Below are 72,089 nucleotides of genomic sequence, written 5' to 3' on the forward strand. Positions count from 1 at the left end.
TGATCATGGTGTATGATCCTTTTAATGTGTTGTTGGATTCTGTTTGCTAGTATTTTGTTGAGGATTTCTGCATCTATATTCATCAGTGATATTGGTCTGTAATCTGTTTTTGTAGAATCTTTGTCTGGCTTTGGTATCAGGGTGATGGTGGCCTCATAGAACGAGTTTGGGAGTGTTCCTTCCTCTGCAGGTTTTTGGAAGAATTTGAGAAGATTGGCTCTCCTCTAAATGTTCGATAGAATTCACCTGTGAAGCCACCTGATCCTGGAATTTTGTTTGTTGGAAGATTTTTAATCACAGTTTCAATTTCAGTACTTGTGATTGGTCTGTTCATATTTTCTATTTCTTCCTGGTGCAGTCTTCAAAGGTTATCCCTTTCTAAGAATTTGTCTGTTTCTTCCAGGTTGTCCATTTTATTGGCATAGTTGCTTGTAGTAGTCTCTTAGGATGCTTTGTATTTCTGGACTTTCTGTTGTAACTTCTCCTTTTTCATTTCTAATTTTATTAGAGTCCTCTCCCCCTTTTTCTTGATGAAACTGGCTAATGGTTTATCAATTTTGTTTCTTCTCAAAGAACCAGCTTTTATTTTTATTGATCTTTGCTAGTATTTTCTTTGTTTCTATTTCATTTATTTCTGGTCTGATCTTGATGATTTCTTTCCTTTTGCTAACTTTGGGGGTTTTTTTTGTTCTTCTTTCTCTAGTTCCTTTAGGTGTAAGGTTAGATAGTTTATTTGAGATTTTTCTCTTTTCTTGAGGTAGGCTTGTATAGCTATAAACTTCCCTCTTAGAACTGCTTTTGCTGCATCCCATAGGTTTTGGATCATCGTGTTTTCATTGTCATTTGTCTCTAGGTATTTTTTGATTTCCTCTTTGATTTCTTCAGTGATCTCTTGGGTATTTAGTAACATATATTTTACCCTCCATGTGTTTTTGTTTTTTACGTTTTTTCCCCTGTAATTCATTTCTAATCTCATAGTGTTTTTGTCAGAAAAGATGCTTGGTATGATTTCAATTTTCTTAAATTTACTGAGGCTTGAATTGTGACCCAAAATGTGACCTATCCTGGAGAATGTTCTGTGCGCACTTGAGAAGAAAGTGTCATCTGCTGTTTTTGGATGGAATGTAGTAAAAATATCAATTAAATCTATCTGGTCTATTGTGTCATTTAAAGCTTCTGTTTCCTTATTTATTTTCATTTTGGATGATCTGTCCATTGGTGTAAGTGAGGTGTTAATGTCCCCCACTATTATTGTGTAACTATCGATTTCCTCTTTTATAGCTATTAGCAGTTGCCTTATGTATTGAGGTGCTCTATGTTGGGTGCATATATATTTATAATTGTTTTATCTTCTTCTTGCATTATCCCTTGATCATTATGTAGTGTCCTTCTTTGTCTCTTGTAACATTCTTTATTTTAAAGTCTATTTTATCTGATATGAGTATTGCTATTCCAGCTTTCTTTTGATTTCCATTTGCATGGAATATCTTTTTCCATCCCCTCACTTTCAGTCTGCATGTGTCCCTAGGTCTGAAGTGGGTCTCTTGTAGACAGCATATATATAGGTCTCGTTTTTGTATCCATTCAGCAAGACTGTGTCTTTTGGTAGGAGCATTTAATCCATTCACATTTAAGGTAATTATCAATATGTATATTCCTATGACAATTTTCTTAATTGTTTTGGGTTTGTTTCTGTAGGTCCTTTTCTTCTCTTGTGTTTACCACTTAGAGAAGTTCCTTTAGCATTTTTTGTAGAGCTGGTTGGGTGGTGCTGAATTCTCTTAGCTTTTTCTTGTCTGTAAATCTTTTGATTTCTCCATTGAATCTGAAGGACATCTTTGCCAGGTAGAGTAATCTTGGTTGTAGATTCTTCCTTTTCATCACTTTAAGTATATCAAGCCACTCCCTTCTGGCTTGTAGAGTTTCTGCTCAGAAATCAGCTGTTAACCTTGTGGGAGTTCCCTTGTATGTTATTTGTTGTTTTTCCCTTGCTGCTTTCAATAATTTTTCTATGTCTTTAATTTTTGCCTATTTGATTACTATGTGTCTCAGCATGTTTCTCCTTTGGTTTATCCTGTATGGGACTCTCTGTCCTTCCTGGACTTCGGTGGCTATTTTCTTTCCCATGATAGGGAAGTTTTCGACTATAATCTCTTCAAATATTTTCTCGGGTCCTTTCTCTCTCTCTTCTCTTTCTGGGACCCCTATAACGTGAATGTTGTTGCATTTAATGTTGTCCCAGAGGTCTCTTAGGCTGTCTTCATTTCTTTTCATTCTTTTTTCTTTATTCTGTTCCACAGCAGTGAATTCCACCACTCTGTCTTCCAGGTCATTTATCTGTTCTTCTGCCTCAGTTCTTCTGCTATTGATTCCTTCTAGTGTATTTTTCATTTCAGTTATTGTATTGTTCATCTCTGTTGGTTTGTTCTTGAATTCTTCTAGGTCTTTGTTAAATATTTCTTGCAGCTTCTCAATCTTTGCCTCCATTTTTTTTTGAAGGTCCTGGATCATCTTCACTATCATTATTCTGAATTCTTTTTTCTGGAGGGTTGCCTATCTCCACTTCATTTAGTTTTTTTCTGGGGTTTTATCTTGTTCCTTCATCTGGTACATAGCCCTCTGCCTTTTCATCTTGTCTGTCTTTCTGTGAATGTGATTTTTGCTGAGCTCTTTGTTGGGGCTAATGGCAGACTCTGGGAGGGCTCACACCAAGGAGTACTTCCCAGAACTTCTGCTGCCTGTGTCCTTGTCCTTATGGTGAGACACAGCCACCCCCGGCTTCTGTAGACTCTCCAACACTAGCAGGTAGGTCTGGTTAGTCTCCCATGGGGTCACTGCTCCTTCCTCTGGGTCCCAATGCGCACACTACTTTGTGTGTGCCCTCCAAGAGTGGAGTCTCTGTCTCCCCCAATCCTGTCAAAGTCCTGCAATCAAATCCCACTAGGCTTCAAAGTCTGATTCTCTAGCTATTCCTCCTCCCGTTTCCGGACCCACAGGTTGGGAAGTCTGACGTGGGCTCAGAACCTTCACTCCAGTGGGTGGACTTCTGTGGTATAAGTGTTCTCCAGTTTGTGAGTCACCCACCCAGCAGTTATGGGATTTGATTTTAGTGTGATTGTGCCCATCCTACCATCTCATTGTGGCTTCTCCTTTGTCTTTGGAGGTTGGGCATCTTTTTTGGTGAGTTCCAGTGTCTTCTTGTCGACGATTGTCCAGCAGTTAGTTGTGATTCTGGTGTTCTCACAAGAGGGAGTTAGAGCACGCCCTTCTACTCCACCATCTTGGTTCAGGTGGCCGAGTGTGTGTGACAGTGTTTTGTGTTGTACCATATAAATAGAAATTATAACTTTCTTCTGTCATTTCCAGGACAGAAATCCAAATTATCCATTGTTTATTGTTTCTCACCTTGCTTCGTACATCCATAGCTTGGCCAAACCTGTGGATTTTTATGCCTGAAATGTCTTGCCAATTTCTCCCCCCTTTTAAACATTTTTATGACTGCTTAAAGTTAATTCCACAATCTTTTCCTAGTATTACTCTAGTGCCTCTCCTGTCATTCATTATCAACATTGTCTTTTGTTACCTTCCTAAAAAGTGAACTGAATCATTTCACTCATTTTCGTGTAACTCTTTCTTTGTTCTCCATTGATTAGAAATGTTTTAGACTAAAACCATATGTGTATCTGTATCCACACACAAACACTCACAGTACCTTTGCTTAAGCAGTTGTGCCATTCTGGGATACATAATATATCTGATTTCAATTTTAAAATCGCAACTATTTTCTCACAGGTTTCAAGGTATACAATAGTTGCTGTCAATTGTTTATATTTCTTCTCAGTAATATAACTGCATTTCCTTTCTGTCCATGTTGGCAAGCATTCCCCTAAATGTTTCTATACACATCAATGTTCTTTTTCAAGAAGAGATCTCATAAAGAACCACCTCATTGTTAGTTGTTCATTAGTAGTTCTTTTACTGACAACTTGGATGTATGCCTCTTAATTTTGCAAATATTTTAAAATTAAAATGACTTCCAAAGCATTTAAAATACTTCTTCTGGCAATAATGTCTGCTTGGAAGCAGAATTCTTAACTCTCCTCCCACAGGTCTTTTCTTTTATGATTCCATACCCTTGGGGGTTTTCTTAATAGTCTGAAATTCCACACTATAATTCATGTTTGTTGAAAGACATCTGAAATCATTGACATGCCTCAGGGTCTCAGGATTAAGTAACTATCATCTCTGTCCTCATGTAATTGGGCATGCTTAGGTCCATCTCAGAAATTCCTTCTTTCTCTTTTTCCTCCTCCATCCCTCCACTTCCTCGTAGAGGAAATCCATTTATGGTTCAGACAAGTTTCTCGAGGGACACTACTGTGGAAGTACCTCAAGTCAAACTTCAATAGATGAACAATATCGCTTTGTATACATGACAAACCGTGAAAGCAATGGTTGATTTTTATGAGATTCTAAGCAAGAATTCAGCCACCCTGGAGAAAGAAAGATTCATGTCTGCTGCTTAGGCATTAAAAGTCCTTTAGTCTCCTGTATGCTAGACAGCTATAAGAGATATGTTGAAAAATATAGGCTAATCAGCACTGGCACTATTTCTCAAAAGGTCTTGGATCTTTGAGTTGGATGGCCCACAGAGAATATGTCATCTAATCTTCTATTCGATTCAGGAATCTCTGATGCAGCATCCTTGAGATTCATTCAATGTGCCATGAGTCCTTTCTGAAGGGGTGAGACCCTAGCTGGACAGCTCCAGTTGTTAAACATAGGCAGCTGTGAGCAGCCACGTGCATTCCCTGAAGCTGCTCTGATGTTTCATAATACTCACGCTCACCTTCTGAGCTCCTATTAGATGTTCTTGCCTTTTCAATTCAACAGTATTCATTAATTCCTATTTACAGCTTTCAGTATTGCACCTTGAGCTCTTCTCAAATTACTCGAATTTAGTTAGGAACTTAAGGCTCATGAAAATATAGTAAAACCTGAACTTTGGCACATGTTATCAACATCAAAGAATGCATCTCCACACTGAACTTTGAAATTCAGTGGCACTTTCAGTTTCAAACACTGTCCTGCTCTCATAAGGAATTTGATGAAGAATAGAATACACATAGAATACACACCTTTTCCCTCCCATTTTTAGATGCACCAGTGAAGAGCTAAACTATGTGCGTCAGGCCACACATACTGCTAGAGACACGACTGGGAATATAGCCCAGGAAACTTGGCTCCCAGCCTGGTGTGCTTCTTACCACATGATCATCCTTTCTGACAAATATAAATCCACGTAGTACTCCTCCTGCTGAAACATGCAGGAGGCAACACACAATGACCAACTAGACTAGTCGGTGTACGTTACGCAAGTTTAACTGAATAATGTGTAGTTTCTAAGATTCCTGTTGCCACAGACTGGGAATATTCCACATTTTGTTAAAGTTCTCATGACACAGGGTATTTGTGAGGGTCCTTTTGTTACAAATTGCCCTAATAGTCACATTCTTGGCTCTTGTCTTGCCAGACACAGGTTTTGCTCCAATGGCATCTTTCTAGGAAGGCACTTCTGACGGTTGACAGCTGCAGCTGCTGCTGTGACATTCTTCATGGCCTCGGAGCTGTGCCCTCCAATATGCTTCCTGAGAGGCTGGGCTACTCTTTGCTTAAAATTTCAACTCTATGCTTCTAAACCTGAAACAGATGTTATCTTGGCTGCTGTCATTTGTCATAAGCTTCTCTATTTGCATTCTATACAAGGCAGGTAAAAGGCAGGTAATTTGCTGCCTCTCTGTAGAGAAAGGAAAGAAAGGAGAGAGTGAAAACAAGAGAAAGAGATAGAGAGAGACTAAATATAAAAATTAGAGGAATAAAGCCACATGGAGACAGAAAGTGCAACCACTTGAGCATCTATTATCCCAATATCATATGCTATAGTTTGACTACTACTGATTTGCTTGGCATCTCTTTTGAATCATATTTGTGGCCACCCAGATTAACTATGTGAGCTGATCTTTTGAGTTAATATCAGCTTGCTCCTTTCAGCTCCCATGTCATTTACTGTCTTAAAAAAAAAAAATGCACTGCTTGTTACTCAACCTTCTGTGTTTTCAAAAACTCACAGTCCCTTTTTTTTTCTCCTTTTTTTGTATGGGAACCAGGAACTAGAAAGCATTAAATGAGGAAAATTAACCAGTCACAGAAAAGGTGGAAGCTCAGAGAAAAAAGGGTTTGTCTTTTATGGTTTGTACTTTGTAAGCTGTGGGTGTGACTCAATTTCCTCACCACCCACATAAAAAGGTTGCCACCCAATCACTGTTTTTTCTATCCAAAACCCCTCCCCTTTGATTTTGGCTAAGAGAGACCCTAAGAAAGACTGCCCTTTCTGGACGTTGCAGACTGTGACATATAAAAGCTGTTAGCTGCTCCTGTAGCCAGCAGCACTCAAACCTTGCAGAGTTTTGCTCTGAGAGTTTGTAATAAGACACACTCCTCTTACAAGAGTTCATGCTACAACCTAGCAAAGAACTTTAAATTTTTGGAAGAATACTATATTCATTTTGGCATTGTGCAGAGGTAAGCTATTTAGCTCAACAAGTTTATTTTGCATGCATTGCTTTTAAAGTAGCTCACATTTTAATTTTTTTAGAAATGAGATTGGATTATTCTAACTTTTTTTTTCTATCTGTTCTATTATTTGGTGTTCATATATGTCTGGGGAACATTATCAGCACATTCTCTGTTATTACCTGTGATGCATTTTTCCTTTTCACTCTCAAGATGAATTTCAATTCCTAAAGATTTCCCTCTGAAAATAAATATGCAGTAATGCATTCTGTGGCTCAGGCGTTTGGGGTAAATGGCTCACATTCATTTTAGGGTTAGTAGCCATGCTGTTTATTTTTCTCTAGCTATAGGAAGTTCCTCTTAGGGGACTGCTTCATAACACCAAGTAAAATGTATAGAGACCACTACAGGTTGTCTTCTAGGCTTGAGTTCAGCATTTGCTTGGATTTTTTTGAAGAAAGTCAAGTCAAGCAATGATTTTGTAAATTCATACCCTCTGGCCCTATTTTTTTTTTTCCTTTCATAGACCCTAACTCTACCTTTCTGCTTTAAGGCAAACTCTGTGGCCTCTCCCTCTCCATCTCTCAAAATGATAGCAATCTCTGCCATCAGCAGTGCACTCCTGTTCTCCCTTCTCTGTGAAGCAAGTGCCGTCATCTTACTCAATTCCACTGACTCATCCCCGCCAACCAATAATTTCACTGATATTGAAGCAGCTCTAAAAGCACAACTAGATTCTGCGGACATCCCCAAAGCCAGGCGGAAGCGCTACATTTCGCAGAATGACATGATCGCCATTCTTGATTATCATAACCAAGTTCGGGGCAAAGTGTTCCCACCAGCAGCAAACATGGAATATATGGTAAGAGAACATTGTTTTCTTTGAATTCTGAGTGAGGACGTTTTACTTAAATTGTACATTAGGAGAACCTAAAGAATTCATATGTTAAGGGATATGGGGTTTTTTACACCTTTTAACTTAGGGAATGTTCTTAAGTGCCTGGTAAACTTAAGTACTGTTCCATCATATAATTAAAAGGGAGGAAAGGGATCTAATATTTTTGTGTGAGTTCCATAACCATTAATGAATCAGGTCTTATATAAGAAAGAGGTAAAGAGTGGGGTGTGATGACTGATCACATTTGGAAGGTCCACTTAAAAAAAAATTCACATGGAACTTTTTCTGTGCTTTGTTTATCTAATAGTCATATTTATCAGCTAAAATATTTTTTGAAAATGATTTTTTTTAATTATAGGTTTCATGTGCATGAATTATTCTCTGGGTAGGTGTCTCTTCCCTTTCTTGGACAAAGCTCTTCCTGACACTAATCTATTTGTATTCTCAGAGAACATGCTGACTTTTTCCTTCTTGTGATTTAATGCTTTGTCGTTCAGATAACAGTGAAGTCAGCACATTTGCACACTGTTCCAACTTGCCATGAACACATTCTTTGCTCTCTCTTAAAAATAAAAAATAGGCTCTCTGTGTTTAAGTCATTTTACTTGGAAAGTTTTTTTAAAAAGTTGGTATTAAAAGGATAGATGTCTTTTTAAAGTTTCTTTGTTTTTGAATTTATACAAGGTTATGGTTTAACTTCCAGCACCTTCCAAGAGCACAGCTTGAAGCCTGTTTCAGGCAATGAAGACCACCAGTATGGTATTTCTAAGTTGGGGTGGGTATTGCAGTACCACTAACAACACTCTGTAAGTGCTGACCTAAAATTTGGGGGTTTCTGTCAGATTCTAAATGTATCTATTTTATTTAAATAAGCTTTTAAAGTTTGACTAATTGTAGAAATCAGTGTCACAAGAAAAATACAGACTTGCAAATGTAAGAGAGTCATGGTTCATAGAAGTACAATTTAGACTCTATGAAAATGCATTTTTCTAGGATTTTTAAATGAAAGTGGAAAAGAAGATGTCATCAGTCCTGGTGTATGAGGGGCAATATAGTCTCATGATTAAGAATGTGTAGTCTGGAATCTAAATGTTTGGGTTCAAACCCCAGTCCTGGAATATAAGCTGAGTGAATTCATTAACCTAATTGTGTTTTATTTTCAATATCTCTAATATGAGGATAAAGGTAGTATCTGCCATATGGGGTTGTTATGAGGAATGTATGGAGTTGAGGACTAGAACAATTAGACCAGAGCCTACAGAAAACTAATGTTCAATAAACGTTCGTTTTTATGGGTTTCTGTGAGCTTACCGTGAAAGTACCCGGTGAAAACCTGTTCAAGATCTAAAAATAGGAACAATTACTCACATTGAACAGGTGTTTCTAGAAGGTGATGTCCAGGTATAGAAAGGAGAAGAACAAACATGTTTTCAAACATCATGCATTATGAGAGAAATATGCATAAGATTCTATGTGAGCTCAAAAAGGTATGCTATCCAGACTGCAGGTTTAGGGAATACTTTCTGGCGGCAATCACATAGCTATGCAGACTAAGGTAAGGATCAAGACAAATGAACCGGCTTTGGAGAGGACTTCATGTGGGGTGAAATCCTAACTCTGCTGTGTACTTTGTGGCCTTGTGCAAGTTACTTAATATGCATAAGACTCAACTTCCATCTCTGTGAAATGGGAACAATAATTTATATGATAACCAATCAATATATAAGGCAATTTATTATTTCAATAATATTGAGGGAAGAGGGATCATCATGAATAATATGTGGGGTACAATGCAGTAGAAATATATTTTAAAAAGCCACATTCTTCTAGTTATACTTTTCCCCACTGATCAAGAATTAATTCATGCCACATGCATTTATTAAATTGTTTCTATGTGCCAACGACTTGGCTAATTGTTTCCACAGATGATCTCATTTGATAGCTCAGTCTCCCTGTGAGGTTAAGATTTCGATCCTCATTTTACCAATGAAATCACTTAGACACAGAGAAGTTAATGACTAGGTGAAGGTGGTTTGGATAATGAATGGTATCATTGGAATTAGAGTTAAGGTCTGTGTAATTTCAAAGCCTATGCTTGTATTGGGGAGCATCTTTTCATTCTCTAGACCGAGCAAATACTACATTGGGGGAAACTGCTGGAGATGTCAGGATATCACTGTTTCCTTCTTTGCAATGCCAGCTGAAATCATATAGTTTTCATATTCTATTTGTCATTCCTTTCTTATTATTTGCTTTTCAAATATGGGAGCTACTACATAATAATTTATTTTGTAAGAACCAGATACAGTGCTTGTTATATAGTAAATGCTTTATAAATCCTTCTTCACTTAGTAAAGTTAATGAGAAACAGTAGTCAGAATATTAAGCTCTATAAAGTAACATTGTCTCAAATTATCATGTAAATACTACATACACTTCATCACACATGTATCTATTCACTTAATATTTATGGAGCATTTACTATATGTTAGGTACTATTCTAAGCACCTAGGATAAATTCATGAATAAAATAGACAATCCTTGGCCTCCTGGGTGGGCAATCAGGCAATAAATAAGATAAATAAATTACATAGTATGTTAGAAGGTGATAAGGTTATGAAGAAAAATAAAGCAGGTTGAGGCTGGGACATTTAATAGTGTGGTCAGAGAAGGGCTCCCTGAGATGTCCTGGAGGAAGGTGAGGCAGTAAGCCACACTGATAGATGAGGGAAGACCATTCCAGACAGAGGGAAGAGAGTGGGCAAACTCCCTGAGGTGGGGGGAGAGGAACAGATTACTTCAGTTAGAAAAATGTGCTCAATTTAGTGAAATCCTAAGTCTCTGTGAGTAAATTGACCAACTGAAATAATTCATTGGATCCCTCATGCAGACTCAGAGGAACTTTGAGAGAAATAAAATCTAACAGGTCAGAGCAGGAATGTCAGTGACTTTAACCTCCAGGCCAGGTGAAAAATACAGATCTCAGTTGAACACTGTTACTTTTATTTTAATTTGTTTAACATTGCTTTGGATTGTGAACAATTCGAAAGTGAGTTCAATTCCTAACCTCAAATATGGACTTCAAAAGCTTAGGACACTTACCTCAGTATGGCTACCAGCCCTGTGTTCAAACTGTCCCCATCAGTGGGTGATATCACTATGGGAGCCTCATAGAAGATGGTCTTCAGCTCAGGGCTCGTTCTATATTTTTTTTTAATTAATTTTTATTGGAGTATGCATGCTTTACAATGTTGTGTTAGCCTCCACTGCACAACAAAATGAAGCAGCCATGCACATAGAGATATCCCCTCCCTTTTGGACTTCCCTCCCATTTAGGTCACCACAGTGCATTAGGTAGAGTTCCCTGTGCTATATGATATGTTCCCATCAGTTGTCTATTTTATACATAGTATCAATAATATATATGTATCAATCCCAGTCTCCCAATTCCTCCCACCCCACCCCTTTCCCCCTTGGTATCAGGGCTGTTTCTAATTGCACCAGCCTGATTTGCAATCCCCTTCATTCACAACTTTATTCTCTGAGCCTTTTCCCATGCCATTTCCTCACCTTCTAATGTCTCCTCCTTAACTTATTCCAATATTTATAATCCTACCCTTCAAGTTTTATGTAAGGATGTTGTGTCCTTCACTGATGTTTCTTACATTCACAGTCATATTTGATTTCTCCTTCTTTTGAACCACTGTAGCCTATTACGTTTATCACACTGCTCTTATTAAAATCAGACTCAATTTACAGTTATTTGTATATTTCTTGCAATCTTCCTAATTTTAAGCTTTCAGGGTGCTCAGTCTATGTTTATTCACCTTTGTATAACTATTTTCTTGGGAAATTTCTTGTGTATAGACAGTAATCAACCATTATTTGGTGAATTTGAAATCCTATGAATTGTTACATGTTTATAACTTGAATCAATTTTGATATTATTATTTATATTTAAAGTTCGCTCATCATTTATAATAACATTTTATCCTGTGCACCTAAAATACAAAAGAAGTTTTTCAAAATTCTAAAAAACAAAAAGTCCCTTAAAATTTAATGATTTTATCCTCTTTAAGTACTTGGTTACGTTAGTGTACGCTTGAGTAAATTAAGTGGACACAATTTGAACACTAGAGTGTTGACATTCATATTTTAGTGTATAATATCTTCTTTGGGTATATTGGCCATGATTTTCCAAACACTGTATCCTTTCAAAAAATAATAATATAGATAGAGCTTAAGATATGCAAGTCAAACTCTTGGCTTCTGTTCTACGATTAGTTTTTTGACAAATTTCCATAGCTCCTTGGACACCAGCTGTTTTTCATTCTTCCTAAGGGCAACCTAAACCGTGACTCTAAACCACAGACCACACTAGTTTCTTAGAATAAGAATCATTCCCTACAAGAATGAAATTACAAGACTCATACATGGAGTAAAATTTGTAAGATATTTCTTGAATTTAAGGCAATTGAATAAATTAATTAAAAATATTTGAAGTCCTTCTGTGAGAGGATGAGATCCAAAGATAACAGAAATCTTTGTATTTAAACTGTAAACAAAACAGGAAAAACAAGCAGGAAAAAAAAAAAACCCTAGGCACATAATTCAGTATAAGACGCTGCTGTGTAAGACTGATGTAATAAAAGAGTACAGACCAAAATACCATGGAGAAATCAAAGAAAGAAGAGGCAATCTCTATTTGGCAAAATCAAGAAAGGCTGCTTAGAGGAAGGGTATATGAGATAGATGCTCAGGAAACGGTAGGACTGGATGTTATAGTAGGTAAAGCAATGAATGAACAAAATCACCAGGAGAGAAAAAGCATAACACATTCGCCATGTTTTCAAGGATTTTGAGAAAAGATTGAGGATCACTTAATACAAGAGCAATTAGGGAGGCCATGGAGGTTTTAGAGCAGGGTCAGAGGTGCATATGAGAAAGATGGCACTATCAATTGATGGAGTTTAGATTGGCTGTGACAGTGACCCAAGAGGTGGCAACCACTGAATCAGCAGGGCCATTTTTTTTTTTTTTTTTGCCATACGCGGGCCTCTCCCTGTTGTGGCCTCTCCTGTTGCGGAGCACAGGCTCAGCGGCCATGGCTCACGGGCCCAGCCGCTCCGTGGCATGTGGGATCTTCCCAGACCGGGGCATGAACCCGCGTCCCCTGCATCGGCAGGCGGACTCTCAACCACTGCGCTACCAGGGAAGCCCAACAGGGCCATTCTTTTAGTCAAAGGTGAGGAGGAACTGGGCACCTATACCTACCACAGTGACAGGTATGAAGAGTTAATGGAAGTAGTTCATGAGAACACATGGTAGCCATCTTCATAAATGGTAGAGAATGATGGAAAGACAGGTAGGGGACAGCGTGAAGATAATGATAGATATGAACTGAACAACTTAAAAATGAAAAAAAAATGTGTAATGTAATTTCAAGAAGCCAAAATAGCTATATTGATAATATGCCCTATTTCATTTGTTTGGTGCCTGCAAATATTATTTGCAGAGCTAAGGGAATAAGTCTCCTATTCTTCTGGAAAAGAGAAAAATACTAGTTACCAAGTCACAGCAGGTAGTAAAGTTACAGAAAGCATGACTCAAATGAATGAATGGAGAATAGATTAATCCGTCCTCAGAAATAGCCAATAAAGTAATTGCCTACAGTAATTTATGTCTTGAGAATAAGGAAAAATTTGGATTTTGTTCATTTGGGCTTTGTGTGTAAGAGAATGTAGATAATGTAAAAGACTTTTTAAAAAAATTATTCATAGTTGACAAAACACTTGTGATGTCTATCCTTATCGTTTTTTTAAATGAAACCATATACTGGACCAGATGGCACCTTTCCTCTCATTTGGGAAGGATAACTCAATTTTCTTCTTATAAACATGAGAAATTTGACGTGTCTAACCTAAATTTTTTCAATGAATGCTTTTATGACCACTAGAAAGCCTCCTGAGAACATTGCCAGCCAACAGGGAACTGAGAAAGATTGCTGACAGGAAGGCATTTCTCCAGCTCATTTGGAACTCCACATTCCTGTTCTCCTACATGTAGAACCTTTTAAGTGTCTTGGCTTCAAATGGAGACTGGGCACATTTTGTATGAATTTTCTTCCAAGGTGCATGTTGCATAGTATTAGTTACTTAGTATTGCTTATATATGAATATTTAGCTCTCCACTTATGGAGCCAGCTGAAAGTAAGAACATTTTGTTTATGATTGTTTTGAGTACAGGCTTTAAGATGTGCAAATGTAAAAACCTCACCATCAGTTGGTAGAAGGAAGAGCTTTGAATCATACATAGGCTACATATATATCGACCATATTTCCTAGTATTCAACACTGCTTTTTTGGTGGCAAATTATATTTGACCATATGCAATGGTATAGAAAATTTTATTATATTCCTGCTGACTATAGAACCTAGCATCATATCTGTCCCACAGAGAACACTCAGTAACAATCTATGGAACAACTGAATGGGCATTCCATGTAAAGAGCACATGGCTATGGTGCTCAGGTGGGCAGGGGTCACTCAGTATTCAATCACTCATTCCACAGTATTTATTCATGTGCCTGGCATTGTGCTGAGGGTTTCAGCAGGGAGCAAAAAGACATTTCTTGATAGGAAGTACTGTGAATGGACGAGTAAGTGGGCAAAGCAGTGAGCTGTGTGCTAAAGTAGAATAAATACAGGTGCTTTGGGATCACATGGGGCATATCTGGCCCAGACTTGGACTGGGGGTAGAGACACAAGGAAGGCTTCCAAAAGGAAATGATTTCAGCTATTAAATATGAAAAATAAATAAAAGTTATACAGGCAGGAGTTGGAAAGAGGGAATATGTGGTAGGTGGGGAAGGGTGTTTTGGGAAGGTGGATGGTACCTTGAAGGCATAGATGAAATTCAGTGTGGCTTGGATGTAGAGGATAAAAGAAAAAGTGATGTTTGATGAGGCTGGGAAGGCAAGCAGAAACTTGTTAGAGTTTTATTCTAAGATTAAGGGAATTGGTTGAAGGTTTTAAGTTGTGTAATTAATTTGCCTTCAGAAGGGTCATTCTGGCTACAGGTTGAGAAAGGGATTGGAGACAGGCAGAAGTAATGGCACAGTCAAGAGACTGTTATAATAGCCTGGGCAAGAGATAATTGAAGCCTCAATGACATTTAAGGACATAGGGATGTGACAAAATGAATTTGAGGATCAAATCAGTATGTGTAAGTGATTTATATGAAGAAGTGGCATAAGGATTTATATGATGGAGAAGCCAAGGAGGATGCCTCCATTTTTGACTAGGACAATTGGGTTTCCCTGAGTTGGAGAACACAAAATAAAGTACAGGTTTCTGGTAGTCATTAAGTAGCTGAAGGTTTATCATCCAGGGTACACATCTACAGAGGTTGAAAAAAGTAGCTAGTGTGTGGGAGGGAACATTCTTCCAATACAAAGAATTTTGGGGAATATGCTTTGGTAATCAGAACGGACCACTTTACATAATGGGGTAGGGTAGTGTCATGGAGACAGCATGGATGCATGATTTTATGTCTGGGAATCTACTCAAGAATTTTTGCAAGAAAGTTTCATGTATCTTTTAAGAATATATATATATATATTTTTTTTTAGAATCAGTGCTGAGACTTAAGTCAACATGACTCCAAATCTATTTCAGGGGCCTAGATAGCACCAGGTCCATCTAGTCTTCTGTCACACTCAGGATAAGGTTTTTCTGGAAACTAATAAAAGGACTTCAGAAAAATTGAAGTTGAGTAGTCTGGCTGGTGTCCTGAATTTAGTATATCTGAAAACCATTTAATAGTCAGTCAATGGCCATTAAATGGTTATGAACTTGAGATGTTTAATTGTCTATGAGAATTTCTGAAGAATGGCTTGGAAAGAAGGCAGGGAAGATAAAGACTAACAGCTTAAAATGGTCAAGAGAAATGTTTGGCATAAAATACATCATGGACTGAGGTTTGGAGGGGTATGATTTGAATGTTCCCAGTCTATGTTACCCATAGAGTCTAAAATCAGGTACCAAGCATTTTTTTGACACAAATATGGAAGAATGCCCCCAAAGTTGTGTGTTTAGACTAAACTTCATGACTCTTAAAATTTCACATCACATACTCCAAACTGAAACAGTCCAGGAATGTTGCTTAAGGGCACAATATTTTTTTACCCTACAAAGTGCATCAAATTCACATTTCATAATTTCATTAAATATGAACATTCTACCAAATCTGTCTCTGCATTCCAGTGAGATCATGTTTTCAGCAAGCAGTAGGTAGGCGGAAAGGCATTTGGATTCTTCTAAGTGGGCAACAGCAAGGTACGGGGTTTGCATGTGTCTCACAAGATAGTTTAACAATCAAGAAGTCAGTTTTTAGCTGATTGTAACCCTGAGTTGGTGGAAAAAATTAACCACACATGAAAATGTCTTCCTGGCATATAACTACAGTATTAAATGATAGCTGGTGGGTATTTATTTCCCGGGAAAGGAGAACTGTTGCTAGAATCCATCAACCAACGGTCTTTAAATTTAAAGATAAAACATGTTAAAGAGGGATTTAAGGAGAGGAATTAATAGGTTTTAAAACTTCTGAAATGTTCTCTAATTTTTATCTTCCACTGTCTGATGTTATGTTGCCAAGAAGCAAGGTCCTTGTTATCTATACACAGTTCTGTTTCTGATTAGTTTGTTGCTTCAGGGTTTATCTGTTTTCACTTTCTCTGATTGCCTGCTAAGTTGAGATTAAAGCTTGATGTGTCTCAAACTTCAGGCTGCCAGATAAGGTGATCAAAAGTGCACCTCTCGTTACCTCTCACTTTAGGCATCTTTCTAGTTCACAGACACCACCACTCTTCCAGTGCCTGATCTTCCAATAATAATAGCGTTTACCATTCTGTACACCCTGCCGTGCTAGAGCTGTGCTAAATTCTCTTCAATCACTATCTTGCCTAACCTTCACAACAGTCTCGTGAGATGGGGACAAGTTTCCTCATTTAGAGACAGGAAATTTGAAGTTTGGAGAGCGTAAGTTGCTTCCCCCAGGACCCAGAGTAAGTATATCAAAATGATGAGAAAGCAGTTCTGTATGACAACAGAGCCCATGCTTTGAAAGACTACAATACACACTCCCCTCCATGAGTTCATCTCCTGCTCTTGAGCCCGCTCCACATGCATTTTTATCTGAGGACATCGCTGAATATTAGAAAGTGTTTCTTCATATGGAATCAAATCTTGCTTCCTGTACTCTTTCTAATCTTGGCAACCACATAGGAAAACTCTGTATTACGATAGTGTTTCAAGTTTTTGAAGCCTGTGAGCATCTATGCCTTAAACCTTTGTCCCCCAGTCACCCAGCTCTTTCTAAGCCTCCAGCCCGTTTGTGTAAAATACCTGTACACACCACCTCTTGCAACCAGAGTATGACCAGCGTAAGGAAGGTGGCACGAAGATATTTGCTTTCTGAAAATCTTGGAAAAGGTAAGAAGTTGTGCCATTAAGGGAATGGAAAATCAAGTCCCTCCCCACCCCCCATGCTACCTCTTACATTACACATACACACAGGAATGGTGCCAGTTCGATCATCTTGGGATCTGCAAGCAGTATGGCTCTGAGCAAGGAATGCCTTTCACCAGGCTCTTGTCCTTGTTTGGGTTCCAACATGTGTATGCTGTTCTGACAGTGAGGTGCCTGGAATTGATGTGACCCAGCCAACACAGAGTAGCGATGACAAATGATTCTCCATTTGTTCTACTTCTGTGGACACATCTTACAATGGGTTGGCAGATTAGGTAGCGTGTGCTCCTGTTGAGTCATATCAAATTCTCATGAACTAAGTGGCTTGTAGATCAAATGTGTGTTTTAAATACAGATGCAATGTTATTATGGAAAGGGATTGCCTTACTTTTAAATTTTTTTCTTTTTTCCCCCCAAATTTTGGATTCTCAGAAAGTTATGTACATGTTACTTCTTATATCTCAGTTAATAAAGCCATTTAGAGTTCCCTTGATTTCTGAATAAGGACCATGAATCTCATCTGTTCTCTCTATTCATATCCATGTCACCACAGACTACATGTTCCCTTCTCCTGGAATTGTCACTCTCAGAATGAATGACGTTATCTTATTTGCACAGCAACATACAGGACAGTTGCTTTACCTCTCTCATCTGTAATTTTGTCATCCACAAATGCACAGAGCAAACATCCTCACAGAGCTTAGCAGCCAGTGTCCGTGACAGCCCAGACATTTTCCTGATGAACGCTATTTTTAATTTTTATCAAATCTTGGATCAACAGTATACCAGAACTGAGAGGAAGGATACTGATGTAAGTGCTTATAAATGAAAACTAACTTACAGAAATGCCCCCTTCTTCCTAAACCTATTCTGTGGTGTGAGTATGGGGGGGGATGAGTAGGGGTGGGAGAGGAGAGGGGAGGCCCCAAGTCCTCGGCAATCAGAATGACACTCCACCAAATAAGCTTTAGACAATTACTTCTTACCAGAAGAGCACAGAACCACTTTGTAAGCACACATTCAAGGTCTCCAACTCTGAAATTTTGCTTCACTAGGTCCAGTTCCCTTGGAGATCCTGGAATGATTTTCCAGGTGAGAACTCTATAATGTGCTTTAAGAATATTTTATATCATGATTCAGGACACAAAACTGAGCTGAGGAAGATATTTTTTGGCTCAAATATCCACTTATTTATCAAGAGACTATATACTGAAAGAATTAATATGTTAAACCAAAAGAAGAATTATTCCAGTGATAATTTCTATATTATCACAAAATTTCACTTGCATATTCACTCAGCACTCGTTTTCAGAAGAAATCCTGTGGTTACTGTGGGTGAGCTACAGATGTCTGCAGTGTGGAACAACACTTAATTGGGAATTTACATGATTGACTAAGGACACTTCTAAAGAAGGAAACTTTTAAGTAGCACATTTTTTTGGAAGTGGCTTTATAAAACATGTTACATACATTATATATGGATAATGGATAATGTATTACATACTAATTAATTTATATACATTTGCCATAATTTATTCACAATTATTCACTATTTATTTGGTAGTGCGTTAATTGCTTGTCTCTTTCCTAAACTGTAAAGCAGAGTCCATGTCAGTCTTGCTGACTGTTGAATTCCCAGTACCCAATATTGCACAGCCCTCCCAATAAGTAGTCAATTACTAGCTGCCTAGATTAACGAATTATCTAGGATTCTATTGGTTGATCTGGAAATTTGCATTTCTTGCATTTTCCATTGTTGATAACAAAACAGCAGTCCCCATCTGGTAAGTTTGGTGTAAGGAGATTTGGGGCCAAGACAGTGCCAGGGTCACTCTTTCTTGCCACCATCCTTGTGTATTAAGATCACACATCTACATAAGTGTAATGGTGACAATGATACCTTCCATCAGAGTTCATAAACCGTAGGCCCATTAACCATTCCAATTAGTAGTCATGTTTAATTTGCTCTGCAAGTGTTGAACTGTAGAGAATTTTACATTTAAAAGGCTATTTGGCAACATGTAGAAGTGGATACATTTCACATATACATCAGGATTTCTAGATTACCCTGAAAAGTTTTAAGGTTTAGAGACATGGTGCCCACTTCCTACTTGTCAGCAATTGGTTAAAAAGGAAGAGCCTCTTTGGGTGGGGAAAAATTCACTCATTTCCAAGTCTCTCTCTCTCTCTCTTTCATATAACTGTCCGGATGTCAAGCAGCAGTTGCATTTTGTCATCTTACACCCAATACTCATTTTCATTACTAGACCAACCCCCAACCCAATCAGTTGAGTTTGATTATATTTAAATAGCACTTTGGGATTTTCAAAGCACTTGACTGAGGTATAGATTGAGCCATGCATAGATTAAAGAACTAAAATTTCTTTTTCCTTTATTTCCTAATCACCAATCCTGTTTAAATAATCTTACCTCAAATTCGGAATGTTTTTCTTTTATCCATGCCTTCCTTAATTTATATATTAAGGCTTTATATGTAGGAAACACTCCCTCAGCTAGGAGTCTTTTTCAATAATCCAGATAACAAATGATGGTGGCTTCACTCAAGGTGGTGGTAATAATAGTGATGATCAGTGGGTATATTATGGATAGACAGGATTTTGATGGCAGGATCGACAAGATTTGCTGATAGAGCATATAAAGATTATTAAGCAAAGAAAGAGTAAAGATGGCTATGGACTCTCTGGCTTGAGCAACTACAAAAGCAATTGGTAAACTTTTTCTGTAAAGGACCAGATGGTAAATACGTTTAGCTTTGCAGACCCTGTGGTCCGTGCTGCCACTGTAACACAGAAACAGCTATAGATAACATATAAGTAGGCAATGGGATAGATCTGGTGACCCCTGAACCAGAAGAAAAAGGGTAATGTCATCCACTGATGGGAGGAAGACTGTAGGAGTAGCTGGTTAGAGGGTAGGGAGTGGCGGTAGGGTTGTGAATACTGGAACTCAATTTTGGACTTGTTAAGTAGAGGTTTAAAGTGGATAGGTGGATAAATCAGTCTGGAATTCAGTGGAGAGGTCTATAGATATAATTTGGAAGAGTACCACCAGCTTATAAATAGTATTTCAATGTGTGAGACTGGATGTGGTTACCTAGGCAGTGAATTGATGAAACAGAAGAGAGAGAGAGACAGACAGACAGAGAGACAGACAGAGACATGGCTTCAGCCCTGGGAACCCTCCAGCATGCACAGGTTAGGGAGATGAGGAAGAATCAGCAAACATATGGAGGAAAACAAGGCAGCAGCCAGAGAAAAACAAGGCAAGGGTGGGGTCATGAAACCAGGGGGTGGAAGTGGGTCCAGGAGGAGCAAGTGGTCAGGCATTCTAAAAGCTGCTGATAGAACAAATAACATGGTGACCAGGAAATGACCATTTATGATATTGATGTGAGCAATTTGGGTAGAGTGGAGGTAGAGGGGGGAACCTGCCTGGGGTGGGCTCAAGAGTAGAAGAAGAAAAACTGAAAATTCTCTGTTAAGACAACACTCAAATTTCATTGTAAAAGGAAGAAGAGGAATGGTGCATTGGAAGATGAAGATGAAAAGGGGTCAAGAGAAGTCCTTTTGTGTTTGTTTTTAAGAATTTTATGCTGCTGGCAATGATCCAGTTCAGAATACCTCTTAAAAAAGTATACTTTTACATCTTTTTTTATAGAAATTTACCTTTCCCACCTACATAAACGGTAGCACCCATCTTACCTGAGGAAAGTCTTCACTATTTTCATTTAAACATTTAAAAAATGCTTAGGACCCCACGTTGATACTTTGTGGTATAATGTGGTCCCATATTTATGGTCATTTTTGAGGCTTGAGGGAATTTTTTTTAAATCAAGTTCCTTAACTTGTTCTTAACTAGTTCTTTTTAAAAGTATAATTGGTTTAATATCATTTAATTAATCTAATTAGTGCCCCCAATTTCCCATGGGAAATCCTTTTCTCTTCCTGTGCCGCACCCCACCCCCTCCAGTCTTACCAAGGCCCATTCTTCCCTCCTGTCTGGTTTAACACAGGGTCATATATTCAGCTCTCAGTTTCCTTTATTGGCACTTCACAAGCATTTCCACCGAAAGGGAATAAACCCCAAGTTCAAAACAAAACCACAACCATGCCCATGAAGTGCTTTTTAAAAGCTTCTGGCAGCCCTCAGGGAAAATAATTTTGTCATCACTTAATATCTTTTTAATGGCTCTTTCTCACTTCTATAAGTCAGCACTGCTTTCCCAATCTAACCCAGAAAAAGAACAAAGAGCCCCAGCTGAGTTATTTTTAAAAGCCAAAAACTTGTCTATCTAAACTGCCTTTACTTTTTATCTAAATATATGAGAAATGACCACATGTCAGTCCAAGAAAATAAGTGTCTATACGACATGCAATACTGTTTCCAATGTCATTGCTATCAGAGTATCCATGACAATAACCAATTTAGAAATGTGTTTTCAAAAACTCAGTGTGATAATTTTATTTTTTAGTATTTTATGTCTTTGAAGATGGTTTCCATGTGCAGAACAGATTTTTTAAGAGGTCATTTTCAAATTTAATATTTCTTGTTCTCTAATTTAGCTTCATTTACATATAGTTTTGTTCTATTCCGAAATCTAGCAAGTTTTGGCAAGCACATTTGTTTAGTGTTTGTTACTACTTACAAATCTAATTAATTTAAATTTTAAGCTGCATTTATAGATTTAACATATTTGACCTTTTAGTACTTCAACTGGCTTATTGAAAATAATTTCCATATATTTAAATGTCTTAAAAGCCTAAGCAACACAGTGACTCTTAAGTTCTAAATTTTGCAATACTGTTTAAAAATTGTAACAAGATTTTCTTAAAATTTTTAACTTAAAACCATAAATATAAATAATTATTGATATATTTTATGTTGAAATTACAAGGCTAACATATTGCTATAATAACCTGTTGCCATATTCTCTGAACCACTATAAATATTAATAACATCAAATATGTACAGGTTCGTTACCTAGAAATATTTATCCTTTTTAACATCTTATATTTAATTCTTTCAAACACGTCTACCTTTAACTCTTATGTTTGGAATTAAAAGATGTTACCCACTTGAAAAAAAAACAGTATGTCATATCAAACAATGTTGGGGATATATTCTCAAGTAACTTTCAGGGTTGCCTTTCAGTTGGTCTACATTTCTTATTGTCCGGAGATAGTGACTGGGGTTTAAGAAGGCAGTTTCGGATGTCCCGGTGCCCACTGTGTTGTGGGTAACAAAACTTAAGGAAATGGCTGATAAAACAACCTCATCTTTGGGCTGGATCATATCACTCTCTAATTCTTCAATTTATGGAAGTCAGTGATTTTTTCCCATGCTGAGACATTCTTTGAGTCAATTTTGTATTTCTTTGGCTTAACCTCTGAAGACCTCTGGACTTGAGGTCTTTTCATTCTTTTCATATGCCTCCTATCTCTTGGAGCCACAGTCTTCTAGCTATTGAAATGACATCAGTTTGAATTCTGGATGCTTCTCATGGCTTAATCAGACTATGTGGTTTCCACAGACAAGGTGCTAAATTTGTTGATAAGCAGAGTAGTTCATGGTAAACATTTTAGTCCAGAGCTAAATCAATCAGTTTACAAGCTGACCAACTAAATGGCTCGTAACAGCAAAGAATGGAAGAAAATTCTGTAGAGCAATAGGGCACATATACAGGCTTCTGCACGCTCTGACACCGTTTTAAGCCATCTTCATTTTGTGAGTTATCTAATCATAATATCTAACTTCTACTAGCTCCTGTAAATGATTTTTATCTCCATGCATCATTTTCTTAATTTTTGCCTAATTTTTAGAAGGCATGATATTTTAAGTGTTCACAACTCAGTTATCTGTGAAAGTATTTTATCCATTTAGAGGGACAAGAACTAGAAATACAGAATTTGAGGCTAGCTGCATAAAAGCTGAATAAATATAAGGTGTTTAGCTTTTCTAACAAATGATCATAATATGTTGCATATTTGCTAGTCATTCCATAGAATGTTAAGTAAGTACACACCTGTGACCTTTTTTCTTTTGCTGTATTTGTAGGGTATGATACTAAACTTATTTCAAATAAATATCACAGGTGTTCAGCAAAATTCAGAGATAGATTATCCACTAAGCATCCAGAAATGTATATATTAGTCAAATGCTTAGGTGATTACAACTTCATTCCCTAAATTTGTATACGTTGTTAGAATTCTTTCACATGGTTAAACTGGCAACATTCATCACAATTTAGAGCTTCTGGATAAGAAAGAAGCTATCCCTATTTGCTGTTTTCAACCCTGAAAGACCTCTCATCATATTAATAGATGTAAATACCACTGTGGATTAAAGGGATACATCACTCACCCATATTCTCCTGGGAGTTGTAACCAGTGGAGAAAGACGGAGACAGCAAATACAGTAGATATGCAATTCCTAAATTTCAGAGCAGGATCTTCCCCTCTTTACAGGATGGGTGTGAGTCTTGCCTGGGGACAAACAGGCAAGAAAGAGCACAGGACTTTCTGACTTCCTCTGCAGTAGGCATCAGAGAGACCGTTGGTATGTCTCCCATGGGAAGGCAAAATGATCCCACTCTCTGTGTGGGACCTGGCCAGTGTTGCCAGGGTCTCCAGCATCTTCCTTCAGGGACAGGCAGAAATCCCTCCCATCAGTTTCCTAAAAGCAAACATGAAGAAATGAAAAAAAGTGGTCATCTCTCCTCCCTCACAACTATCATCTCAAAAATTTTAATTATGATATCTGTACATAGAAACACCTAAAAACGTAGGCAACGGTAGTGCTAAATACATGGTCTTCCTATCAAAATCCTTTATAATAATTTTAAAATGGTGCTCATGTAAGATATTTTTCAGGCATGAACTCTTTGGTTTATCTCTTTGACATACACAATACGTTTTAAGTATATGAGTAAGCATATAGAATTATATATGCTAAGTTACCTTAAATTTGTTAACTGCCTTAAATATTTTAAATTATTTTGTGAAGAATCTACGTTTCCTCTTTCTGTGGTATGGAAAAGGCTAGAACTGAACAAGTCATAGGTCAATATAACAGATCTTCCTGATTCTGATGCTGGAGTTACTCAGGGATACTAAATCATGAAATGCTGAAGAGGAAAGGGACCCTAGAGATGAGTTAACTGGGAGACAGAATAATTGACATGTCCTCAGTCACAGATGATCTTAGCAGTAGGCTTAGGGTTAGAATACAGGATATTTTATTTTCTTTTTCAGTATTATTTGTGCCATGCAGTGCTGATATTTCAGAACAAGACTATAAGAAAGACTGTTTTTAGAAAGATTATATAAAAACACAGAAAAGCCGTGTTTTTAGCAGTTACTGAGTGCACACCACTTCAATATGTTAATAATATTTAGATGTATTTTTTTTCCCAAAGTGACTACAATTAGCTCAGACACATAATTTGTTGATGCTATTCCATCTAAAATTCATTTGTGATCTAATGGTAATATTTTGCATTTTGGTGAACTGAAATCCATATTTTGTAAATCCGTATTTCATTAAAAATATCAGAAGAATAAATACTAGTTGAATCCATTATTAGCCAAACAAAATGCTTTTAAAAGTTAATTTCAGTTGTAGAATACTACGATTTTCATTGCAAATTTAGTTTGGTTCACTGATATTTCTGCACAGAATTTTTACAAACAAAAGGAGAGGTTTGAAGTAATAATTCATAAAACATATCAAATGATTATTTTACAGAGCTAAGTGTGAAAGAATAATACAAAGTATTTTCTATAACTGTAAAAAAGCATGATATCAATTCAAAGGAGAAGACAAGTATATAAAGAGACACTAACTTTTAAAATATTATAGAATGAGTATTTTCCATTTATATACTATATTTAACACTGATTACTTACTTATTAAAAGGGTATTGTGTAATGTTTTGCCACATTTAATTAATCCACAAAATGGGCAGATTATATTTTGGATAATTAAGGAAAGTGTATTTTATTATAGCTTTTTGAATGATCTTTCTTTTTACACAGACAGTGGAGATATGGCCACTGTCACCATAGAATTACTCCAGATCCTTTCTTGATAATTCTGATTTCATGTAATTTTGTGAGTGAATTTATTTTAATGTAATTCTAGATAGATTTATGTAAGATGACTTTGTTTTTCTAATTTAAGACAACTTCTAAGTGGCTAACAAATCTTTTTTCAGGGTGGGTGCCATGGCCTTCTCGGGTAAAAATGTCTCCGAAGCGTTCATCAATTTTTTTTCCTATTTTATTTCAAAGTCACTAAATTAATTTCCTTTCACTTAAATACACTGTTACATTAAGTAAATCTATGTTTCTAGCTCATAACAATTAAAAGTTCTGATATTATTATTACTATCAAATATTCAAATGATATAAAATATCATTTATATCATATTATAATTTAATATAGTTTGACACTTAAAAGTTGGAATAAATGCAAATCAAAACCACAGTGAGACATAATCTCACACCTGTTAGAATGACTATTGTCAAAAAGTCAAGAAATAACAAGTGTTGGTGAGGATGTGGGGAAAAGAGAACCTTGGGCACTGTTGGTGGGAATGTAAATTGGTACAGCCACTATGGAAAACAGTATAGAGTGTCCTCAAAAAATTAAAATAGAACTAAACTACCATATGATATAGCAATTCCACTTCTGGGTATTAGTCTGGAAACTAAAATACTAACTCAAAAAGATACCTTCACCCCAATGTTCATAACAGCACTATTTACAATAGCCAAGATATGGAAGCAGCCTAATTGTCCGTCAACAAATAAGTAGATAAATGGAATATTATTCAGCCATAATAAACAAGGAAATCTTGCCATTTGTGACAACATGCATGGAACTTAAGGGCATTATGGTAAGTGAAATAAGTCAGAAAGAGACAAATAACTTATGATCTCATACATACGTGGAATCTAAAAACAACAACAACAAAAACAATACTGAACTCAGAGATCTAGAGAGCAGATAGGTGGCTGCCAGAGGTTGGGGTGTGGGGTGTGTGAAATATGTGAAGGTGGTTGAAAGGTACAGACTTTCAGTTATAAAATAAATCCTGAGGATGTAAGTAATATACAGCATGGTGACTATAGTTAATAATACTGTATCGTACATTTGAGTGCTGCTAAGAGAATACATCTTAAAAGTTCTCTTCACAAGAAAAGAAATTTGTAACTGTGTGTGGTGACGGATGTTAACTAGACTTATTGTGGTGATCATTTCACAATATATATGTACATAAAAATCATTAAGTTGTACACCTGAAACTAATAATGTTATATATCAATTATATCTCAATAAAAAAGTTGGACTATGAGACATTGTTAATTTTGGTACATTGATTTGAATAAATTTGATCTCATTAATTTTTAAGATATATCAATAGCATGGCTCCTTTTTGCTGTGAATAAACTCCAGGGAAATCAACTGACTTTGGTGGAGTCAAACTTCAGTGGTCAGTATGAGGTATCTCCAAGTTACATCTGGATACGATATTTTTGTTAATCTATCCTTTACCAAAATTTATGTCTGGATTTTGGGTCTAGATGGCCCTGTAAAAACAATAAAGATTTTTGAGGAATAACAATATTGCACTGTAGAACTTTGAATAACAATGGTCTAAATTTGCTTTCTTCTAGTCAGGAAGCAGAATTGAAAGAACTTTAGGAAATAGTAGTGCCATTTCTTTTCTCTTTTTGTTTGTTACTAGCAAACCCAGTAAAGCTGAAGGTCTTTTTCACTTTCACAGGTCTGGGATGAAAATCTTGCAAAATCTGCAGAGGCTTGGGCAGCTACCTGCATTTGGGACCATGGGCCTTCTTACTTATTGAGATTTTTGGGTCAAAATCTATCTGTACGAACTGGAAGGTAGGAAGTAGTTTCACTGATACTGTTTATCCATGCAACTTTATTGCTTATGGAATCCAAGGGTTAGTGACACCAATTTCAAGTAATATCTACAAGAGGGCTCACTATGTGTCAGGCACTGATGCTTGGCCTATGACTGTTTTAGATGTCTTCAAGGATTATTTAATTTTTTAAAAAGGCCTAGTAAAACCAGTTTTCCCTTTCACCCTTGGAACGCCCTCCTTTAGCCTGTATTCTACCCTTATCTCACAGAATCTTTGAAAGGATCAGGCTGTATCCTGTATCCTATCTCTTCTACTTCAGAAAAATCCCTTGATGGTGGCAGAAGCCATTATTGTGTATGCAGCCTTCCCATGTTTGCATATACCTGTATCTGTGTGTGTTGTACAAATTCAATATATTTACACACATATGTATATATAAATAGGCACACGTATGTATATGCAAGTATATGCAACAATGGATAAAGCTGTTCCCAGTAACAGGATAATTTTTCTACCACTGTGGAATGTCATCATCCAATATTCCAAAGACTCATTCTCTTCCACATAGGGGAGGAAAATCAGGTGGTAAAACAAGATAAAGATGATAATTCCTGAAAGATTTGCATTTCTCTTTTTGAAACAACCAGACACATACTTAGACAAATACAGGATCACTTGCTCCAGTCCTGGGCATTTTCATGCTTGGCTCTACTTGGAGGAATAGAGGATTCTACTAGGTGATGATGGTAATTGTGAGGGGTGGGTATGTTCTTGATTTACCATGAATAATCTGCAAAAGGACCAATTAGCTTATAATTTAACGTGAGTCCACTATATATTGCCACTACTGTACTCTAAGTTTTCATTGTGTTTCTTGATATCTAGATATCGCTCTATTCTCCAGTTGGTCAAGCCATGGTATGATGAAGTGAAAGATTATGCTTTTCCGTATCCCCAGGATTGCAATCCCAGATGTCCTATGAGATGTTTTGGCCCCATGTGCACACATTATACACAGGTTATTTTAATTGTTTTGTTCATTTTTGATTCATACTTTAAAAAAATGCTCTTACTATTTTGGTGAACATGAATTTTCTTAGCTCCAACTTCAATAACAGTATATCGATTTACTTTCTCAGATGGTTTGGGCCACTTCCAATCGAATAGGATGTGCAATTCATACTTGTCAAAACATGAATGTTTGGGGAGCTGTATGGCGCCGTGCAGTTTATTTGGTATGCAACTATGCCCCAAAGTAAGTATCCAGTCGGATTCTACTTCTTGGAATCTTTAATGATGTTAAATATCTTCAGTCTGATAGATACTTTTAACAGGTAAATAATATGAGTAAGACTTAACTAACAAGCACTAATCCTCAAATCTTCCATCTTCTTGTATATCTGAAAAGTTATAAGCTGAAAGGTTTCTTTTCACAAGGATTCTAGATTAAAATTGCAGGCAAGACTATTTGTGATTTGGAGAGTCACTAAATTCTCCTTACCATCTTTCTTTAGGCATGGTAATTATAAAATAAACATATGCTTTTAGGCTTTTGATAGCTATATAAAAGGCATCAGGAAAGGATCTTCTAGGGAATTTATCAACACCACAGTATTCTCATCAATCAGTACTAGAATGTTGGCTTAGCTTTTTCACTAGGAAAGCAAAACAAGCCCTTCTCCTTTCTTTTAAGAGTAAAATTACAATCACAGTTTACTTTTTCCATAGATGGTTAAGGAGGCATTCAGAATCAGAAGGGAAAATTTAAATGCTATGACTTCTTTTTAATGAAAGCTTTGCCATGATTTAAATTTCAGTACAAAAAATATTCAGTAATTTCTTCTTATGGCATACATAAAAAGGTACTGTGAAAATTGATCAAAGATTATAAAATAGGCTCATATTTATGAACATTCTTTATAATATGAGGATAAATAAGCATTTGTTAACATCTGATAAAATGCCTTTTTGATAACAATGACTCTTCGGATAAAATGTTCCAGTATTTATACATGAGTCTGTTCTCATTTGGAATAAATACTAAAATGTACAAAGGATTTATGACACTCCTGGTGTCTTCCAAAGTAAGTCCCAAACAAAGATTTTCTCCAGCTTTGCCAGTATGGGGAGGGAATGAGAAAATGTTTCACAAATAACTGCATTACTCATTTATATGGTAGTATGCCAGTGGCAGTGTTTTTGCAAAGTTAGAAAAATAGCAATTTTCCTGATGGTCCCCTCTCCACAGTTATTAGAATAGTAAGATTTGGAAAGTAAAATGTGGCTGCATTATGATAAGCATTAAAACTGCATTTGTTTGATATTTTCAGTTTTATACCATATATTTTCCTATTAAGACTTTAACCCTTCTTTCTGACATAAATAGGCCAAGTAGTACTCAAATAGTGAAAGAGGTTTTTTTATAACTTTCATTTAACTATTCTGTTTTTGGCCAATGATTGGAATTTTGTAATAGTATTGATGAAATGTCTGATTGTTTTATAAGTCTAAGAGTTTAAGATATTGTGTTAGTATGCTATATTTGCTGTGATAGAGAACCATTCTTTTGAAACCTAGGCAATGAAGAAAGTTTTAAAATCCTGACTGATAGGTGACTATGTTTCTTCCAATCCCAATATGAACTTATCTCAAGTATAACTGTTTTTCAGGGGCAAAATAAAACAGAGAAGGAAAGGGGTTGGGGGGGGAGACAGAGACAGAGACAGAGATAGAGAGAGAGAGAGAAAAATGAGAGAATGAGAATGAATTGAATTAGATGAAATAGAATAAAAATTAGAAGGAAAAATAATATAAGTTTATCAACTGACTGATCTACTACTGAATACAATTATCTTCCATTCGTATAAAAGTTTGTAATATAATATATAATAAAATTGTATTTCTAAGTTAACATTACCAAAAATATGTGCTGTGTAATTTCTAAAAGCTATGTAGAATAAGTTGAAAAATATGAAATTAAAATACCACAGGCTGGGTTCATATATTTTTATAGGTTTGGGTAAAGATATAGAGGGAAATAAGATTATGAAAATAGAATGGGAGAGATTAGGATAAAGGAGTGAGCTGCACTCTTGAGGGATGGACCTCCTTGAATGTTCATAAGCAAACATGTAACATTACCAAAATTATGCTTGAGGAAGCTTCTCTGGAAGGCAGAGTAGAATAAGCTAGATAGAGGTGGGCAGCCTTGTAATCTCATCTCAACTTTTCCTTTACAGATATTTTATAGATAAAAATGTGACTTTTCAACTGACTGAATAAGGATATTTTCATGTCTGGTAGATGCACCGTATGAGTCACCTGCTTGGTCTTATTTAGGTCTCAAAGATGAGACCCACTTGTTTCATATTTTAGCCTTTACACTGTTGTCTTATCTTCAACCTTGACTTTTTACTATCTACAACGAAATTTTCTCCTGACCATTCAACTTCCTTCACATCACTGGCTGTATAGTACTGTAGTTACTAATCACCATGCTACTGAGAATACATTCATTGCCTCCTTCCTCACAGCTAAAAGAGCTTAATAACATAAGGCATTGTGGCTGTTTTTAACTACCCTAAATGGTGAATTTGGTGTATCACTATAATCATGGCCATAATTACAGATGAAGAAAAATATTGATAACACATAATGATTCAATTAAATAGGTTCAGCATTATCAAAAAACTAATAGTATTACTAAAAATTATAACTATGACTTTACATATGGGAAAATGTTTTGGAATCACCATCAATGGCTGCTTCTGTGAGCCATTATTCTCTTACTGAGTTTTCCGTTATCTCATTTTATGAATACTGAGAATCTAAACTATTTTTTCAACTTGAGGAAGAAATCCTTTGAACACGTAAAACCTATTTTTTATGCTTGTAACAACTTCTTGCTCATTTCACCGTTTCTAAGCATCCCAGAATTACATGTATATCTCTTTATATATATAATGGACGTGTATATATCTATATCTGTATATACTTTACTATCTTTATAATAATATTAGCATGAGTTTTTTAAGAAGTAAGTTTAAGTGGACACAGCCCATGTGCTCTAGAAGGCTGCTGCAGGAACGAGGCAGCTGTGGTGAGTGGATAGAGCATCAAGCCTGGTGTCGGATGACTAATAATGTCACCATGCATTGTAGTGCCTCACTTCTTATCTGTAAATTAACATAATGTTAATTTACTCAGAAAGAAAATATTTTAAAAGTAAGATATACAGAACAAGTTACTGTAGAAATAAGAAATGGTTATAACTTTTAGTGCTTTTCTAAAACGACAGACTTCTAAAAATATCATCACATGTCAACACGTGATCTTGTGCTTAAGGACAATCAGATTTTAAAGAATGGGCAAGTAGTACTAATGCTCTCTTCTTTTTTTTTCAAGGGGCAACTGGATTGGAGAAGCGCCATATAAAGTAGGGGTACCATGTTCAGCTTGCCCTCCCAGTTACGGGGGGTCTTGTACTGACAATCTTTGTTTTGCAGGAGTAACGTCAAACTACCTATACTGGTTTAAATAAGCTTGTCTTTTCCTCCAGGAAATATAATGGTTTCTGGGAATCATAGGCATATATATATATTGAGTTTTGCACATATTATACATATTTTATCATAATCTTGTTTTCCTTTTATTATTCATTGTATAAATTAGTGTTTGTCTATTATGTTTGTTTAATCCTTGGAGGTAAACAAAGCATCCATTTCTGTTTTCTGACCTCTAAGCCTAAATTAAAATATTGTGTATGTAGTATTGACATAGTTGATGCATCCAATTCCAAAACTTGTTTTCCAAAGGAATTATGTTCTTAAGGAATAGAATATATATTTGGCCTATAATGTATGTGTGTGTATATACGCACACATAGGTAATAATATGATTTTGTAGTTAACTTGAGGGAAATTTTTAAAAATCCTATTCTAAAATGTATGTGAGGTGGTGGGCCATCTTCAGCACCCACTTCTATAGTGCCCCAAAAGTGATAATTTGCAAAATAACACTCAGTAATATCTGGATATAATAATTTAATTAAGCAACCACAGATTTCATTCTGGAGATATTTTATCTTACTTGGGTTCACCAAAAGATACTCTTGACTTATGTAAGGTTCAAATCATGCCTTTTGCTTAATCTCTTTTATTGAATCTTGTGTTGAGTGGTTATGATGGGCAAGGCACTCTGAGAGTTATGTTCTGATCAAGCAAAGATTATGATATGATTCCTGACTTCAAGAAGCTCACAAAAATATTCAGGAAATAATGCCACCTAATTATATTGCTGTAAAATTATTATTTTTTTATCAGATTTATTTTCCATGTAATTTTGAGGAAGTGAGTGCAACAATGTTCACGTGTAGGTGGAATAGGTGATAGGCCACACTGTAATATGTAAGGTTTCTGATTAGCATGAAAATGTAGCTATAGCGTCTGGAACTAAATGAGGCAGGGAAAAATTAACAACTGCCTAGGGATTACTGGGTGAGAGTAAATAGTTGTGATTTTGGAAGGCAGAAAGCAAGACCTAAGTAAACTGAGAAGGTCCAAGGGAAATGAGCTTCAGGTATGAAAAGTCACAGGTAAGAAAAGTCACAGAAATAGGGTTACTACACACACACACACACACACACACACACACACACACCGGTGGAGAGCTTCTGAAGGGCATATACTGAAGGTCTAATGTAACTTGAAGCCTTTCAGCAGGAGGTGAGGGATGTCAGAAAGAAACATTGTAGGTGTCAAGGATCCCTCCAGCTCTCCATTGCTTTGCCCATCCTTACTTGGTGAGAATCGATCTAATCACCATGGTCCTTGAGCATCATGTACAAGTTCCCATGTGCACACCACAGACAGCTATGATTTTGTTAAAGGGGCCTCTTCAGATGATTTTCTAAGGACTAATTACTAAATTTTATTCCCATATCTGAGTAGAAGAATAATTTTCAGTTCTCCATTAAGTTTGGTGGAAATCAAATCAAAGTCACTATGAAAATTTCACTCATGTGACTTTGAAAATGCTTATTTCCAAATCAGGGAATCACTTTCAGAGAGGAGAATTCAACACAGGGGTCAAGACACTTAACACATTACATTTCAAGTGTGCATGCATTTGTGTGTGTGTGTGTGTGTGTGTGTGTGTGTATTTCAGGTTATGCAATGCTTCAACAGAATCACAGTATAAGTAAACACGGTTAGTTCCAGAGTACAAATAACAGAAGAAAACTACTTGTTTAAAACTCCCTACACGTTTGCAATTTCTTAGGGTAGATGCGCTGAAAGGTGACAGGTAGTTAATTAAATCCAGTGGTGGAAACACCCACCATCTGAAGTTCAGGTTTACATGATGACAAACAATTGGCCTGATTCCTTTTACGAACTGAATCTGACCAAATGTTTTCATATCACACTACTTTGCTTTTGTGGGGACATATACTTTATTAAAACTAAACATTTTGGAGACTAAAATGAAAAATAAAAATAACAGTAAGAATCAGGCCTCAATTCAACTTTTAGCTAACATATATATCGGCAGTTGAAGAGAAAGCTCATTAGCGCGATATTCATTTGATTTATCTAGAAAATATTTCCTTCCTTGAGTTTGCTAAACTAGTTCTACAGAAGTAGGAAAAGTACTATTAAACCAGAAAAGGTTACTATCAGTTCCAGTTCTGTTGCTGGTTTACTTGTGTAACTTCGTTTCTCAAGTCTCAAAAAGTATAGTGATATTTTGTCACGTGAAGGTAAGATTACCATAGTAACAGAAATGTATGAATATTAAAATTATCATTCATGTTGTGAGACTTTTGAGATAAAATTATTTGAGCTCCCCTTTGGCAGAAATTCTGTCTTATCTTTGTATTTATACCAGCTTATTATATAGTGGCTGTAATGTAATAAATGTTTACATGGATGGGTTTTTAGAATTAACTAGAAAGTCCAGAATTGCAAGGATTTAGAGGAACTCCACCTTTCCACGTTTCATTAAGACAAAAATGTCTTAAATACAAAGCTTTGAGTGCATCAACGATCCAGATAAATCATCAAACATATCAGATTATGACTGTGGTTCACACACTCATAACTTGTACACAACAGTCCTTTCCAAATCACAACTAGAACTTTAGTTTATTTATAACTTAACAACTCAGCTGAAAATATAACGGGTATATTTGTTATTCTATCTGTACTTTTTAAAGTTAGTAATATGAAGTGGCCATGTGAAATGTTTTATTTTCCAGGCTAAAGCAAATGAAAGTTTGCTAGTATCAACACAGAGTGTCATATTTTTTCACAGCATGCAACAATGGTGCTAGGATAGCTATTTCTCACTGTAATTCCCAGAGCACAAAGGGTGTGGGTATAAGCTATTTCATAAGAGCAGCTTTAAATAGTCATTACTGAGGTTTTCATTTTAATAGGTTTCATTCAAAAGAAATAGTAATTGGCATGCATGTTCTACAGCACTGGTTTTATCTTTGGTATAGATTTTTCATGTCATCCTTTATTCAGTAGAAAAGTAAAAAATTTCTGTCTCGATATAGATTGTTTTGGCTTCCGTGTCATCAAAAGACTGGAAAAATTACAATTTTTGCTGTTAAACTGATGGATTTCTTTACAGAATTGTATTTGAGTTGTGTAGGCACACCCTTAATGTTGCTGGTTATGATGGATAAGCATGCTTTTAAGATGTGGCAGAAACAGTTTTTATTGTTATCATGCTTTTGTCTGTTCAGTAGTCTAAGCAACATCACTTCTGTGGTCCATTAGGGCTTCCCTACCAAATTCAGTTGGCAGTGCTGTGGTGTTCATTTGAAACCTTCATGGAAATATTCATTTGAAAGCTCCATGCAGCTTTAGCGAAGAGTTGACCAAACACTAGGGAAAGTTCAGCTGACACAATTTACTCAGAATATTTGAACTGAAACAATATATCTTTTTCTCATTAATACATGCTTGTGTTAGATCAACTTATAACATCTACATAAGCAAATCTAAAACACACTTAGGCCAGTTATGTGTTTTGTGTTCATATCCTGCTTAACATAAGTTAAACAGATAATTTGAATGTGTCCAGGAAGGAAAAGTCATCGTTAACCTGGGGTCTGTGTTCTCCCCCGTGTATAACAGCATTCCCTATGTTCTGCAGTAGCATAGGACACAAATCTTGACATGGATGTAGGGAAGCCTTTTCCTGCAGAAGTGTTTAGGTAGAGTGAAATTAGATTTCTATCAATGTCTAATATTATCTTTGTTTTATATATATTTTTTGTATTGTTGTTATATGTGTGAGGGAAGACATATTTAAACGCATGCAGAATGATTTTTAAAAATTATGTCATGGTCTGACTTTGACTTATGAGAGGTCAATCAAAAACTTAGAAAGTTACACAGTTCACTGGTTAATGGTGCTGAAAATGCATAACAACCACCGTATGCTTGCTACAATTTTGAAATTTCTTTGGAATTAAAGTTTTTATTAAGTGTGAACTATCATTATCTATTCTGGTGCTAAACATGTGGTGCTAAATGAATTGTTACTGTTAGGAGCTTAGGGACTCTTTTTATTCAGAGTTAAAAGTGTTATCCATTCAATTCCTGATTTAGAAATATTAATAAAGTCCTATTAAATTAATCTTAACCAAAATAAGCCAGTACACTCAATTTTTTAATCTAATAGCCCAACATTATTTAGGTGTTACAGAATGTAAATATATTTCTTAGAAGTTTTCAATTTTTTTTAAAGGCATTTTTTAGCACGGCGATGTAAAATTCAAGTAAAGGTTAGATTACACCTACACCAACCATGCTGCAGGCACCGGCGCCCTCTAGTGGTTAAAAGAACAAATTCTTGATGGCTACTTGGCCTGCAACAAAACCATTTCTTCCGTTCAATAAAAATTTAAGCTGAACAGTTTTAAATTCTTGGATACTCTCTAAATCCGAGAGCATTAAAAAGTGCTTGACTCTATTGACATAATTTTCTAGGAAGATAATAGAGATAATATATCTTGACATCCATTTTCCTAAATAATAATATTTTTTTAAATGATATTCCAGATCTGAGGTGCTTATTAAAGTGTTCTTTTTGTGAAGTAGGTATTAATAAAATACATTTTTAATTTTGTTTACATCATAAATACAATAAGAGTTAAAATTATCAAACAGAATTATAGTGCGTCTCACTTTCAGAAGTGATCATTTATTTTTATATATTAAAACAATTCCATATATCAAAGGATTATCTCTCCACTTTTATGTGTTGATCTATAATTTGATAATGTTCTTTGGTCATACTATTGAGCTAATGATAACATTTTATTGTTCCATCCAAAGTCTTTCTAGACTTAAAATTGTACAGAAAAACTTAGAATTATATACCCTATAACCAATGAAGGCAACATCTTTAGATAAACTTTCACTTGAGTTGTGCAACTAAGTGTGATAATCTGTTTTGACAAAGATATTTCTTAAACTGCGTTAGCATAACCAAATGAAATATGCTTTGAAGCAGTTTTCCAAATTAGTATTTTCAAACATTTTAAAGCAATAGAACTCTTTGTATGATCTCAATCCTGCACAAAGCTCTAACATATAATATACATATAATGGACCTACTTATTTCCCAAATCCTCTTCTGTGCCTTGGAAGTTTCTTCTGAGAGCCCTAGGATTCCACTGAACCATTAGAAGAACATTGATCTAAATCATCCAGTTCTCCCCATTTTCTCTAAAATAATCAGCTAATTAAAGACACAAAAAATTGAGACTCAATGTTTTGCAATGGTTATCTTAAATACCCACTTCACTTTGCACATGTTAGAAGCCAAACTGATGGAGCTTCAAATACTGACTTTAACTGGTGCTTGATTATAGATTACAGCATCTTGTGTTTTGTTATTTGACAAACAGAATTTTGGTACCATAATATTTTGAGAATTAGAGATAATTCTGATGCACGTATGAAAATAAAGTGTTTAAAAATAGCTAAATGTTTCAAATATGTATATAATCCTAAAATATATTGTATCATTTTAGATTTTTTAAAGATTAATTTGATATTTTTTATTCATTACCTAATACTGTGGCAGTAAAAGGTGCCTTTGATATTGTGATATAATGTCATGAATGTGTGCATTTATAAAACCTGTGTAAACATCTACCTTCATAAAGCATAACAAGTGTAGCTTTTTGAGCTCTGCTGTATTTTTTCTTTCAATAAAATATTATAATTAATTGTTTTGTTTTTAGGGTTTTAATTAATAACAATTAATCTAATTGTTTTCTTGCTTTCAGTAGTTTTACAATAGAATTAGAAGTAGATGGCATTATAGTTTTGACAAGGAATGGACTACTTTTCTAAAGCAGAAATGATTACATCTTTGAGCATCACTGAAATACATCAGATCTTCTGTTTTTCTTTTTTTCCATTTCTTTTTTTCCTTCCCTGCCTCTTTCCTTCCTTCCATTTTTTTTTTCTATTTAATTCAAAAAATATTTTGAGGTACCAATATAAAACACGGTTCCATGGAAAAAGAGGAAAAGAACATTATATCAAGAAGTTCTGGCTGAGGAAAACTGCAGCAGTTGAACATAAAAATTTTCATGCTTCCCCATATTAAGGGCAAGAAGAGAAACCATAGGCATTCCTGGGGGAGAAGCACCACCTCTGGTCACTAGTTGGCCCAAGGCTGTTGGTTACAGGGTGGCTCTGCCTTGCAGAGGGTTACTCCCAGGCTAGTTTGCTGAGAAGGACCCAAATCTAGGACTTAATTTAAAATTTAAATTTCTCCTTATTTCACAGAAGATAAGAAAACCTCACTAACTTAAGCCTTTTCAGAATGTCTCCCACCCCCCAGAACTCTGTGGCTCCCTCACAGCTTCTCTTTCTCTTGCTAGTCTTCCCTTTTCACTTTATTTCCTCCTCTTTTATGCCTCCAGTTTCTCATCCACATGTTTGGAAAGTTCTTTCCTTCTCTACAGGAGGTGGGGCTTCATTCATTGATGTGTGTGTGTGTGTGTGTGTGTGTGTATGTGTGTGTGTGTGTGCGTGTTGCAGTTTATAGCCCCTCGGACTAGGCCGGATGGATGCAAAAGAAGTCTTGTTCCTGAGTCTTGCACACCTCTGACAGTGAAGAAATAGGGGGCTGGTGGGTGCCTGATGCCATTCAGTCTTCCCCAATAGTGAGAGTGATAACTGACCACCTCATGAGAAGCAGGCCAACCCTGATAAGGCAAACATCAGCTTTCCCAGAAACAGCTGAGTATGCTCTTGGGAGCAAAGCCTATTCCCACTGCCAGTGACTCTGACCCAGTTCCTTCTGAGACAGTAACCTTGGCATTGCAGTACCAAGGGCGCCAACTTCTTCCTGACCTGTGCTTGCACTGTTAAGCCAACACTGCAGGAGCGACTGGCTTTGTCTTAGCAAACTGGAGAGGTGGCACCAACCTTAGTTGAATCTCTCTGGCCCCAAATGTCTCCCTTGATGAAAGAGGAGTGAGGTCTTGACATGTTTCCTTTATTGATAGCCTATTGATTGAAGTTAATGTGGCCACTTATCCAGGGGCACTTTTGTTTTACCAAACGTGAGTGTAGACAGGGGTTTGTTCTGTGAGTTTTCACATAATAAATTGAGCAATGTCCTTAATTATCTCTTCAGAAATGATTTTTTTTCTAACATAAAAATGGTTAAATGGTACATGAAAATTCTACAAGCCTTAGAATCCGCCATTTTCTCCAAAAATTGTGTATGCTTTTACCCTTTGACCCAGCAATTCCTATTCCACAAATCCATTCCAGAGATACACTGGCAATATATGAAATGACATGTGTACAACATTAATCATTATCGCATTATTCTAGTAAAGGGCCAGGCACAACTCAAAGGTCCATCATAAGGGGACTGGCATAAGAGAATACTATGCAAATGAATGTGGAGTGAGAAAAATCTCTAAATTGATAGAGTGGTCTGCCAGGATGTGAGTAAAAGTGAAAAGCAGGATATGTAAGAGTGTAACTAGCATGTCAACCTTGTAAGAAAGACAAGAGGGAGCAATACATATATACACACAGGAAATAATAGATATTTGTTTTTAATTGGTAAAAATAAAGCTGGAACAGTAAATTTAAAACAAATAAAGATGATTACTTCCAGGAATATGAAAGAAACAGTATGGAGGGGACAAAAATTTTTCAAATGATTTTGAAAGACAGTGTTTTGAGGGTACAACCTCAGTGGAGTACATTGCAAATACAGAGCTACAAATAAATACAAAACTTTATCAGAAGTCTGTCAGTAATAATATTAGTGGGAGAAGGAAGAGCAAGAATAATGCAAATAATAACTAGGCTACTGTTTATAATTGTTTAATTAAGTATTGTTGTACAATCACTTCCCTTTTTATTGCCTTATTTTGTTAGAGAGCCATAAACTCTAAATAATCTTGTAATTTGGCCACCTGCAAATGTTGGCCATCTGCAAATATTGAGATTAATAATCTACTCCATAATTAACCCATAAAATTATACAGATTTAGATTTGGATGAGGTTTTAGAAATTTATCTATGACATTTTCTCAGATTTATTGCAGCCAATATAGTTACTTCAGTGACATGTTTTACCTTTGTGAAAATTTCTATATATTATTTATATGACTATTGTTGGCAGTTAAAAATCCAAGAGCCAAATTTATGACCTGTTCCTTCCCAAGTGAATAATAATAGTTAATAAAAAATAATAAGGACAGCTCTTTCTGGAGCCACGGATGGCTCCGGGGTGGACACCACTGCCTCCTTCCATGGCTCAGATGCCAGCCTCTGATCCACCTTGCAATTCCCTCTTCTCTCAGAACCTCAGAATAGCCCAGGGAGCCATGTGGATGACAGGGTCTTGGTGCTCTGGCCGGGTGTCAGGCCCGAGCCTCTGAGGTGGGAGAGCCGAGTTCAGGACAGTGGTCCACCAGAGACCTCCTGGCCCCATATAATACCAAACGGAGAAAGCTCTCCCACAGATCTCCATCTCAATGCTAAGACCCAGCTCCACTCAATGACCAACAAGCTACAGTGCTGGACACCCCATGACAAAAAACTAGCAAGACAGGAACACACCCCCACCCATTAGCAGAGAGGCTGCCTAAAATCATAATAAGTTCACAGACACCCAAAAACACACTACTGGATGTGGTCCTGCCCACAAGAAAGGCAAGATCCAGCCTCATCCACCAGAACACAGGCACCAGTCCCCTCCACCAGGAAGCCTACACAACCTACTGAACCAGCCTTACCCACTGATAAGGTTTACCAAAAACAATGGGAATTACCAACCTGCAGCCTGTGAAAAGGAGACCCCAAACACAGTAAGTTAAGCAAAATGAGAAGACAGAGAAACACACAGCAGATGAAGGAGCAAAGTAAAAACCCACTAAACGAAACAAATGAAGAGGAAATAGGCTGTCTACCTAAAAAAGAATTCAGACTAACGACAGTAAAAATCATTCAAAATCTTGGGAACAGAATGGAGAAAATACAAGAAACATTTAACAAGGACCTACAAAAACTAAACAGCAAACAAACAATGAAGAACAACACAATAAATGAAATTAAAATTCTCTAAAAAGAATCAATAGCAGAATAACTGAGGTAGAAGAACAGATAAGTGACTTGGAAGATAAAATAGCAGAAACAACTACTGCAGAGCAGAATAAAGAAAAAAGAATTGAGGACAATTTCAGAGACCTCTGGGACAACATTTAACACACAAACATTTGAATCGTAAGGGTCCCAGAAGAAGAAGAAAAAAAGAAAGGAACTGAGAAAATATCTGAAGAGATTATGGTTGAAAACTTCGCTAATATGTGACAGGAAATAGTCAGTCAAGCCCAGGAAGCACAGAGAGTCCCATAAGGATAAATCCAAGGAGAAACAAGACAAGACACATATTAATCAAACTATCAAAAATTAAATACAAAGAAAAATATTAAAAGCAGCAAGGGAAAAATAACATACAAGGGAATCCCCATAAGGTTAACAGCTGATCTTTCAGCAGAAACTCTGCAAGCCAGAAGGGAGTGGGAGGACATATTTAAAGTGATGAAAGGCAAAAACCTACAACCAAGATTACTCTACCCAGCAAGGATCTCATTCACATTTGACAGAGAAATTAAAACCTTTACAGACAAACAAAAGTTCAGAGAATTCAGCACCACCAAACCAGCAAATGATAAAGGAACAAATGATAAAGGAACAACAAATGATAAATGAGCTTCTCTAGGCAGGAAACACAAGAGAAGGAAAAGACCTACAAAAACCAATCCCAAACAATTAAGAAAATGTTAATAGGAACATACATATAGATAATAACCTTAAATGTAAATGTATTAAATACTCCAACCAAAATACATAGACTGGTTGAATGGATACAGAAACATGATCTGTATATATGCTGTCTACAGGAGACCCACTTCAGACCTAAGGACACATACAGACTGAAAGTGAGGGGATGGAAAAAGATATTCCATGCAAAAGGAAATAAAGAGAAAGCTGGAGGAGCAATTCTCACATCAGACAAAATAGACTTTAAAATACAGGCTATTACAGAGAAATAGGACACTACATAATGATCAAGGGATCAATCCAAGAAGAAAATATAACAATTGTAAATATTTATACACCCAACATAGGAGGACCTCAATACATAAGGCAAATGCTAACAGCCATAAAAGGGGAAATCGACAGTAATGAGATTAGAGTCAGGGACTTTAACACCCCACTTTCACCAATGGACAGATCACCCAAAATGAAAATAAATAAGGAAATACAAGCTTTAAATGACACATTAAACAAGATGGACTTAATTGATATTTATAGGACATTCCATCCAAAAACAACATAATACACTTTCTTCTCTAGTGCTCATGGAACATTCTCCAGAACAGATCATATTTTGGGTCACAAATCAAGGCTTGGGAAATTTAAGAAAACTGAACTTGTATCAAGAATCATTTCCGACCACAACAGTATAACACTAGATATCAGTTACAGGAAAAAAAACTGTAAAAAATCAAAACATATGGAGGCTAAACAATACAGTGCTAAATAAACAAGATGTCACTGAAGAAATCAAAGAGGAAATTTAAAAAATACCTAGAAACAAATGACAATGAAAACATGATGACCCAAAACCTATGGGATGCAGCAAAAGCAGTTCTAAGAGGAAGTTTATAGCAATACAACCCTACCTCAAGAAACAAGAAACATCTCAAATAAACAACCTAACCTTACACCTAAAGCAATTACAGAAAGAAGAACCAGAAACAAAAAAACCCTGCCAAAGTTAGCAGAAGGAAAGAAATCATAAAGATCAGATTAGAAATAAATGAAAAAGAAATGAAGGAAACAATAGCAAAGATCAATAAAACTAAAAGCTGGGTCTTTGAGAAGGTAAATAAAATTGATAAACCATTAGCCAGACTCATCAAAAAAAAGAGGGAAAAGACTCAAATCAATAGAATTAGAAGTGGAAAAGGAGAAGTAACAACTGACACTGCAGAAATACAAAGGATATGAGAGATTACTACAAGCAACTATACGCCAGTAAAAAGGACAACCTGGAAAAAAATGGACACATTCCTAGAAAAGCACAACCTTCCGAGACTGAAGCAGGAAGAAATAGAAAATATAAACAGACCAATCACAAGCACTGAAATTGAGACTGTGATTTAAAATCTTCCAAAAAAACGAGCCAGGACCAGATGGCTTCACAGGCGAATTCTATCAAACGTTTAGAGAAGAGCTAACACCTATCCTTCTCAAACTCTTCCAAAATATAGCAGAGGGAGGAAGACTCCTAACCTCATTCTATGAGGCTACCATCACCCTGATACCAAAACCAGACAAAGATGCCACAAAAAAGAAAACTGTAGGCCACTATCATTGATTAACATAGATGCAAAAATCCTCAACAAGATACTAGCAAACAGAATCCAGCAGCACATTAAAAGGATCATACACCATGATCAAGTGGGGTTTATCCCAGGAATGCAAAGATTCTTCAATATATGCAAATCAATCAATATGATACACCATACTAAAAAATTGAAGGAGAAAAACCATATGATCATCTCAGTAGCTGCAGAAAAAGTTTTCAACAAAATTCAACACCGATTTATGATTTTAAAAAAACCTTCAGAAAGTAGGAATAGAGGGAACTTACCTCCACCTAATAAAGGCCATATATGACAAACCCAGATCCAACATTGTTCTCAATGGTGAAAAACTGAAACAATTTCCACTAAGATCAGGAACAAGACAAGGTTGCCCACTCTCACTACTATTATTCAACATAGTTTTGGAAGTTTTAGCCACAGCAATCAGAGAAGAAAAAGGAATCCAAATTGGAAAAGAAGTAAAACTGTCACTGTTTGCAGATGACATGACACTATACATAGAGAATCCTAAAGATGCTAACAGAAAACTACTAGAGCTAATCAATGAATTTGATAAAGTAGCAGAATACAAAATTAGTGCGCAGAAATCTCTTGCATTCCTATAAACTAATGATGAAAAATCTGAAAGAGAAATTAAGGAAACACTCCCATTTACCACTTCAACAAAAAGAATAAAATACGTAGGAATAAACCTACCTAAGGAGACAAAAGACCTGTATGCAGAAAAATATAAGACAAATGAAACAAATTAAAGTTGATACAAACAGATGGAGAGATATACCATGTTCTTGGATTGGAAGAATCAACATTGTGAAAATGACTATACTACCCAAAGCAATCTACAGATTTAATGCAATCCCTATCAAACTACCACTGGCATTTTTCACAGAACTAGAACAAAAAATTTCACAATTTGTATGGAAACACAAAAGACCCTGAATAGTCAAAGCAAGCTTGAGAAAGAAATACAGAGCTGGAGGAAACAGGCTCCCTAACTTCACACTATACTACAAAGCTACAGTAGTCAAGACAGTATGGTACTGGCACAAAAACAGAAATATAGATCAATGGAACAGGATAGAAAGCCCAGAGATACACCCACGCACATATGTTCACCTTACTTTTGACAAAGGAGACAAGAATATACAATGGAGAAAAGACAGCCTATTCAATAAGTGGTGCTGGGAAAACTGAACAGGTACATGTAAAAGTATGAAATTAGAACACTCCCTAATACCATACACAAAAATAAACTCAAAATGGATTATGGACCTAAAACTAAGGCCAGACACTATAAAACTCTTAGAGGAAAACACAGGCAGAACACTCCATGACATAAATCACAGTAAGACCCTTTTTGACCCACCTTCTAGAAAAATGGAAATAAAAACAAAAATTAACAAATGGTACCTAATGAAACTTTAAAGCTTTTGCACAGCAAAGGAACCACAGACAAGATGAAAAGACAACCCTCAGAATGGGAGAAAATATTTGCTAATGAAGCAAGTGACAAAGGATTAATCTCCAAATTAACATGCAGCTCATGCAGCTCAATATCAGAAAAACAAGCAACCAAATCCAAAAATGGGCAGAAGACCTAAACAGACATTTCTCCAAAGAAGATACACAGATTGCCAACAAATACATGAACGGATGTTCAACATCACTAATCATTAGAGAAATGCAAATCAAAACTACAATGAGGTATAACCTCACACCAGTCAGAATGGCCATCATTAAAAAATCTACACACAATAAATGCTGGAGAGGGCATGGAGTAAAGGGAACCTTCTTGCACTGTTGGCTGGAATGTTAGTTGATTCAGCCACTATGGAGAGCAGTATGGAGGTTCCTTAAAAAACTAAAAATAGAACTACCATACAACCCAGCAATCCCACTACTGGGCATATACCCTGAGAAAACCATAATTCAGAAATAGTCATGTACCACAATGGTCATGGTGGCTCTATTTACAATAGCCAGGACATGGAAGCAACGCAAGTGTCCATCATCGGATGAATGGATAAAGAAGGTGTGGCACATATATACAATGGAATATTACTCAGCCATAAAAAGAAACAAAATTGAGTTATTTGTAGAGAGCTGGATGGACCTAGAGTCTGTCATACAGAGTGAAGTCAGAAAGAGAAAAAACAAATACTTTATGCTAATGCATATATATGGAATCTAAAAAAAAAAAAAGTTTCTGAAGAACCTAGGGGTAGCACAGGAATAAAGATGAAGACGTAGAGAATGGACTTGAGGATACGGGGAGTGGGAAGGGTAAGGTGGGATGAAGAGAGTGTCATGGACATATATACATTACCAAATGTAAAATAGATAGCTAGTGGGAAGCAGCCGTAGAGTACAGGGAGCTCAGCTCGGTGCTTTGTGACCAGCTAGAGGGGTGGGATAGGGAGGGTGTGAGGAAGATGCAAGAGGGAGGAGATATAGGGATATATGTATATGTATATGTATAGCTGATTCACTTTGTTATAAAGCAGAAACTAACACACCATTGTAAAGCAATTACACTCCAATAAAGATGTTAAAAAAAAAGAATTTGAGGGGCTTCCCTGGTGGCGCAGTGGTTGAGAGTCCGCCTGCCGATGCAGGGGACACGGGTTCGTGCCCTGGTCCGGGAAGATCCCACATGGCTCAGAGTGGCTGGGCCCGTGAGCCATGGCCGCTGAGCCTGCGCGTCCGGAGCCTGTGCTCCGCAATGGGAGAGGTCACAGCGGTGATAGGCCCGCGTACCGCAAAAAAAAAAAAAAAAAAAAAAAAAAAAGAATTTGAGAAACTGGCATAGAATTGTAAATATTAAAAGATGATTCAATGCTGTACTTTATATTTACTGAAAAGTATTTTCAAAGCTGAATTAACTACAGGTAATTTGTATGTAGTAAACGTTTAGAAACAGATTACAATGTAAGGGTTGATCCTCTTAAGTAACTTTAATGAGTTTTGGCCAAATATAACTTTATTATATAAACAATTGGTTTATATTCAACTCTACTATTTAAATACTATTCAGGGCATTTTAAATCACCTATTCTATTTTCTAGGTTTTTAAAATTTTTAAACAAGCAAAATACACAAATGAAAAATGATCTAACAAAAACTTAAGGCCATAATAAAATCATTTTATTAACATTTTTATATGCTTCACATACATACACATTTGTAAATATTGAAAAAAGTGTCCATATTATTTGCATTCTGCTCATTTCAGTAGTGAAAAAGATAGCTACAATGTAGTATGAAATGTGCTCTAATGCTATGTCCCAAGAGAGAGCACCTAAGGGAGACCTGGGCGTTGTGAGTGGGTGTGGGTGTTTAAGAGGTTTTCTGAAGGAGATAACTGAACTAATTCCCCTCTCCCCATAACCCTTTTAATCTATAGTCATAACACGACTTATACATGCCTCTGAGTTACTGAGATTTTTCCCAAAGTGATTTGCCAAACAGATTTTAAAAGCTCTACACTCTCAATCATGACATATAAAAAGAAAATCACACTTAAGCCCATTATAGTCAGATTGCTAAAAGTCAAAGACAATGAAAGATCTTAAAGGTAACTAGAAATAGAGGTCCCTGGTCATTAAGGGAGCAATAATAAGACTGATGGATGACTTTTCAATGGAAACTCTATTAGGTGGAATGCAAGGGAATAATGCCCTTAAAGTACTAAAAGGAGAAAATCTTCAAGACAGAATTCAACACCCATAGAAACCATCCTTCAAAAATGAAAAAGAAATAAACATACTTGCGGATTACAAGAAAACAAATTTAAGAGAATTGTTGCCCAAATATCCGTATTGTGAGAGGTACTGTCAGGAGTTCTTCAGCTATACTGAAGGGGATCCTAGCTGGAAAAATGAAGTTACAGGAGGCAATGAAGAACACCAGAAAGGTGAATATGAGAGTAAGTATAAATAAATATTAACTGCTTAAAATGATGATAATCATGATGCTGTGTGGATTTTAAAATGTATATACAATAGTGTATGTCATAACAATGATACAAAGGAGGATAAATGGAATTAAACTGTTATAAGATTCTTGCATTGATTAGGAAATGGTAGCAGTATTAATTTAAGAAAGCAGATAAATAATGTAAAAATAACCTAACAGATCAGGAAAATTGAAAGGAATTGATTAATTGAAAGAAGTCAAGAAAGGAGGAACTTAGAAACAAAGAAGAGATGAGACAAAGGGAAAATCAATGGCTGGATGTTAGTTTAAAATCCAACTAAATCAACTATACATTAGAGACTCATATTTATCTTGATCCACAGGAAGATATAAGACAGTATCAATATTTATGCACAAATAACATAGCTTCAATATCAAGAAATGACAACTAAAAGAAAAAATAGGCCATTCAACAATTTTAGAGGGTGGGTGGGCTTAACACATGTCTTAGTAAGTTATAGAATTATCAGACAAAAATATCAGGAAGGACGTAGATCTGATCAACCAATATAAATTATTTGATACATATAGAGACATATCAAAGAGTTCATCCAACAACAGAATAATGTTCTATATGTGTGTTAATGGACCATTTATCAAATTGGACCATATGCTGAGTCAGAAAGCAGCAAATTTCAAAAGACTGAAATCACAACAGTGTATGTTCTTTGATCATAATGAAATTAAACTAGAAAAAAAAGATAAATATAATAAAACAATCCCAACTGTTTGAAAATTAAGTAATTTATCCATTGGTCAAAGATGAAATCACAAGGATTTTATAAATATCTTTAACTGAATGATAATGAAAAAAGTTACCAAAACATTTGGGTAATACAACTAAAGCACTGTTCAATATAGAGTTATAGCTTTAAATGCAAACAGTAGAAAGGAAAAAGTTAAAAATTAATGATTTAAACTTCTATCACAAGAATCTCACAAAGAAATAATAAAATAAATTCAAAGATTATAGAAGAAAAAAGAATAATAAGAGAAAAAAATAGATGAAAGAAAATCAGGTAATGATAGAGAACGCAGACAAATCAAAAAGGTTCTTATTTGAAAAGATTAATAAAAGTGATACCCCCTTAACAAGATAGATCAAGAATGAAAACTGGAACCCACTATGATCTTGCAAATATTAAAATATAATAAATATATTATAAATACCTTTATGCCAATGCATTTGAAAATTCTGATAAATTAGCAAAACAGTTGAGAAAACTTAACAAAACTTCCACAGGAAGAAATGAAAAAGTTTAATAAAACATATCTACTAAATGAATTGAATAGGTAATTAAAAACATTCCTTCACTACTGTGTAGCACAGGGAACTATATTCAATACCCTTTTATAAACCATAATGGAAAAGAATATCTATCTATCATCTATCTATCTGAATCACTTTGCTGTACACCAGAAACTAACACAACATTGTAAATCAACTATACTTCAATTAAAAAAAAAAAAACTTAGAAAAAATAATTCCTTCAAAGAACACTTCAGGACCAGAATGATTTCCCAAGTGAATTATCCAAGGAATTTGAGAAAATGTAATAGTAAAATTCCATAGACTCTTCCAAAAAGTAGTAAAATGAAGGATACTTTCCAATTTGTTTTATGTGGCCAGCATAACATTGATATATCAACCTGTCAAAGACATTACAAGAAAGAATAATTACAGGCCAATACCTCTCAAAAAATACATGTTAGAAAAAAAGGTTAAAGAAAAATGCTTAGGTGATATCAACAAAATCTATTTAACATTTCATGAAATGGACCATCTCCTTTCAGAGAACTACCAAATGGGACAGAAGGCAAGAAGCTTTTATAGGATAAAGAATAAAGAACAAGGAAGAGACAAATAGAAAATGCCTGATTGCTGGGGCCACATAGTTAACCTTGTTTTGGGTAAGAAGCCCCAGGTTGGCTTGGTGTTTGGGGATTGGCTGACTGAATATACTGTGTTTCTGGTCAAGGGAAGCATTTACAGGAAAACACTAAATGCAAATGTTATCGAAGTTTCTTTTCAGCTTGCTGATTTGTTGCCCGCATCAGTACTTCCTCCATCTTGGGCCTAGAAAGGTATTTCAACACAAGACACTAAAATACTAAATAAAATATTCAAACAGAACCCAGTTAAAAAAAAAAATATATATATATATATATATATGATAGTGTATTATGTTTATTATGATGAATATTTATTCATCATAATAAATACCATTCATCAATGGTAAAAGTTTATTTACCATTCAGAAATCAATGTAATTATCATCATTATTAGAATAAAGAAGAAAATTCATATATCATCTGAATAAAATCAGAAAGATCATTTGATAAAAATTAGCACACTAACAAAAAAAAAAGTAATTTCTCATTGGTTTGGAAAAGAACGGAACTTCCTTAATCTGATTAAAGCTATTGACAACTGTCTTACTGCTGCCATCCTACTTAATCTGGTTAAACACCAAACACAATGTTCTACTGAGGTAAGAATAAAACAATGATGTACACTATCATCACTTCTATTCAATATTTCTACTTCAGCCTTAGTCACTGTAATACGAAAAGGGGAAAAATATATAAAATATAGAAAAGACAAATTAAAAACTGTCATTATTAGCGCAAGGCATGATTGCATACATAGAAAATCCAAAAGAATTTACAAATAATTAGAACTAATAAGTAAATGAACAAGGTCACTGCTCATTATAGATATCATATATAAATGCCAGTTTGAATTTCTTCTTACTAGCAACTAAAACTAAATGAACATTTAAAAATTCACTTATAATTGTACCAAAGTACTACATAGTTATATATTTAATGAATTATATGTACAACCTTTACCCTAAAAAAACCCAAAAAAACAAATGCTGAGAGAAGTTTGATTTAATTGTTGATTGAAATGTACCTATCTTTTTCATGCATTGGAAAACTCAATATTTTAAAGACGCCAGTACCCTCCAAATTGATCTACAAATTCAATACAATCCCTATTAAAGTTCCAGTGTGTTTTTGTGTGTATGTGAAAATCAGTCAGGTGAATTGAAACTTTATATGAAAAGCATAAAACCTAGAATACCCAAGAAAATCTTGAATTTCAGGAGCAAAGAAATGGAGGAAGTACATTACCAGATCTCAGAACTAATTTTACAACTACCCTGTAAAGTCAGGGTAGTATTGGCACAAAGATAGACAAATCAAAATGAGTAGACCCCTACATATATGGTTCCTGATTTATGACACAGGCACCACTGCAGTTCATTAGGAAAGGTTGATATTTTCTATAAATGGTTCCTTATCAATCTGATATCCATTTGAAAAAAATACTAAGCACTACTTCACACAATACACAAAAATTAATTTGAGATAGACTCATAGATATACAAGTGAAAAGTGTAAAAATCAAGTTTCTAGAAGGAAACCTAAGAGAAGAACTTCATAACTTTGGGGTAGACAAACATTCTCAAACAAGACACAATAAACTTTAAACCTAAAAGGATAGATTAATAAATTGAACTTCATTAAAATTAAGACCTTCTGCTTATCAAAAAATGGCATCAAGAGAATGAAAAGGTAAAACATGAAGACAGTCTCTTCAATAAGTTGTGCTGGGAAAACTGGACAGTTACACGTAAAAGAATGAACCTAGAACATTTCCTCACACCATATTAAAAAAACCCTCAAAATTGATTAAAGACCTAAATCTAAGAACTGAAACCATAAAGAATCACTATTGAATCACTATTGAATCACTATTCTCCCTCCTAGAAGAGAACATAGGCAGAACACTCTTAACATAAATCACAGCAATATTTTTTCAGATCTGTCTCCTAAGGCAAAAGAAATAAAAGTAAAACTAAACAAGTGGGACCTAGTTAAACTTAAAAGCTTTTGCACAGAAATGGAAACCACTGACAGAATGAAAAGACAACTTACCAAATGGGAGAAAATATTTGTAAATGATATGACTGATAAGGGTTAATATCTAAAATATACAAACAGCTCATACAACTCCATATCAACAACAAACAACCCAATTAAAAAATTGGCATAACACCTGAATAGACATTTTTTTCCAAAGAATACATACAGATTGCTAAAAGGCACATGAAAAGGTGTTCAACATGGCTAATGATTAGAGAAATGCAAGTCAAAACCACAAGATATCACTTCACAGCTCTCAGAATGACTATCATCAAAGTCTACAAATACAAATATTGGCAAAGGATGTGGAGAAAAGGGAACACTTGCAGACTATTGGTGAGAATATAACTTGGTGCAGCCACTATGGAAAATAGTGTGGAGGTTCCTCAGAAAGCTAAAAATAGAACTACCGTATGATCCAGCAACTTCACTCCTGGGTATATATCTGAAAAAAACAAAAACACTAATTTGAAAAGATACAGCACCCCAACGTTCATAGTAGCATTATTTGCAATAGCCAAGATATGGAAACAACCCAAGGGTCCATCAATAAATGAATGGATAGAGAAATTATTATATGTGTGTGTGTGTGTTGTGTATATATATATATATATATACACACACACACACACACACACACACACACACACACACTCTTGCACACAATGGAATACTACTTGCCCATAAAGAAGAATGAAATTTTGCCATTTGCAACAACATGGACGGCCCTGGAAGGTATTATGCTTAGTGAAGTAAGTCAGATAGAGAAGACAAATACTGTATGGTATCATTTATATGTGGAATCTGAAAAATAAAACAAACATATATATAACCAAAACAGAAACTGACTCATTGATATAGAGAACAACAAGTGTTACCAGTGGGGAGAGGTAAGTGGGGAGGGGCAAGAGAGTGGTAGGTGAGTAAGGGGTACAAACTACTAGATATAAAATATATAACCTACAGGATATATTGTATAGCACAAGGAAATAGAGCTATTATATTGCAAAAAAGTTTAACTGGAGTATAATCTATAAAATATTGAATCACTATGCTTTACACCTGAAACTAATATACTGCTATAAATCAACTTCAATTATAAAAAAAAAAAGCAAAGCATGAACTGGCAGAAACACTTTATAATGCACTTCTGGAAGTTTTTATATCCAGAATTATTGAATAAATCAATTAGAAAAAGACAGACATATTCTAAAAAATGACAACACATTTGAGTTTTTATTTTCAAAGATCTAACTGGCTTTTATTCAAAATTGCTTGGTCATTATTTATACCATCTTATTCCCTTTATATATTTATAGGCTTCTTTTATTCCTGAAGAAATTAGATATAGTTATTTATACTCTGTATCTGCTATTCAAATATCTGAATTTCTGCTGGTTGTTTTTGTTGTGATTTTGACAATGCCCGTTTCCCTTCCCGCCACCTCACACAACAAGGAAGGTTATCTGTAGATTATCTGAGGCCTGGGTTGAAGCCCCGACGCTCTAAGATGAGCTTGCTTTGCTGCAGTTAGTCCCAAAGGGACGCTACCAATCTGGAACTACTTTAAATTAAGTTCCTTGATTCAGATTTTTAAGACCGCAAAAAGGGTGGATATAGACTGGAAACATCTGTCGTGTAAGGGGCTAGGTTGTGGTTACAAATTCTCAAGGACGATTTTATTTTCTTACCACCTAGTGCCAAGATCAGTCAGCAAGTTTTCCAGCTGTCCCCTCCTGTGTAGTGGGTTTATTTCTCACCCTCTCTTACACTGACTGAAGGGGTCCAGCTTTATGTGAAGTCCCCTATGAGGCTACCCACCTGCTTCCTCTTTTATTATAACGTTCCTCAGATTCCTTCCTTCTGTGTCAGCTCAGAAATGAATTAAAACAAATAAATATTCTATGCAGAATTTAATAATTTCAAGTGTGAGGGTTTTCAAAGTATTTCTTTTACCACACTACTAAAAACAGAGTTGTATTTTACATAATCTGAATAGGGTTTGAACCATAAGCAAGGGTATCTTCAGCTAGTAAGTGGCAGAGCCAGGATTTGAACGCAGACAAATTAACTCCAGACTGTGTTCTTACCACTACTCAATTTTGTATGTAGATTTCTTGACATGGTTACTAGAGAATTAATGGAAATTTGATAAATATTGAATAATGGCATTGTTCCTAATTAAAGACCAAATAACTGGTTATAAATAATAACAATAACTATTGTTCTCATAAGTAATAACACTCAAGTGATTATAGAAGTGAAAGTAGTTGAGTAAAGAAAATCAAGGAACCGTGTCTTAGATGGATTCTCTATATGTTGCTATGTTCACCCAAAGTTGCAACAGGAGAAATGACCTTGGATTTGGATCCACCATCTGACAGTAAATCATCAAACACGCATTAATATCTTTTTGATCCTTCCCTGAAGTTAGGCACTTTGTTGTGTATAATTTAACTTCTTATAAACTCATATTATTTGTAGAATAAAATATTTTTTACATTTTGACTTTCCTCCTCCTAAATCAAAATAAATCTTTCATTTTTGCAATTTGAATTTTGTAAAACATTTATGAAACTACCATAATTTGATTACATTCTCCATTGAAATTTTGGTATGTAATTCTGCTGTTTAAACTTTTCCCTTTCAGAGATCTCATCAAGTTTCTTGTCAAGCAGAGATTTTTCCCCATAAGTTTAAAAGAGTACTATATGTTCCAGTAATGTGAGCTTTCATGGATAGATGGTTGAGAAAAAAATGCCAATATATAATATTTTAATATGATAATGAAAGTGCATTCACATTCATGTATAGTTTAAAAACCTTTAGCATGTAATTAAAACTTGGTTTTAGTTGTTTTGAATACATTTTTTGATTCTAAAATTTTTAAAGAGTAGAAATAGTCGCCCAAACCACAACTCTAGATGCTGAAACTAACCAGACTCCAATATGAATATAGAAATGGAAATAATATGTAATTTAAGTACAATGACATAAAATTTAGGTGGCTTTAGATTTTTTTTGGCTAAATGCTATATTGTTATTCCAAAAGACTAACCGGATGTCTGGTGTTGGGCAAAGAGTAGACTGAGAGTTGGGGAACATTAACTAGAAGTCACAGAATGTGCAAGGTAACATTTTTATAACAAAAAAATCTAATGTTAACTCTCTTCCACCAAAGAGGTTAACATTTTCTCTAGAATACTTTTTTGTTGTTTCATCATAAAATATAATTTTTCTACTGGTTATCTCAGGCTCACTGTTACCTAAAGAAAGAGATGAATTTGAGGCTTGCCTTAGAGACACTACATTTTATATCGATGAATAATTCAAATAAATGCTTTGGTAAAGCAAATAGTTTGAGAAACAATGAAAGGAAAGAATGCAAGTTACCTTATTGCTATCATTTCAAGTTATAAAACATTAATTCACTAAAAAAAAAAGTGGATATAATTTTCACTACACTTTCACTTACGGTTTTCACTGACAAAAAATGAAAGTCCAAGAGGTTTCCATAGAGGATCAAGAGGGCTTCAGATAAAAATTAAAATTCCTGCTTAAAACATATAAGCATATCTTGGTTAAAACATATAACCAAGAGATTGTACCCACTGGAGGACAGAAGAGACAATTAAACTAGAAAAACAGGAAGCACCTTGCTCAATATGAGCAATAGGTTAGAAAGTCTGTTTTCTAGTTCTAATACATAGTATCTCTTTTTTTCCCACCTGGATTTGCCAAATGGGGAACAACATGGCATTTTTGGACATGGATTATGAATGGACACACATCTACACTGATATTTCCCCTACAACGTAAGCCAGCCTGTTCACTAGGAAGATCACATCAGTACACGGAAGAGATGTTCTTGATCAGAGCTTAGTCGCTGAAAGTAGCCATGCCTATATAGAGTTCTCTCCCTTGTTTTATAATGGGATCGTTCTTCCACTGGAAGCCAAAGGAGCCCAGTATTAGCTGACGCGCTTTCATTTGAAACAGTTATCTTTGAAGTAATTTCCCCAACGAATTCTTTTGCTGCGATCAGTTAACCTGAGGTTAAGAGAAGAAATAACTCCAATAAACAACTGTCGATCGAGCACAATTATACACTGCGATGGCAGCAATTCTAGACCATAAAAGAATTTCCAATGTTTGAAATCAAAATATGAGTATGAAGATTATTTTCCATTCAGTCATTATTATCTTCTTTGGATTAAAAGTTTCAGTTTCACCAGATTCCTCAGATCTGTTTCTTTTTAGTATTTTGTTTAAAAGTTGCCCTTTTTTCTCCCACTAGTTTTGCTTCCCAGAACAAATATGCATTTCCACTAACCACGGCCCGCAGTTTGGCTGGTTCCTGAGCAAAGGTCTTAGTGCCTGCTTGTACTCAATAACTTTTCAAAAGGTAGAAAACCAGCTTCTGGCTTAGAGGGAAAAAAGTTTACACTCTCTTTGACCTGTGTATAATGCATGTCTGCATTCAGGATATTAGTCCATCAATTATTTGAGAACTTAAAAAGCAAGGGACTCTCCCTCAGCCTCCCATGGCAGCTATGTCTGTGGGCTCACCTGATTTTAATATATTAGGCCCCCTTTCCTCACTTTCTGCACCACATCATTGTGTAGTGCCCTTCTTTGTCTCTTGTAATAGCCTTTATTTTAGTGTATTTTGTCTGATAGGAGAACTGCTACTCCAGCTTTCTTTGATTTCCATTTGCATGGAATATCTTTTTCCATCCCCTCACTTTCAGTCTGTATGTGTCCCTAGGTCTGAAGTGGGTCTCTTGTAGACAGCATAGGTATGGGTCTTGTTTTTGTATCCATTCAGCCAGTCTATGTCTTTTGGTTGGAGCATTTAATCCATTTACATTTAAGGTAATTATTGATATGTATGTTCCTATTACCATTTTCTTAATTGTTTTGGGTTTGTTATCGTACATCTTTTCCTTTTCTTGTGTCTCCTGCCTAGAGAAGTTCCTTTAGCATTTGTTGTAAAGCTGGTTTGGTGGTGCTGAATTCTCTTAGCTTTTGCTTGTCTGTAAAGGTTTTAAGTTCTCCGTCGAATCTGAATGAGATCCTTGCTGGGTACAGTAATCTTGGCTGTAGGTTTTTGCCTTTCATCACTTTAAATATGTCCTGCCACTCCCTTCTGGCTTGCAGAGTTTCTGCTGAAAGATCAGCTATTAACCTTAGGGGGGATTCCCTTGTGTGTTATTTGTTACTTTTCCCTTCCTGCTTTTAATATTTTTTCCTTGTATTTAATTTTTGATAGTTTGATTAATATTTGTCTTGGCATGTTTCTCCTTGGATTTATTCTGTATGGGACGCTCTGCACCTCCTGGAATTGACTGACTATTTCCTTACCTATATTAGGGAAGTCTTCAATGATAATATCTTCAAATATTTTCTCAGTCCCTTTTATTTCTCTTCTTCTTCTGGGACCCATATAATTCGAATGTTGGTGCATTTAATGTGTCCCAGAAGCCTCTCAGATTGTCCTCAATTGTTTTCATTCCTTTTTCTTTATTCTGCTCTGTGGTAGTTATTTCCACTATTTTGTCTTCCAGATCACTAATCCATTCTTCTGCCTCAGTTATTCTGCTATTGCTTCCTCCTAGAGAATTTTTAATTTCTTTTATTGTGTTGGTCATCACTGTTTGTTTGCTCTTTAGTTCTTCTAGGTCCTTGTTAAATGTTTCTTGCATTTTGTCTATTCTATTTCCAAGATTTTGGCTCATCTTTACTCTCATTACTCTGAATTCTTTTTCAGGTAAACTGCCTATTTCCTCTTCATTTGTTTGGTCTGTTGGGTTCTTACCTTGCTCCTTCATCTGCTATGTATTTCTCTGTCTTCTCATTTTGCTTAACTTATTGTGTTTGGGGTCTCCATTTAGCAGACTGCTGGTTCATAGTTCCCGTTGTTTTTGGCGTCTGCCCCCAGTGGCTAAGGTTGGTTCGGTGGGTTGTGTAGGCTTCCTGTGGAGGGGACTGGTGCCTGTGTTCTGGTGGATGAGGCTGGATCTTGTCTTTCTGGTGGGCAGGACCATGTCCAGTGGTGTGTTTTGGGGTATCTGTGATCTTATTATGATTTTAGGCAGCCTCTCTGCTAATGGGTGGGACTGTATTCCTGTCTTGCTAGTTGTTTGTCATGGGGTATCCAGCACTGTAGCTTGCTGGTCGTTGAGTGGAGCTGGGTCTTAGCGTTGAGATGGAGATATGTGAGAGAACTTTCTCCGTTTGATATTATGTGGGGGCCAGGAGGTCTCTGTTGGACCAATGTCCTGAACTCGGCTCTCCCACCTCAGAGGCTCAGGCCTGACACCCGGCCAGAGCACCAAGACTCTGTCAGCCACACAGCTCAGAAGAAAAGGGATAGAAAGAAAGAAAGAAAGAAAGAAAGAAAGAAATAAAGAAAGAAATAAATAGAAAGTAATGAAGGAAAGAAGGAAGGGAGAATGAAAAGAGAAAGAGAGAAAGAAAGAATAAAATTATTAAAATAGAAAAAAATTATTAAAAATAAAAAAATATAAAAGAATGAAGAAGAAGAGAGCAAACCAAACCAGAAAGCAAATCCACCAATGATAACAAGCACTAAAAGGTATACTTTTTTTCCTTTGTGTTAGTTTAGCTTCACTTGCTCACAGGGTACAGTGTTGAGAGATTCATTTTCATAGGCTTTAAGAATTGTGTTGGAAACCAGAATGACTGAAAGGGCCAAGGATCATTTTTGCAAAATCTCTGTATTTGAGGTTCTGGAGGAAGGAGCAGGAGGGAGTCAGCATCCAGAATATGTGTAGAATTAGGGACCTGTAGTGTGTCAAGTAGGTTGTTTGGAGTTTGTTTGCAATGTTCATGTACCCTGGGTGAAAAACGTCAGGAGAGTTAAGGTCAGTGTTCAAACTCTCAGAGCACCAAAATTAAGACCCATGAACATTTAATTCACTAGGAAGTTTATATATATATGTTTGTGTGGTGTGTGTGTGTGTGTGTGTATTCCCCATATGCAGACCATCCTAAAAAACATTAGGGTGCATTTTCTTACTGTGTTCTTTCAGCTATTGTTATTACTGTCCCATGTAAATTCCCTGACTTTATTCTCAGCTTGCATCTCCTGACTTTCAGAATGTCCCTTGCCTCCTTCCTTAATCTATTTAATAACTGTCTGACTTCACGAGATCCAGTTTTCAAGTCCCACGTCTTCCAGGGCCTTCCTGGACCCCTGCGGCTTGCAGAGAGCTCTCAGCCTTCACTATCCTCTTCTCCAGCACCACTGTCTGTTCCCCTCAGTTCATCCTTTAAAGGTAGATTGCACTATAACATCATGATTTATGGATCCATCATCTCCTCAGCTAGATTGCACATTTTTGAGTGGCAATGATAAATTAACTTACCTGTCTTTCATAAAATGTGGTTTCTATAATAGATCAAATCATTTGTTATATCCTCAATACATATTTGATGAATAAATGCATGAATGATAAAAGATCAGCTTTGAGCACCATCTCAGGGAAAGGCTATCACCTCAAGATGAGATTTTGCTTTTCTTTCCGGTATTGATGCTTCTACTGGTGAGGTCAAGGGTTGGAGTGGGGGAGGTGTTGTTATGGGACCCCTCCTCCCCAGAAAGAGCATTAGAAGGAACCAGGAATGCAGCTACGCAGTGTGGTAAACTGTGGGATGGCAGGGGCAGAGGAATAGCGCCTGATCCAAATGCCCAGACAGATGTAGACCACAACTCCTCCTCTGCAGATGGAACGTAAGAGCAGCCTCACAGGAAAAAATATAGAGTGGAGATAAAGAACAGGAGAATTCAGAAATAAAACTGGGTGGGGGCTTGAAGCCATACACCATAACTAGAGTCTGGATGGTTAACTCCTACAATTTCAGTAGGAATTAAGAAAGAAAAGTTACTTAGAGGTGTCTTGTCTTTGATAACCAAAGCAGTTGTACTATCCAATAGTTGTTAATATTTATTGAATACTTACTATGTCCCAAGGCTCTTAAGTATATTGTATATGTAGGTAATATTATATAATTACATTCATTTTAAAGATAAGAAATCTGAGGCACAGAAATATTAAGTCACTTGCTCAAGGTCAAACAGCTGGTAACTGGAAGAAGCAGCATGTGAACCCAGGTCAAAATAGAAAATCTGTTGCTGCGAATATAGATTTAAGTTTTGATACACAGCTAATTATAAAAAACACAGTTTTGCTGACTAAATGGCAATTAGTTTGTAGTCCACTTTCCCCCAAAATCTTCAATACTGTTCCACCAGATTCCATGATTAAATGTCAAACTATAAAAATTAAGGATAGGCAAAACTTGTGGCAGTTAGAATTCTGAGAATATCCAGACAATTTTTTTCAAATGTTTTGGGTTTGGCAAAGCCTCCTAACACATTTTGCCAAGTCTTTTTCTCCTTAATTTTTAAATCCCTGTATATTTCAAGTGAAATACAATACGTTTCTGATTCATTTACACTGAGCTCATCAAAACTTTGGTAAGAGTTATCTTATGGAAAAAGCCCTTTTCCCCCTTGAGGAAATCATGTTTTACTGATATCTAACTGCATCCAATGCATAAAGTTCAAGATGTCTTCTAACATTCACCAAAGCTAAAGTGGCTTCTAAGACTGGAAAACCAATCAACTACTAGGTTAATTTACAGTGGCATTGTTAGGGGAATCTATCAATGGACGATGGCCTTTTTTGAACCTGTGACCTATGGTGTATTTGGTAATGTAATAATGAAAACAGGGGATAAAAAATAAGTACATAAAAGCAGCATTTTCATACAAAACATTTGTGTACACATCTACCTGAATTGCATTCAGTTGTAAGGTATCTTAACTATCCAAAATCAAACTCTTTAAAAAACTAACTGATAAATAAATAAATAATCTTTAAATTGCCAAAAATATGTAGAAAAGAAATGCATTTTTTTTCCACACTTAGAGGCTCAACAATAATGTCAGGTTCTAAGTATTCAAAGTATTTTGATTTGATCGCTATCTTTCTTAGTAATCAAAGAGATACCTCTCAGGTCCTTGTTAAAGTTGTCTTAGCCACCTAGTGAAAGGTCTCTTGGTTGCTTCCAATCTTTGGCAACTTTGAACAAAGCTGCTATAAACCTTCATGTGGAGCTTCTTGTGAGGATAAGTTTTCAAATACCTAGGAGTGTGATTAGTGGGTTTTATGCTAAGCATATGTTTACTTTTGTAAGAAACTGCCAAAATGTCTTCCAAAGTGTGTCCTTTACTTTGTGATAGTGATTTATCATTTAAATGCCATCTTAAGTCACCTGTAGTATAGCAATTAGAAAATGCTCATTTTTGTATCATTCGTTCTTTGTGAATTATACAGTTATGTTTGCGTGTGTGTGATAGCGTGTGTATGATAGTGTGTGTCACAATGGTAGTGATGCAAGAACAGCTCCTCTCCCCCTCCCATCCACCTTTTCTCCTTCCTTGCACCACAGCTGGGAAATTAACATGAGTCCTAAATTCATTGCTTATAATTAGGGATAAGAAAGGATATGAGCTCTCACTCATAGCTGATTAATTCTCAATTTCATGGCTGCTTGATTTAATTTATGGTTACAGAATATATTATAATTCTTAAACTATTAATATTTTGTATGTTGTGCTTATTTAACATTTATTCAACAGCTGCTTATTCGTTTTGTACAATATGTCAAACACTGTATATTTATTCACCCTTTGATTCATGAGATTAAATGCTAGGTTTTTGTAGGACCATGTTAGTCACCTACAAAGCAAAAATAATAATCATAAGTAGGGATACAGTCTACTTTACCAACTCAAAATGTAGTATTTTATATCTGCAAAGTGTAAGCATAGGTATACTGTAGTCTTATTTAACATAAGAACAAAAGAATTTCTGTTCTGGGCTTCATTCACTATTCATACAATATACCATGGGCTTTTTCAGTGGTGTTAAACACGTAGGAGGGTATGTGTTTTTTTTCTTGAAAACTTTCTCCCCTCTTGCTCTGTTGTTTCCCTTCCTCTGGCCACCCATCTGTGACATTTGTTGGCCCTCTTCCTCTTCCTGCTTTTTAAATATTGTTTTCCCATATTTCCTGTCTTAGTAATTCTCGTATATCTCTCAGGATGATCTCATCCACACTATTACACATTGAAGAATCACAAATTTATAAACTCTAGTTTCTCCTTCTTTGTCATCCTCTAGACTGGAATTCCATCTGCTTACTGAAAATTTGTCCCTGGAGGTCCTGAAAACAGCACATATTTAACTGGTCTAAAACTGAACTCATTATCTTCCACCAATAGCTACATTTTTCCTCCTCCCATCCTCCCTCCCTTTCTTCCCTTCTTCTTTGTTGAAATAGATACTTCATGCAACAAGTTAAAAACAAAGTACAATCAATACAAAGTAATTCCTCAAAGGCAACTGTTCTCAGTTACTTGTATGTCCTCCTATAGACATTCAATGCAAATTATATATATTATATATATATATATATATGTCTGTTGTCAATTTTTAGCACAATTGATAGCATATGCACAATGTTCTGCATCTTGCTTTTCTCATTTAACATATTTTGGAAATGAGTCCATGTCAATAAACAGACCTGACTCATTGCTTTGAATGAATACAGCATGTACATATTTATATGGGTAAACATAGCATAACCTATTGATGGACAATTTCATTTGTTTTTGATTTTTGTTACTGTAAAAATGCTAAAATTAATGATGAAATGCATGCTGTGCATGTATCTATAGGCTGAAATCATAGAAAGTAAAATTATTAGTCAAAGGGGAAGTGCATTAAAAATTTTAATGGATATGGATTAATTTATCCCTAGTCCACATCCACATCCATACCCTGGTCAAACTTTTTTTTTTTTTTTTTTTTGCGGTACTTGGGCCTCTCACGCTCACTGTTGTGGCCTCTCCCGTTGCGGAGCACAGGCTCCGGATGCGCAGGCTCAGCGGCCATGGCTCACGGGCCCAGCCGCTCCGCGGCATGAGGGATCTTCCCGGACCAGGGCACGAACCCGTGTCCCCTGCATCGGCAGGCGGACTCTCAACCACTGCGCCACCAGGAAAGCCCCTGGTCAAAATATTTTTATCAATATTTTTCAGTTTTTGCATATTTGGTTAGAGAAAAATGATATCTCAGCATAGATTAATTTTTATTTCTCATCTTGTGGGTGGTTTTTGACATTAATTTTAAATGGTTTCAAATGTCTACTTGTTTTCCTATTGGTTTATTCTTTTTTTCTTCTACATTTGAATAACCTCTTTGTTTATTAAATGTATTAGCTTCTTACCTGGAATACCTATTAAAAACACCTTTTTCACAGTTTTTCATTTATCTTTTCCAATTGATTTGGCTTTTTATTTTTCTTGCAGGATTAGCTAAATTTTTATGAAATAAAATTAATTTTTCTATACTTTAACAGCTTTAGTGCAAATGTTATACTGGATTTATGAAAAAAATGAAAGTTTTCCCTTTTAGTAATACTCTGATATGATGTAAATAATACTAAAGTTACATATTTTTAAAACTTTGGTAGGAGTTTTCTGCTTTTCTAGTTGGACCTGTTACTTTGTTGGGGGAGTGGGTCTTTAAATACTTTTCTGTAATTGTTGGTACCTTTCAGTTCTCTAGTTCTTCTTGAGTAGTTTGGTAAAAACAAATTTTCACTTTAATTAGACTTTAAAATATAATTGCTTCACTTTGAGCAAGACGATATCTTATACTTCTTTTAATTCCCAAGTGTCTGTGATTACTCATTCAGCATTTGTATTTTGTGTATTTGTGATATCTCTATTTATTTAGATGATCTATATTTTTAACATTCTTTGGCATTTTCAAAAACTGCTCTTGGTATCATTTTTATTGCTTTTAAAATGCATTAATTCTATTTTTATCTTCACCTTTTTCTTCTGTGCTTTCGGTTGATTTTGTTATTTTTCTCAATACTTTAGTTGAATTTTTATTTATGTTTATGCTTCTTTTATTAATGTGAATGATTAAAGCTATTAATTTTCTCTGATGTTGCTATATATGTTAGGTGTTGATATCTGGAGTTTTCATTATTGCCAAATTCTATACATTTTTTTACATAGTTTATTTCCACTTTGACATATTATTTAAGAGAACATTTTCTTTTAGATTTCCAGGTGGAAGGCTATGTATTGTCTATTTTATTTCATTTTGCTATTAAAGTCTATTTATGTTTTCTTATGGTTAGCAGAATATGCATACTATTTCTACGTTTTGAAAAAATAAAGATTTTCTTTATGACCAGTTTTTAACAGTCTGTTTCATGTAACTGCTGAGTCAACTTTGAATTCTCCCCCTAATCCCCTTCTCTTTCCTTTAACCATGGGATACACAGGGGAATTTTAATGTGTCCTGAAATATCATAGGTGGAGTATCTGATGTGTGTGCCTTCATTAGTTCTTGCTGACCTTCAATACAGTGAAGATCTGCCATCTAAACCGGAACAATTTGCCTTAGACTTTAGTGTCCTTAGGGCATTTTTATTGATATAACCGTATTCTTGCCATGGACTCCACTTGTCAGATTCACATATATCACGACCTTCCTCATCCCCACCAGAGGGTGTAACTGAAAGTGATTGTTTTACCTGAAATAGCTACACACACACACACACACACACACACACATATATGTATGTACACATATACACACATATATACATATATCCGTGTATACATATACACACATATATACATATATCCGTGTATACATATATATCCGTATGGAGAGGTGTATATGTGTGTATATATATATATATATATATATATATATATATATAAATGCATGGGTTTGGTGGTTTAGTAAAGAAAAATAAGGATCCATTAGACCTAAATAGAATAATTAACTGTTGATATCTTTGCCCTAAAAAAACACTAGTACTAGTAACCATGTATGATATTCACATACTGAAAATAAATGTGAGCTCTTAAATCCTTAAGAAATAAATTGTGTTCAATCAGAGAAAAATAAAGAAAACTTTCAATAATTTACAAGAGAAAAGTGTTTTTTTCCATGTGTATGTTGATTTTTAAGGAGAAACCTAGAGTTCAACATGACTTCTGAGTGCCAGAGCTGCTGTCTGTGGGAGGTGTCCAGAGTGTGGGCTTACAAGTTACAGCCTGTGTGAGCAAGTTGCAGGAAAAATGCTGGGGAATTGTACCCTTTGAACAAGAGGTGGAAATAATTTTGAGGTCCAGCTGAGAAGAACTAAACTTTCATTGGGGAGATTAGAATGCGTAACATATGAGAAGTAGGAACTGTGGCAAGATTATGGACATTGGCGGCAGATGTTCTAGGGATGGAGGCAACTGTGCAAGAAAGAGGGGTGCCAGCTGAGGCCAGGAAGGATATGTGAGGACCATAGAATGGACACGCTTCCTTTGGTGCCAGGACAATTCACAAGCCACCCCACCTAACTCTCTGCTTCCTTCCTAGGAATCCTGAACCTAGATCACTCCCTTCTGGTCTTCAGGGAAGGAGAAAAGGAAGCTGGAGACATCCTTGTAGAGTGTAAGTAGCTACCCAAAGGTGACTGAGATCTAACAGGGTCTGATTGAGTTACATTAAAATAGCACGGTTACATTTTCTATTACAACTGAAATTGACATTTTATGAACAAAAGTAACTTCATTTAAGGAGAAATAAAGAAAATTAATTTTAGTTCATCCGACTTTCTGACGGTGCAAAGTATATGCCCACACCAACTCTCCAGGTGTGCCACCTACTTTGGAGAAACACATGTTCTATTGATTTTCTCAGATATCTGCAACAGCAGAATTGTCTCTTCCACTTTTCCTAGGGTCAATTATATGGGTCACCAGTCTCTCAATTTCCCTTGTTAGAAAGCTTAGATTTATCCTAGAATATGTCCCTCATTCCCCACATCCAATTTTCATGAAGTGTTACTGATTTTATCTCAGAAATATTTCCTGAATTGGATCTTTTTCTATTTCCACTGCCTCTGTGACCCTCATCATGTCTCAAAACTATTGCAACAGCTATTTATTATTCTACGTTCCAAAATTCCTTCTCTTTTCCAGTTTGGTGCCAGGTATCTTTCCCAAAAATGAATTTAATTTTCTTTCTCCTCTGTTTACAACTCAGGCTAGCTTCTTACTGACCACAGTATAAAGTTACAACAACTTACCGTGATACTCAAAGCCCATCAACACCTGCCCTATTGCTGGTCTCCCCCTTCAACACTCTGTGTGATCCAGCCGCAAGGAACTTCTCATTGTTCACTGTCTACAAAATCTATTTTCATGACACCAGGGCTGATTATCCTCTGACTTCTACATGGCTAATTGTCTGCACTGTCTGTTCCATTTACCTATTAGTTAGAGTTATTTAGCTATAATGACTGTATGTGGAAGTTTTATAGACTTTTTAAAGTGAATTTTTATTTTTGTCAAATTTATTTTTATTAAAATCATTTTATATGTAGGCATTTGATTAAAAAGTCAATCATTACTAAAAGGCTTATATTAAAACAAAAAACAAACAAACAAATAGCATCCTCACAATCCTGCTCCCCAGAGGGACCCACTTTTAACTTTTTTTTCTTTTATTACTGCTATTTACTTCCATTTTTATATAACACTGAATAGTGACTTTCTTTTATGGAGTCATTACCCTTTACTGCACCATTACAAAATAATTATATCACACATTTTTGGTTAAATAAAATTCCAATACATCATTATTATAATGTGACTATTAAAGTAAACAGAAAATATGTTATTATATTTTATTTCTTGTAAAATTACTCTATTTTATTGTTTTAATTTTTGATGCACGTAAAATTAATATTTTGAAATATTGTAAGAGGCTGTCAAATGCCCAGCAATTCAGTTTTCAAATAGTCATATCCATCTTCTTCTTCTTTTTCTTCTTTCTTCTCCTCTTCCTCCTCTTTTTTTTGAGGCCTTCCCTCACTCAGACCTTCATATTTCTGCTCTTTGAACTGGCTCACAGTTCAATTCTATAATTCTTCACTGTTCTTTAACTCAGCCCTCTATCTGTATTCCATGGATCCCTCATTCTTGTTTTAGTAGTCTGTTTTGTTGAAAAATGTATCCAAAAGCATCTTATGAGAGAACAAGAAATACATTTTTGATCTTCTGTATATTATTTTCTGCATTTACTTTTTAATTTTTTTTTTTTTTTTGCCTTATGCGGACCTCTCACTGTTGTGGCCTCTCCCGTTGCGGAGCACAGGCTCCGGACGTGCAGGCTCAGCGGCCATGACTCACGGGCCCAGCTGCTCCGTGGCATGTGGGATCTTCCCGGACCAGGGCACGAACCGTGTCCCCTGCATCGGTAGGCGGACTCTCAACCACTGCGCCACCAGGGAAGCCCTTAATTTTTAAGACTGATTTTTTTCAGCTTTATTGGGGTAATTTGCAGTACGTTTAAAGTGTACAACTTGATGGTTTAATATACATATACTTTATGAAAGGATTCCCATTGTTAGTGAACACATTCATCACCTCATATACTTACCTGCTTTTTTTTTTTTTTTTTTTTTTTTGGTGAGAACACAAGTTCTGCTTGTGTTCAGCAAGTTTCAACTTTACAACATTGTTACATTAGATCCTCAGACCTTATTCATCTTATAGCTCCGAGAGGTTGGTGAAAGTTTGTACCCTTTCACCAACCTTTCCCTATTTTTCTTGCTTCCCAGCCCCTGACAACCACTGTTCTATTCTCTGTTTCTATGAATTTAACTTTTTGTTTGTTTGTTTAGATTCCATATATGTGATACCATGCAGCATTTATCCTTCTCTGGCTTATTTCACTTAGCATAACATGCTCGAGGTCATCCACGTTGTCACAAATGGCAGGATTTCCCTTTTTATGGCTGAATATCTCTCTCTCTTTCTATATACTTCTATATATATATGTGTATTTATATATATAAAACATTTTTATCCATTCATTTGTAGACCATCACATAAATTGTTTCCATACTTCTTGGCTATTATGAATAATGCTACAATGAACAAAAGAGTATAGATATTTCTTTGAGATAATGATTTCATTTCCTTGGATATATACCCACAAGTGGGATTGCTGGATCATATGGTAGTCCTATTTTTAATTCTTTAATTTAGTTCTATTTTTAATGGCTTCAATAGTAACTGTACCACCTTACATTCCCAATGATAGTGTAAAAGTGTTTCTTTTTCTCCATGTCCTAGCCAGCATTTGCTATCTCTTATCTTTTTGATAACAGGCATCCTACTGTATGTGAGCTGATTTTTCATTGTGGTTTTGATCTGCATTTTTCTGATGATTAAGATAAGTACCTCTTCATGTACCTGTTGGCTTATCTGTATGTCTTCTTTGGAAAAATGCCTACTCAGGTCCTCTGACCATTTTTTTAAAATCAGATTTTATAAATTTTGTTTTGGTTTGTTTTTGCTATTGAGTTGTAGGAGTTCCTTGTATATAGGGTATTTACTTCTTAACAGCTATATGGTTTGCAAATATTTTCTCCCCTTCCATAGGTTGCCTTTTCATTTTATTGATGGTTTCTTTGCTGTGCAGAAGCTTTTTAGTTTGATGTAGTTCCACTTGTTTATTTTTGCTTTCGTTGCCTTTGCTTTGGGCATCAAGTCCAAAAAATTATTGCCAAGATTGATGCCAAGGAGCTCACTGCCCATGTATTCTTCTAGGAATTTTACCAGTTTCCAGTTCATGTTCAAGTCTTTAATCCGTTTTGAGTTGATTTTTGTGTATGGTGTGAGATAGGGACCCAGTTTCATTCTTTTGCATGTGAATACCCAATTTTCCCAACATCATTTATTGCAGAAACTATCCTTTCCCCATTGTATGTTCTCGGTACTTTGTCGAAGATTAAGTGACCATATATGCATGGGTTTATTTCTGGGCTTGCTATTGTTTTCCTTTGATCCAGTGTCTGTTTTTATTCCAATACCATACTATTTTTATTTTGATTACTATAGCTAGCTGTTACCCAAATACACAGGCTGCTTTTCCATATTTTTATATTTACTTAAGCTCCTTTATGTTTGTTTTTCCACATCTGGAATGTCTTAATTCCTTTCTTCCATTTATTAAAATCTTATCCAGCCTTCAAGACAATTACACCTGCTACTTCAATTCAGATGTCTGTCTTCATCTCCACCAACACTATATAACATCTCTCTCCTCCAATTTACCATAGTTTTTTGGCATATCTCTCTTAGCTTACTCCAATTTATATTATAATCATTTTCATACTCACCCTTTTGCCTTCAATGAGTTTATAAGCTTCAGAAATTCAAAATGATGGCCCATTTGACATTCCATATATATTGATTTGAACCCAATCTGCTCAAAATAGGAAAAACAGGAAAATGCAAAAAGGTTCTAAATTGCCACACTGCTCTTGGCTCACAAAGGACAGCTAAGCTAAAATAATGTAGTTATTCCTTACCCTCACAATTCAAACAAAATGAACAAAACTACAGAATAGGTATTGAGATTGCCTAAATTCAGAGACATTCTCCAGGAAAGGGCCTTTGTAGGCTGAGACAGGTTAAGATTTTTATCTGACTTTCTTTAGAGGGAGTGACCACCTCTTACTTACTATTTGGGACAATAAAGAAAATATGTTTAATTTAACTTGAGTGAAGGGTTTCTATTAGCCATGGCCAGAGAACATGGCTTTGGTTGATTAAAACAAGCTGGGTCATTAGGATTTGGTCATAGAAAAAAAGAGTTCTTACCATTTATTAGTTGCTATGTGGGAGGTATCATGCTTCACACTTAATACACACTATTTAATTTAATTTTTAGAATTCTGGACGGCAATCCTTTAAAAAAGAGCAATTTTACTCATAAGGCCTCTATGTTATTATTATTGCATGTTTAAATTATTTAGTTGTCCAGCTACAAAGATTGTAATTGTATTTCAATACAACACAGGACCAAATGGAATATCTGGGAAGTAAAACCAGTAAGAGTTTGAACATTTATGGCAATCAAGGTCCATAGATCTTCTGTTCACAAGATCTTCTATTCATAGATCTTCTACTCTTAAGAATATACCATTTCAAGCATTTGAGGGTCATGGGAACATAGCAAAAATCCTAAGAAGCAAAGGTGGTCTTAGAAAAATACTGAGTGTTCTAATAGCCCTATAAAATGAGGAGATAGGGCTTCCCTGGTGGCACAGTGGTTGAGAGTCCGCCTGCCGATGCAGGGGACACGGATTCGTGTCCCGGTCCGGGAAGATCCCACATGCCGCGGAGCGGCTGGGCCCGTGGGCCATGGCCGCTGAGCCTGCACGTCCGGAGCCTGTGCTCCGCAGCGGGAGAGGCCACAGCAGTGAGAGGCCCGCGTACCGCGCAAAAAAAAAAAAAAAAAAAAAAGTGGAGATAATGAGGCCAATTCAGGGCCCTTGAAAAACTGTGCCCAATCCCCAACTCCACAATCCCACCCCCAATCCTCTCACACCAATGACATGGCTACAAGCAGAAGCTGGCAAATGAAGCCGAGATGCTAACTGTGAACATGGATTGCAAGGCTTTATTTTGCAAATGAGTAGAGTTATTATTATATAACATCCAACCAGAGCACCATTCCTCAAGGTACTCTCCATTGAGAAAAAGTGTTACACTATTAAATGATTCTGGAAAATGCTCCACACTTTATCTCTAGCTTAGATATAAACACTGTACACTTAAAACCTAAGAAATTCTGCAATTTAACTGATTAACTCAGTTTCTCCAAACAGATTTCATCATGAAATCCTTCTTTCATGTAAACATTTTTTTAAATTATAATATTTTTAATTGAAATATAGTTGATTTACAATATTATATTAGTTTCAGGTGTACAACACAGTGATTCTATATTTTTATAGATTATACTCCATTTAAAATTATTATAAAATGTTGCTTAAGTTCCCTATGCTATACAATATATCCTTGTAACTTATTTATTTTATTCATAGCAGATGGTACCTCTTAATCCCCTATCTTTATCTTGGCCCTTCCCCCTCCCCTCTCCCCTCTCCCCACTGGTAACCACTAGTTTGTTCTCTTTATCTCTGTGTCTGTTTCTGTTTTGTTACATTTACTTGTTTATTTTTTTAGATTCCACATATAAATGATAACATCCAACATTTGTCTTTGTGTGGCTTACTTCACTAAGCATAATACTCTCTAGGTCTACCCGCGTTGGGGCAAATGCAAGATCTCATTCTTTTTGAGGCTGAGTAATATTCTATTGCATATATATACCACATCCTCTTAATCCATTCACCTCTTGATGGACAATTAGGTTGCTTCCGTGTCTTGGCTATTGTAAATAATGCTGCTATGAACATTGGGGTGCATGTATCTTTTCAGATTAGCATTTTGGGGGGTTTTCACATATATCCCTAGGAGTGGAATTGCAGGATCCTATGATGGTTCTATTTTTAGTTTTTTAAGGAACCTCCATACTGTTCTCCATAGTGGCTGCACCAATTTACATTCCCACCAACAGTGCACAAGACTTCCCTCTTCTCAACATCCTTGCCAACATTTGTTATTTGTAAACAGTGGCTAAAGAAGTTTTAAATAAGCTAAACAACACATCAGGGCTTATAGCAGAAGTGACGGCCTAAGGAATAAGAGAGACTTGGTGAAAGCAAAGTTGCCTACAAGTTCAGTAAATAATGATTTGAAACTCGATGGAGGAAACTAGGGTCCAGGAATGGAAATATCTTCCATCTCCAAGGTTGCTGAGGACACTGAATGGAGAAATACACTCAACCCTGAAACCAGAGTGTCAAACTGATGTGTTTATACCCATAATGTAATTCCAGAGGTAGCTTCTGAGAGGGCCTGTGATTCACACCAGCTCCTGAAGCTATTTCAGTTTGTAGTCTCATCATCTTTGAGTGTCAACCAAGTCAAGTCAGTCAGTGAGAGAACCGGAACTAGAGTGCTTGTCTAGTGTCACTCAGGAAGCCTGAGGCAACTTTTAAATTATTTTAGCACAGCAATTCTGTGCCCTGTAAGCCAGCGGATCTTTTTTTTTTAATATTTCCTGTATTTCAATTTTTTTTGCCTTTACTGATTTTCCTAGTAAACTCCTATGAAAACTGCCAGTTTACCTGATAATGAAAAGGATTTTTTAAAAATAAACTAACCCCCCCCCCAAAAAAAACGGTACTTTTGGGCTTCCCTGGTGGCGCAGAGGTTGAGAGTCCGCCTGCCGATGCAGGGGACGTGGGTTCGTGCCCCGGTCCGGGAAGATCCCACATGCCGCGGAGCAGCTGGGCCCGTGAGTCATGGCCGCTGAGCCTGCACGTCCGGAGCCTGTGCTCCGCAACGGGAGAGGCCACAACAGTGAGAGGCCCGCGTACCGCAAAAAAAAAAATAATAATAATAAAAATAAACTGACCCTAGAAATACTGACTTGGGTGTTGGACAGGGACTTACCACTTTGATTTCCCCCAAAGCTAGTAGAGCCCTGGGATATTCTTGTGGTAAATCCTTTAGATCTGAATTATTTGTAAGAGTCTTCCTTCCACAGAGATTGGTTCCCTTTATGTTTCTCCCTTGTTGGTGGACAAAGTACACACTGATGTCCTCAGTTAAAAAGTATATAGCCATAGAATATTATTTCACACACACTGAGTGACTGAAAGTTTCTTACTACATTCCTACATGTTGTATCCTAATGATACAACTTCTTAACATGGAGTGTCTATTTTTAGTGCTAATCACACCTTAATGCACCACATGTATTTAAATAAGACTAAAATAGAGGAACATGTTTATTTCTCTGTCAATCTACATCACAGAGTTTCTTTAAAAAAATGCTCATACATTTGGAGGAAAGAACTAAAAAATGGAACTCCTTCTAAAGTATAATAAGACTCTTGGAAAACTTATCCAATATAAGAAGTAAATAAAAAAAGGAACCCACACAACCTCCAATTTAAAACAAACCAGTTTGATTTCCAATATAGAATTAGTGCTCATATCTTTATTTAGGAGCATTAGTGTTGTTTTTTTTTTCCATTTGCTGTCCTCATAATTTGGTAGTTAACCTTCCTGTTTTTTAAAAAGAAGTTCTGCCAAAATATGCTGAGCAAGTTGTTTGTTTCTAAACCCCAAGACATCAAAAGTAGCAAGTAAAATCTGTTATTATGACATTCTAATTATGAGTGAATTTGTGTAGTTTTCTTTTGATCTTTGAATCACTTTATGATTCTGGAGTTTAAATTTGTGAACTTGGGGGATAATA

The 72,089-nt window shown here is 35.8% G+C and overlaps 1 protein-coding gene across 1 annotated transcript; it reads left to right on the forward strand.

The window, feature by feature from the left end:
- Positions 1–6,461: 6,461 nt before the first annotated feature.
- PI15 (peptidase inhibitor 15) lies at positions 6,462–37,161 on the forward strand. The gene is made up of 6 exons (XM_032610653.1): positions 6,462–6,582; positions 7,127–7,435; positions 26,810–26,928; positions 27,798–27,930; positions 28,052–28,167; positions 31,317–37,161. The coding sequence occupies exons 2-6, from the start codon at positions 7,163–7,165 to the stop codon at positions 31,450–31,452; spliced, it is 777 nt and encodes a 258-aa protein (XP_032466544.1). The 5' UTR covers positions 6,462–6,582; positions 7,127–7,162; the 3' UTR covers positions 31,453–37,161.
- Positions 37,162–72,089: the final 34,928 nt, after the last annotated feature.

The sequence above is a fragment of the Phocoena sinus genome, chromosome 17 (assembly GCF_008692025.1).
Source record: "Phocoena sinus isolate mPhoSin1 chromosome 17, mPhoSin1.pri, whole genome shotgun sequence".
Taxonomy (NCBI): domain Eukaryota; kingdom Metazoa; phylum Chordata; class Mammalia; order Artiodactyla; family Phocoenidae; genus Phocoena; species Phocoena sinus.

Coding starts and splice junctions, on each gene's coding strand:
- PI15 (XM_032610653.1), top strand. CDS start 7,163: ATGATAGCAATCTCTGCCATCAGCAGTGCACTCCTGTTCTCCCTTCTC. Junction 7,436..26,809: donor CAGCAAACATGGAATATATG/GTAAGAGAACAT, acceptor TCACTTTCACAG/GTCTGGGATGAAAATCTTGC. Junction 26,929..27,797: donor CTATCTGTACGAACTGGAAG/GTAGGAAGTAGT, acceptor CTTGATATCTAG/ATATCGCTCTATTCTCCAGT.